The sequence below is a fragment of the Schistocerca piceifrons genome, chromosome 9, assembly GCF_021461385.2.
Source record: "Schistocerca piceifrons isolate TAMUIC-IGC-003096 chromosome 9, iqSchPice1.1, whole genome shotgun sequence".
Lineage (NCBI taxonomy): Eukaryota > Metazoa > Arthropoda > Insecta > Orthoptera > Acrididae > Schistocerca > Schistocerca piceifrons.
In genome coordinates, this window is record NC_060146.1 from 189,014,725 (window position 1) to 189,086,813 (window position 72,089).

Sequence of the window (72,089 nt, forward strand, 5' to 3'; positions counted from 1 at the left end):
CCAGACCCATAAGAAGCAGTCACGATCTAACTCCCTTACCTTCCGTCGTCATGTTACATTCTTCTTCTTTCAGTCTGCATTTGAGCTGAGGAAGTGATCAGGAACGGACGAGCGCTAGTTTTTTTTTGGGACACCATGATTATTATCGACTGGGGAGCTGAAATAAATAGATCTGATTTATTCTGTTCGACAGGGGAGCTATAACAATTTTTGGTGGCGAAAATGCAAGGAATTCAGAAGTAGTCAATCTTTCCCAAATTTCCTCACTTAAGTATGCATCTATTACTTCTTGCAGTCTAAGAAAGACCATTTGCTGCATTAAAGAATGTCCCGGCAGACAATTGCATGACCCTGATTGGTGATAATTTGTATTATTATTTATTTATCATATGCATTTTAGTCATGAGAGTCTCCAAACAGACACTTGTCTCGCCTTTGATGCAGCTCATTTGAACACAGGAGGCTGCATCTTAAAGGGAACGAATCTTTCAGGAAAGAAACGTATTCGGAAGGAATTGGTTGTGGCCTGTTATAGAGGACGAACTATGGGATTTGCCTAAATTGAAAATGGGAAACCACAGAAAACCATTTTCGCGGATTCTCGCCCATGAGTTCAACCGCCTGGTCTCCCATATCCAGGGACTGTTAGCTCAACACGCACGGCTACCCCAGGTTGATGGAGAACTTGGTTCAAATATTCAAATGGCTCTGAGCACTATGGGACTTACCATCTCAGGTCATCAGTCCCCTAGACTTGGAACTACTTAAACCTCACTAACCTAAGGACATCACACACATCCGTGTGCGAGTCAGGATTCGAACCTGCGACCGTAGCAGCAGCACGGTTCCGTACTGAAGCGCCTAGAACCGTTCGGTCACAATGGCCGGCGGAAAATTTGGAAAAACTGATTGATGCACATTGTTTTAAAATAAAATCAATACATTACAACAAAAGACTGAATTCCAACATTCTGTACTTTTCTTTTAACTGTGTATATTTAGTCGCTTCATAGTACATGAACGCATCCGTATTTTCAGATTGTGCATGGGATTGCTGGCTTCAGTTATACACTATTACAATAGCGTAAAGAGTTATTGAACGAAAGGGGGGGGGGGGCGGAGGGACGAAGGGTGCATTTGGTCCGCACGAAACCAAGCAGCCCGCTGAAAAAATCTTTTAGATGCGAACGAGCTATAGAACGTGTTGTCACGCGATACCTCTTCCACTCTCCACAAAACCGTCCCCATAGTTTCGTATCGGAACTGGTTTTCGTGACTGACTCCTGTCCAGGTGGCCAGATTGGGCGATATTTTGCCATTTGGGATACTAGTGATGGAGTAATGAGCAAAAATTTTTAACTAAATGTAACCATCGCCGTCTGGGGGACATTTTTGTTGACCAACGCGATGTTTGGCCAACGCAGACAACTCCAAGAGTGTTTTTATGCACTGATTTTAATTTAATGTTATATTCACCGCTCCGCCGGTTTAGTATAATATTGTAACCCCAAAGTTCTACCAGCCTCCAAATAACAAATCCAGTGCAAACATTAAACAGCTATACAAAGGTAATTAGGCTATTATAGTAGTGCGAACATATTTTTAACTTATCATAACGCTATTGGATGAATAAAAATCGATTTTCCTCTTATTTCGTGTTACAGTCTTATCGATAATTATAAACTATCACAGCAGCACACAACACAAACACAATAAATGGTAGCACGTTCATTAAATTCAGGAGCAAGTAAGAACTGAACTGATTAACAAAATATCAACTGAACTGAAATAAGACCAAGAATTGGTCTTGGCTACAACAGGGAAGGACGATTGATGAAAGTACTATGGATGTATAGATAATTTAAATCTATCGTTGGCCTTGCTGACCACCGATTGTACGCATCCCTTTTTCGTCGTACAGTTGAAAATCAAAATATCTTTGAATTTCTTTACAGGGCAACTAGGTAGTGTCTAATTCCAATTAGATGATAGGAGCGGGGAGTCCGGTTCAAACCAGATTTAGGTTCTCTGTGATTTTCCTATATCGCAAATGCTTTCCTTAGAAATGACACAGGGGACTTCCTTCCCCATCCTTCCCTTATCCCAAGGGACCAATGACCTCATTGTTTGGTCCCATTGTGAGTTAACGAGCATTGCGCTCTTATTTAAACATATGCCCGAAAGAGTCAGCTTACAGGAATTGTGAAACGAACTCTTTCGTCCAGGACCGCTCGCCAGAAAGGGCGCAGAGTCACCACGAGATGGGGAAACTCACAGACGTCTGTTGTCTATTGAGGCCTAAGCGCTGTAGTGTGCGAGTGAGACAGACGAGAACCTACGTCATAGGGAAACCTGGTAGAAGCTGTTTGTGGCCGACGAGACGTAACAGTGTTAAATATGGCGGACGGAAGATCGGCCATAAAGGGAAACATTTATGGACACTATTTGATTCTGTAGTAATGCAGGGAATCAGTCCACAGTAATTTTATTCTGCCATCCTCCATAAATTTTCATGGTGATCCCAATAAAACTTGGATACTGATCATATCTATAACAGTTTAGGATTTTCTGTTTAAGTGGAATTAACAAGTTTTGTAACAAAGATCTGAATGCTAAAATCTGAACGCTTTCGTCGATCTTAACGGTCGACATTTCATATAGAAGGGGATTATTAAAATGACAAATGTTGTAAATATCAACTCTGTAACTTTATTTGTTTAAAAGATATAGTAAATTTAAATTATCAGTGTTTACAGTTAAGCATCAGATCATCATTTCCTCCACACAAAACACGTTGAACGATGCAGCATGACACCTTATTGAATCATAAGGTAATAGAATATTTGTTGTAAAGTTTAGTGCATAATAGTCACTTTTACTTATTTATCAGAAAGTACATTGGTGCAAGGCTATTGGCCGTGGCATTCAAAAAATGGTTCAAATGGCTCTAAAAACTATGGTACTTAACATCTGAGGCCATCAATCACCTAGACTAAGAACTACTTAAACTTAACTAACCTAAGGACATCACACACATCCATGCCTGAGGCAGGATTCGAACCTGCGACCGTAGCAGCAGCGCGGTTCCGGACTGAAGCACCTAGAACCGCTCGGCCACAGGGGCCGGCCGTGGCATTCAAAGCTAAGAAGGAAATTGTATTGGTTTTATGTAAAAGAATTTAACGTTTATTATGTAATGGATACTATTGTTAGATTATTTAGAACACGAAAGTGGTTAAGCTTTGATTATTTAAATATGTTAAATTGTAAAATAATGTAGTATAAGCTGTAGTCAGTCAGATGGGCGGCTTCAGGTAAACGAAGTGGCCTAGTCAGTTGAGCGAGGACATTCAGCGCGCGGGAGACGCGGCCGGGGACGGACAGAGGGACAGTGCTGGAGGAGACACGGAAGCGGACAGTTTGGCTGGAGACACCAAAGGGTACAGTTCGGATTGAGACACGAACGAGGACAGTCGGTCTTTAGGCAGCTAGGAAGTGAAACGACTTAGAAAATTTCGCGTTGTGTGGTATAGCGGGACTTGGTCACTGATCGGTGAGCAGCCGCGCGCCTTGTGTGAACTCTAACTCTTCGCGATGAGATTCTGCATGATCGAACGGTGTCAAATGGATATGCGCTCGAGCTTAACAATAACTCTAAATACGACCACTTTCGCTATTAGTTTGTTTTCGGACATTTGCAAACTACGTCCTCAATTATTTGCTAGATATATTCCAATCTCTGTCTTTCTGTACAGTTTTTGCCCTCTACAGCTCTCTGTAGTACCATGAGAGTCTTTCTTTCATTGATGTATTGACAAATGTCCTGTACCTTGTACCTTCTCCTTGTCAGTGTTTTCCACATACTCCTTTCCTCTCCAATTCTGTGCAGAACTTCCTCATTCCTTGCCTTATCAGTCCACCTAATTTTCAACATTCGTCCCTAGGTTGTGTTGCCTTCCGATTAAGAGGTTGTCGGTCTGGCTACCTGTCTCACCTAAACGTGGGTTAGTGATACCTTCCTTGGAACCTTCTGAGAGCAGCTCCTTGTGTTTTACATAGTGATTTCCTTTTGGTCTTAAGTACCCTGTGTGGCTTCCAGCCGAGTTTTAGCTTATTAAAATTGTAAGCTTTTTTTTCTCTTTAGGCCTTAAGCCGTGAAATTGTTTCTCCATGGTGTGTGGCGTTCAGCCGAGTTTTAAACTCTCTTAAACTGAAAATTCAAAACTTTGTCTTGCTCTTAAATCATAAGATTGTTATTCTTCAGTATAAGTCCTTCAGCCGAGTTTGTATGAAATGTTTTAAGCTAAGGCCCTCAGTCTGTTACATTCAAAGCCCTTGTGAAATATAAAATTTTCCTGGCGAACTGAATATTCAAAAAGATTTCGGGCTTGCAGCCGGTCATCGGTAGCTTCCATCCACGATATTTCGACTGGACAACTGCCAGCCATCCTCAGGTGAGCCATCGAAGACTGACGAAGGCGCTTTTTTTTTTTTTACTTTATTGTTATTTTAAAACCTGTACAACAGGCAGGCTGTCAGCAGCACACTACGCTGCTCTTCAGCCATAGAAGACACAAGCAGCAAAAACAGTGAGAAGACACATAAGTCACAGAGCGGTGGGCAATAAAACAGGAGACACATAGAGACAATCACGGAGCCGTTCACACTCGTCGATAATCCACACTGCTAGCTGATGAGACGACGCACAACCACTGAAGATGATGATGGCACTGGTGAACCATGGAGGGGACGGTGAACACTAAACACTAAACACTAAACACACAAAACACTGATGGCGGCGACATCCGGCGCGCGAATGTCCACGTAACGTGTGCGAGTCCGGGGACCTGCCAAGAGGGGTAGAAGGGGGAGGTGGGGGAGAGGGGAGAAAAAGGATGCCAATGGCTGAGGAGTCGGGGGCAGGAGGAGAGGAACAGGGGAGGGGAGGCCCGGGGGAGGAGGGGGGAGAAAAGGAGGAGGGAGGGAAAAGGGAGAGGAGGGAGGGAGGGTGCACGGAGGAGTAAGTACAGGAGGAGGGCGGGAGGATCAAAGTTGGTAGGAGGGGTAGATGGAAGGGAGGAGGGCATCATCAGGGAGGGGGAGCTGGCGGAAGCCACCTTGGGAGAGGGTAAGGAGGGTGGAGAGGTGGAGACCGGGTGGGACGTGCGAATACAGGCACGGCAGCGGGCGGGGGTGGGAGAGGATCGGGGAGACGAGCGGGTGAGGAGGATCGAGTTTGCGGGAGGTGTACAGGATCCGTATCCTTTCAAGGAAAAGGAGGAGGTGGGGGAAGGGGATGAGATCGTAGAGGATCCGCGTGGGGGAGGGGAGACGGATGCGATAGGCGAGGCGGAGAGCATGGCGTTCAAGGATTTGGAGGGATTTATAAAAGGTAGGGGGAGCGGAGATCCATGCTGGATGGGCATAACAAAGGATAGGGCGGATGAGGGATTTATAGGTGTGGAGGATGGTGGAGGGGTCCAGACCCCACGTACGGCCGGAAAGGAGCTTGAGGAGACGGAGGCGGGAACGTGCCTTGGCTTGGATTGTCTGGAGATGGGGAGTCCAGGAGAGGCGACGATCGAGGGTGACGCCAAGGTACTTAAGGGTGGGAGTGAGGGCGATGGGACGGCCATAGACGGTGAGATAGAAATCAAGGAGGCGGAAGGAAGGGGTGGTTTTGCCTACAATGATCGCCTGGGTTTTGGAAGGATTGACCTTGAGCAACCACTGGTTGCACCAAGCGGTGAACCGGTCAAGATGGGATTGGAGAAGGCGTTGGGAGCGCTGTAGGGTGGGGGCAAGGGCAAGGAAGGCTGTGTCATCGGCAAACTGGAGAAGGTGGACGGGGGGGTGACGGCGGCGGCATGTCCGCCGTGTACAACAGGTACAGAAGGGGGGAGAGGACGGAGCCTTGGGGCACACCGGCGGAGGGGAAAAAGGTGTAGGAATCGGTGTTATGGATGGTGACATAGGAAGGACGGCGGGAGAGAAAGGAAACGACGAAGGCGCTCTCCGTTCCGCAATATATAGCGTGCAGCGAGTATTCCGCGCATGCGTCAAAATCGTGTTGACAGACGAACCACACCGCCCGCCGGCAGCGCCCTCGCTGGTGGAACTGCAGAACTCAGCTGTCTTCGGCGTTGTCGATTGCCGCGGCCGTCGGAGTACTCTGACGTCTTCGTCTGGAGCAGATCTCAAAGATGACGGGGTTCCACGCATTATCTAGCCGGTAGCCATTGTCACGGTTGACAAGATTGTCTGTCATGCGAATTTTCCACTGATTCTTTTATGACGGAGTCCCAAAAGAATGTCGCTGTGGCCAAAATTGTTATCTTGTCATACTCCATTGAGTGTGCAGTGGAAATGCAGTGCTCAGCAATTGCAGACTTGCTAGGTTGCAACAGGCGAGTGCAGCGTTGATGTTCAGTGCAACGTTCTTCTACTGTTCGCAATATTTGTCCTATATATGACATGCCACACTGACAAGGTATTTAAAAATTCCCACCTTCCGCAATACCAGATCGTCTTTCACTGATCCCAGCAGGTTGGAAATCTTCGATGGTAGACGGAAAACTAGTTTCACTTCGAAAGCGTGGAGGATTCTTGCAATTTTGAAGGAAATGTTGCCTTTGTTGGCTCACCTCAGGATGGCTGGCAGTTGTCCAGTCGAAATATCGTGGAAAGAAGCTAACGACGACCGGCTGCAAGCCCGAAATCTTTTTGAATATCAAAGCCCTTCTTCCCAGGTTTTAAACCGTTAAATTGTTTGGTTGATATACGGCCTACATCCGGCTTTCAGCCTATTTAGAATTAACATTGAAAAACTTTGTTTTGGCCTTAAGCCGTAACACTGTTCTTGCTTAATGTGTGGCCTTCAGCCTATTTTTATTGAAGTAAAGGAAAAATTTTTGAGAGAAGTGAAACTTCCAGAAGAACTCCTGAACCTCAATTCCTTGCTTAGGCCTTGGGCCCTGAATTTTAGTATGTGGCTTTCAGCCGATTTAAATCAAATCAAAGGAGCTCTTTCGTAAAAACCTTGAGAGTTTTAATTCTTCCTTACGTTATTGTGTGTTTTCACTAATAAAATTTGTATGTAGAGTGTAACTGACAGCAACTTATTTTGGCCCCTTTCCACAAAAATAACCTCACCCGCTCTGCTCTGCTAGTCCAGGGATTTCAGCCGAACATAAACATTTCCAGTAAACGTTCTGCTGGCCCAGAGAACCCAGTGCATTCCATGTAAACACAGCCAGCTCCATTATGCAGCTACCGGCAGCTTGCACAGTGCAGGTGGGTCCATGGCTTTGTGGGGTCTGAGCCACATTCGAATCCTGTCATCAGCTCGTACGAACTCAAATCCGGACTTACCTATCCATGCCACGGTTTTCAAGTCGTGTAGGATCCAACCGATATGGTCACGCGCCCAGGAGAGGCGCCGGCCGGAGTGGCCGAGCGGTTCTAGGCGCTACAGACTGGAACCGCGCTGCTGCTACGGACGCAGGTTCGAATCCTGCCTCGGGCATGATTTTGTATGATGTCCTTAGGTTAGTTATGTTTAAGTAGTTCCAAGTTCTAGGGGACTGATGACCTCATCAGTTAAGTCCCATAGTGCTCAGAGCCATTTCGACCATTTTGAACCAGGAGAGGCGTTGCAGGTGATGTGCTCTTAGCAAAGGCACTCGCGTAGGTCGTCTGCTGCCATTAACGCCAACTTCCGCAGTGCTGTGCTAACGGATACGTTCGTCGTTAAGTCCCACATTGATTTCTGAGGTTATTTCCCACAGTGTTGCTTGTCCGTTAGCATTGAGAGCTCTACGGAATAGCCGCAGCTCTCGGTAGTTAAGTGAAGGCCGTCAGCCACTGCGTTGTCGTAGTCTCGGCACACTCTTGACTTTGCTGTGGATTTCGGAATATTGAATTCCCTAACGATATACGAAATGGAATGTCCCATGAGTCCTTCCAGCTACCATTCCGCGTTGCAGGTCTGTTAATTCCCTTCGTGCGGAGATAATTATGTAGAAAACCTTTCCACATGAATCACTCGAGTGCAAATGATAGCTCTTCCAATGCACTGCTCTTTTTACACGTTGTTTGCGCAAGCAGTAAAGGAAACAAAAGAAAAATTCGGAGTAGGTATTAAAATCCATGGAGAAGAAATAAAAACTTTGAGGTTCGCCGATGACATGGTAATTCTGTCAGAGACAGCAAAGGACTTGGAAGAGCAGTTGAACGGAATGGACAGTGTCTTGAAAGGAGGATATAAGATGAACATCAACAAAAGCAAAACGAGGATAATGGAATGTAGTCGAATTAAGTCGGGTGATGCTGCCGGAATTAGTTTAGGAAATGAGACACTTAAAGTAGTATAGGATTTTTGCTATTTGGGGAGCAAAATAACTGATGATGGTCGAAGTAGAGAGGATATAAACTGTAGACTGGCAATGGCAAGCAAAGCGTTTCTGAAGAAGAGGAATTTGTTAACATCGAGTATAGATTTAACTGTCAGGAAGTCGTTTCTGAAAGTATTTAGAGTGTAGCCATGTATGGAAGTGAACATGGACGATAAACAGTTCGGACAAGAAGAGAATACAAGCTTTCAAAATGTGGTGCTACAGGAGAATGCTGAAGGTTAGATGGGTAGATCATATAACTAATGAGGAGGTATTGAACAGAATATGGGAGAAGAGGAGTTTGTGGCATAACTTGACAAGCAGAAGTGACCGGTTGGTAGGACATGTTCTGTAGCATCAAGAGATCAGAAATTTAGCATTGGGGGGCAGCGTGGAGGGTAAAAATCGTGGAGGGAGACCAAGAGATGATACACTAAGCAGATTCAGAAGGACGTAGGTTGCAGTAAGTACTGGGAGGTGAAGAAACTTGCACATGATAGAGTAGCATGGAGGGCTGTATCAAACCAGTCTCAGGACTGAAGACCACAACAACAACAATGCAATACTGCCGCCATATGTATATCTGCATATCTCTATCCCGCGGCCTTTGTCACTCAGTGAATGTGTGACATAAGCGCACACGGTCGAACGTGTGAAACTCTGGAAGCTGTATAACATATTACAAAATTACGGAAGTGCAGTACAAACCATTTTAAAATTCTGAAGTCTACCAGATGGTGCTTTCCAAACAAGTGTCAGAACAATAAATCTGCGTGCCGGTTCGTCATAAAAATACGAGGGGTGTTTGAAAAGTCCGTGCAGAGTCCGAGAGGTACCACCACCGGCGCGTATCGAGGTCACGTTTGGTTAGTAGCATCTTTGGAAAGGACGCACATCAAGTTTCAGCCATATTGGTCTATTTCTTTGTGTTTGGCGTTCGTGTGAATCAAGGAAATCCATCGATTGTCAAAAAATTGACGAAAAAGAATTTCGTATGGTGATTAAACATTAATTTATGAAAGGCAAAACGCCTCAGGAGACTAAAGAGAAGTTTGATAAACATTACGGTGACCCTGCACCTTCAATGAGAACAGTTTATAAGTGGTTTCAAAATATTCAGAGTGGCCATATGGGCACAAGTGATGCTGAACGTTCTGGACGCCCCCAGAAATCATTGATCAAATCCATGATATGGTGATGGATGACAGAAGAGTTAAGGTGCGTGAGATTGCTAGTGCTGTGGGGATCTCTAATGAACGGGTACATAATATTTTGCATAAACATTTGGACATGAGACAACTATCCGCAAGATGGCTTCCGCTATTGCTCACGCTTGACCAAAAACAGAATCGTGTGAAGTGTCGCAAGGATGGTTTACAGCTGTTCAGGAAGAATCCGCAGGACTTTAAGCGTCGTTTCGTCACTGTGGATGAAACATGGATGCATTACTATACTCCTGAGACCAAACAACAATCTAAACAATGGGTTACCAAGTGAGAATCTGAACCAAAAAAGGCGAAGACAATTCCTTCGGCCGGAAAGGTTATGGCGACTGTCTTTTGGGATTCACAAGGGATAATCCTCATCGACTATATGGAAAAGGGTAAAACTATTATAGGTGAATATTATTCATCGTTATTGGAGCGTTTGAAAACCGAGATGCAAGAAAAACGTCGGCGATAGGACCGCAAAAAAGTCCTTTTCCATCACGACAATGCACGAGCACACACCTCAGCAGTTGTGGTCGAAAAATTAACGGAAATAGGATTTCAACTCGTTTCACATCCTCCCCATTCTCCAGACTTGGCTCCCTCGGACTACTCTTTGTTCCCCAATTTGAAGAAATGGCTGGCGGGACAAAGATTTTATTCAGACGAGGAGGAGATTGCAGCAACTAAAAGCTATTTTGCAGACTTGGATAATTCATATTATTTGAAAGGGATCAACAAATTAGAACAATCTAAAGGGAGAGTATGTTGAAAAATAAGAAAGGTTTACCTCGAACACGTGAGTAGTTTTTATTTTTGCACGGGCTTTTCAAACGCCCCTCGCATCTGTCGTTCCGACTTGAGGTGCAACTACACCGTCTCCATCGTCAATCTGCCGTCTTACATCATCGGGGACGGCGCAGGATCAGATTTGAAGCGGAGTCGGGTGTGCACCCTCCGCGAGAGCTTCCAGTGCTGTCCAGCCACTTTCTCCAGCGGTCCGGGTAATTTCCAGGGCCAGTGCGTGCCCGCGTAACGCAGGCCCGACGCGGTGCGGGTGACGCAACCCGGTTGTGGCTGAGGAGGCGACCACGTGGGGAAGAGTCTGGGTGCGTCTGATTTATCGCGGTGTCCCCCGCGGCACAAGACAGGGACCGCTACTACTCGTTCTACACCTGTGTCCGACGCGGCAGGAGTGCATTATTTCTTAACTCAGTGTACCATCACCATCGCTGTTACATGAACCTGTTCTACATATTTCTCAGGTGAGGGCACACATAACGGCGTGTTACTTCAGTTACGACTAACACAAGCTGGCGGCAACTGGAACAGGTGTTAAATAGCCGCTGCCGACTTCTGCACACGGCGGAGATGTTACATGAGAAATACGACTCTCAATACAACTAATGATTCATGCGACTCGACACACAAATGTCACGTAATCGTTTCCTAAATTGCAACATACAGGATGAGCACGAAGTCGTTCCTTGTTTACAATAATTTATTTCTAAGGAACTATGCTACATACAACTAAACGGTTTTTTGCAAATATTAGCGTAATTCCAGAATTTTTTTTAACGGATACGCTTCCAATATTATATGCGTTTGTTTTTCTTTTTTGCAAATGTTAACTCGAGGAGTTTTTACCGATACACTCCCGCATGTGCTAGACAGCATCAGTTACAGGAATTACAACTGTGGGTAGTGAAACTTCCTGGCAGATTAAAACTGTGTGCCGGACCGAGACTCGAACTTGGGACCTTTCCTTTCGCGGGCAAGTGCTCTACCAACTGAGCTACCCAAGCACGACTCACGCTCCGTCCGTACTTCGTCTCCTACCTTCCAAACTTCACAGAAGCTCTCCTGCGAACCTTGCAGAACTAGCACTCCTGGAAGAAAGGATATTGCGGAGACATGGCTTAGCCACAGCCTGGGGGTTGAGTCGTGCTTGGGTAGCTCAGTTGGTAGAGCACTTGCTCGTGAAAGGCAAAGGTCCCGAGTTAGTTTTAATCTGCCAGGAAGTTTCATATCGGCGCACACTCCACTGTAGAGTGAAAATTTCATTCAACTGTGGGTAGTGTTTCGACAAGATACTGCATCGCCACGCCGGACATAATTTGTTCGCTAGTTCTTGGATGGCACATTTCCGGATAGATGGATACGCAGAGACAGTCCAACATCATGGCCACCACGTTCACCATGAATATCTCTTCTTGACTTTTTGTGTGGTTACGTTGCGGATAAAGTCTTCAGTTCACCACTTCCTTATTTCGAAGCTGTCACAACACGATTACGAGATGCTGTATAGGAGGTGGTGGAACAGATGGTCGCAAAGATACGGAGAAAACTTGAGGACAGTCTAGACGTTCTACTGGCAACAAACAGGGCACATATTGAAGTGTGTCTACAAAACCTTTATGAGCTATGCCACCGTTTGCAACAAACCGCACTGCTGTGTGTAGCGTAGTTCCTGAGAAATAATTTATTTTCTCTTGTGCCCGCGGCGTGGTAGATGTCTTACAGTGACATCATAGTTCAGGCTATGAGCAAACTAATACGCTTTGTTAAAAGTTGTAACATTATAACTAATAACTATTTTGTTTTACTGTGTGCTACTACTTATTTCCATATTGCATCGTGGCGCTGTCGCTGTCTTACAATCTTATTGCTGCATAGGGTGTTTTCAACTGCAGCCAAATTTTCAAACATTTAAGTTATTTATCTCCATTAATTGCTGTTGTTCGCAAACCCAAGCTAGGTCTTTTATCACTTGTGTATCGTGTTGTGTATGACAGCTATGATTGATAGCCAATCCAGTAATGCTAAATAGTTACAATTTCTTTATTCATTTATCTGTGTTACATAACTATCTGTGTTGTGGTATTATAATCTTTGTTATGTTGTGTTTTTATTTTATCACGACTAATGCGAATCGAACTGTATGATCGATCTCAATAAAATAAAACACAGATTTATATACACACTACAAAAACATAAAGAGTTTGTAATACCACACCGTAGGTATTACGACACATACACAAATGAATAAACAAATTGTAACCATACAGCATCGTTGGATTAGCTGTCAATCGAGTCAAAACCACGACAGTATACACAAGCGATAAAAGGCCTAGCTTATACTTGCCAATAACAACAATTAACAGAGATAATTAAGTTAAATGTTTAAAAATTTGGCTGCAGTTGGAAACGTCCTGTGCAGCAATAAGATTATAAGAAAGCGACAGTTCCGCGATGCAGTATGGAAGTAATTACACAGTGAAAGAAAATTGTTATTAGTTGCAGTGTTATGGCATTTAACAAACCGTATTTGGTTACAGGCTAAAGATGTCCATTATAATTATCCGGGCTGTTATGCCGTGGTCGGTTGATGAATTCTGTGTCGATATTTGTGAACCTGAGTTGCTCGACGCTGAGATGGAACACCTCCACAATGCACTAATGAAGAACGGAAATTCGTCCGCCGAAATAATGCGTGCGTTGAGGCAGCAACGCAGAAATCACACTGACGTACAGGCTACTGCAAAATCTAAGGTTTTCCTGCCGTTTGTTAAAAATGTAACGGAAAGAATAGGGAGGATTTTGACGAAGCGGAATATTACCGTAATTTACAAGCCCACCAGGAAGATACAGGAATACCCTAAGCCTGCCAAGGGCGCTCGCAAACCACTGGAAAAAGCTGGAGTGTACAGGATCCCATGCAGCTGTGGTGATGTTTATGTGGTTACCACTAAAAGAACTGTTTCTAAACGTTTGGAAGAGCATAAGGGAAATTGTAGAAGAGGAGAAACGGAACGATCAGCTGTTGCGGAGCATGCTTTCCAGCCAGGGAACCACAATATTCGTTTCGAGGAGACGCAAGTACTAGCGGCCACAAGCGGATATTACGAAAGGCTCTACAGGGAGGCAATCGAAATCGCTAAACACCCAAATAATTTCAAGCGAAAGGAGGAGGGCGTGAAATTAAACGGCATATGGATGCCGGTGTTAAAGAAGATGTGTACCACCCGTCCACTACTGGGTGATGGCAGCGGCGGTCGTCGGCGACGGACAGCGGCCAATTGCACTGACGTTTTCAAAACACGTGACGTCACGCCGCGGCGCGGGAGCGCGCGGACACGGAATTTAGCGGCAGTCAGTAGCGAGCCAGTGGGTGTGTTGGACCTTCCATTGAGCTACGGACCCCCTTGAAGATGTCTCCCGCAGTCGGAGACGAAACGTTGGGAATCGACACAGAATTCATCAACCGACCACGGCATAACAGCCCGGATAATTATAATAGACATGATATTTCCGGCCGTGAAAGTCTACATTTCAGTATCAGACTAAAGATGACGAATCGTGCGGATGCCATTATTCGTGCCGACCGGCGCATCACAACTCGACATTTGGCTGCACAGTCATCGGTCAGCATTGGAAGTGCGGCTGGATATTCAGAAGGGTGCTCAGAATTGGTTCCACGAATACTCGCAGAGGACCACAAGATACAAAGGAAGGCCATTTCATCTGAATTGTTGGAGCGTTTCGAGACCGACGGAGTGGCCTCTCTGCCACGGATCGTTACGGAGGACGAAAGCTGGGTGCACCACTTTGCGCCAGAAACAAAAATGCAGTCCATGGAGTGGCATCATCCTCATTCACCACAAAAGAAGAAATTCAAGACAACCCCCGCTGCCGGGAAAGTCATGGTGACAGTCTTCTGGGATGGTAATGGTGTCATTCTCGAGGATGTGATGCCAAGAGAGTGAACTATGAATTTACAGGCGTACGTGAAGACTCTGAATACACTGGAGAGTCGTTTATGACGTGTTCGATCGGATAAGAATCCAGCAGAAATCTTGCTCCAACACGATAACGCACGTCCAGAATCAAATTCGGTTGGACATTATTGCAACATCCATCCTACAGTCCAGGCCTGGCGTACTCAGACTTCCATCTCTTTGGGCGGCTTAAAGATGGGTAACACACTTTGAAGATGACGAGAGTGTCAGCCACGCAGTGAAAACATGACTACGCCTACAGGACAAGAGCTTTTACCAGCAGGGCATACATGCTCTTCCACAACGTTTGCGTACGGCCATAGAAAGTGATGGAGACTACATAGAAAAATTGGACGTGGACAGTACATGTTGATGTATATTGTCACCAAATTCTGACTCTGAACAAAAACAATGTTCTGAGAAAAAATGTGGGGGCGTTACTTATAGAACAACCCTCGTAAAATGTAGACAGACAATGCAAGGACAGTGTTACTGAAATCGAGAAATTTGTTAATATCGAATATCGATTTAAGTGATTCGAAATGTTTTATGGTTGTATTCGTCTCGAGAGAAGTTAAGTATGGGAATGAAACATGGGCAATAAACAGTTTAGACCAGAAGAGAATGGAGGCTATTGAGATGTGTACTGCCGAAGAATGGTGAAGATCAAATGGGCTGAACACGTAACCAATTAGGAGGTACAGAATAAAATTGTAGGGACAAGAAGTTTGTGGTGCAACTTGACTAAATGAAGGGATTCTGAGACATCAAGGGCTCACCAATGTAGTATTGGAGAGAAGTGTGGCGAGTAAAAATTGTAGAGGGAGACCAAGAGCTGAATACAGTAAGCAGATTTAGAAACATGTGGGTTGCAGTAGTTGCTCGGAGATGAAGAGGCCTTTACAGGATAGAAGGGAAGCTGTTTCAAATCAGTCTTTGGACTGAAGACCACAGCAAAAACATCACGTTCTTAAGAGATTTGAAACTTGACTATCTACATCATCTGTGTGGTTTCCTGTTTAAGCTGACTCTTTCTTTCTTAATCTGCAGCTTCTCTCATGTTCACATGGAGTGACTGCCACTGCTCTGCTTGAGTGATCAAGTATTTTTTCACAGTACTTGCATGCAATTTTTATACACACTCCTGTGTGACAACGGTTGCAGTTCTTTATTAACATTGAATAAAATTTTTGTTATGTTGTTGTTATTATAAAAAGCGGGTCTATAGTTGCAAGACTTTAAATTTTTTGCGTGATTCTCTAAAATTTGTTCCAATATGGAATAATTCACTACTTTTAGTTACTACTGAACGGTTCCTGTTGGGCAGCGCCTCTAAGTGGTGTAATTTTTTACGCGTTCTATTCTTCTGTAGCATATTATCAATATGGGCAGAACTACAGAAATTATTGGAAACTAAGTTTCACGGACTGTTGGTTCAAATGGTTCAAATGGCTCTGAGCACTATGGGACTTAACATCTGAGGTCATCAGTCCCCTAGAACTTAGAACTACTATAACCTAACTAACCTAAGGACATCACACACATCCATGCCCGAGGCAGGATTCGAACCTGCGACCGTAGCGATCGCGTGGTTCCAGACTGTAGCGCCTAGAACCGCTCGGCCACATCTGTTGGTCTGCTAGAGCCACACCGCTTTTCTTTCCACTGGATAGAGACCAATCTAAAGTTTAGATAATTACTTCTAGAAATGCATAAGAATTAAGTAATGAATAAAAGTCTGTACGCCAGATTCTACGTCGAGTCACATGCCCTGTCACACATTCCTCCCCCTCCGCATGCAAAAGGTCCAGTGTGGGGTATGGGAATCTCTCAGCTCTCAACGGCAACCGCCCGGACCAAAAATAAATCACTCCTAAAGGCGTTTTACGAAGCTACCATGAGCAGATCAATCTGCCGATAGGCAGCTTTACACAGGCGAGCCTGGAGTACGTGTTAGCGCAGCCCGTTTATCGTCGACTGCCTCACGAGTGGCCACTTCAGACGATGCCGAACCGAGGCCGTCTGGACGCTGGAGAGGAACCAAATTGCCGGACACGCCTCCAGCACGCCCCATTATAGGCCTACTCTCTGGGTGGCCCTGGACGAGGGCCCACATGACGTAACAGCCAAGGGAACAGGTGGCTCCAGCACTGGAAAGTATCTTCCAGTGTCCTTCCGTTCACCACAGTGGCCGTTCTCCTCTCGTAACAGTGCCATCACATCTTGCACAGTGGCACGTTATATTTTACACTGATCTGGAGTTATGCCCTGAACGTATACCATTGTAGATATGAGACGACTTAGTCTACTCAGGGCCGCTACTAATAATCATATCCTTCTTATTAAAGATCTGCTACTATAAAAAACTTTCCTTAGTCGTGAACTGGGTTATCACAATACATCGGAGGAGTAACCATAAAATTGGTCCATCAGCAGTTAACTCGGAAAGCAATTACCATTAACATTTTGTTAGCAGACAAAGGAGATACGTGTATGGAGCATATCTGCATTTATAGCATGTGCTTTTCACTAAGTTGACTGAGTGTCTGATATTATCATGAGTAAAATTCCGGTATTGGAACGTCATCTCTAACTTCTACAGAAACCAGCATGCAGTTTGAAGAGATGAAAGGCAAGAAGTAGGGACAGTACTCGAGAAGGGGGTGAAACAGGACTATTAGCCATCCCAATACCTCCCAACATTATCTAGTCTGTGTACTGACCAAGGAGTAAAAAATAATAGGAATGGTTAACTACGTAGTATCACTACTCGTTTACTACGTTCAGTGTGTAGCTACTTAAGTGACGCTAACCGAATAGTAAGTATGCCTTCACCTGTCCATATTTTCGGTCACAAACACACACACACACACACACACACACACACACACACACACCTACCTAAGCTTTGGACCGTACTGACTGGAATAAATTCTTTGGAATTCTCCAGCTATCAGCGATAAAATAAGGGGAGCGAAAGGCTGACTACAACTTACATAGAAATCAGATTGTAGTTACAAATGTGACATTGCAGGGAGGCAGCATTGAGAATTGAGTGAGATTGGATTGCAACCTACATCTATGATATTCAGCCTCTACTTAGAGCAAGCAAAACGAAGTCAGACGAATTTGGGGAGGTAGTCAGAGAGAAGAAACAAAAACTGTAAAATTTACTGACGTCTTTTAATTCTGTTAGTTCTGTTAGAGGTAGCGAAACACTGGGAGGATCAGTTGAAATGGGTGAATAGTGTCTCGAAAACACGTTATAAGACGAAGATCAATGAATGAAAAATGAGGATAATGGAGTGCAATCGATATGAAACAGGCAATGCTGAGAAAGTTCAATTACTAAACGAGTCAATGAGAATAGGAGTCTTACTATGCTTGGGCAACAAAATAGTTGACGACAGCAGTAGTAAAGAGAATATAAACTAAAGCCGGGAAAAATGAAAAAAAAAATCCTGAATAAGGGAAATACGGGTATGTTAACTTAGAATACAAATTTGAATGTCAAACGGACCTCTCTGAATGTTTTGGTTTGAAGAGTAGCCTTACATTGAAGTGAAAAGTAGACTATAAAGATTACGGAGAAAGTGAGAAGAAGAATATTGAAGACTATATTACAAGCTTCGATAAAAATTTTGCCTGAATGGAAATACTGAATATTCTTTTCTCCCTTCGTATCACGTGTGTTGTAGATATCGTATTCAACTGCTGAGCAAAACTGACTGTTGGATGGCACAGTGTTGCACATGTAAACAATGTCGTAAAATAGAACATTAGACTTAGTGAAATACTGAATTTTAAATAATGTAAACTAATGTCATTAAATGCCGAACTAACTAATTGTGTGCTTAGTAAAAACTATTCATCTGAAACTGAATACCGAAGTACATTACGACAGTTGTGTGAGATGAACTGCAATTCCTGACTTGAAATGTCCAAAAAATAAAATGCTATTCTACTCACAAAAAAATAACTGCTGAAGTTACCTACACTGTTCACTATAAACTGATCTGCTGATTTAGTACAACACCAGATAAAACCGACAGTTAAGTTTGCTCATAATAATGCAAAGTGTGATCTTCCCTGAGATAAAAGTAACTTACCTCATATTGAGCATATTGTATTGTATGTGGCATACTGATGTTCTCGAAAGAAAATAGAAGTCAGCAGATGCAGCAGAAAAAATAAACAACTCACTAGAAGATATCGTTATTTGCTTGTCACCCACAATATGTGGCTTCGCGTAGAGTAAGATGCAATGCACTCATGACGAAATATTCAAAGCTTTACTAATAACGATGGAGGAGGTTCTTACTTTAAAGACAGTATTTATTGTGTGGCTAGCACTGTAATGTGCCATTATATTTTAGTATGTTGAGGTCTGTTGAGGACTGTGTGTCTTTTAATTCTTTGTTTCCTCTGTGGACTTTGACGGTTTCATACGTGGATTGTTAAGTGCTGTCTGGGCTTGTCTTCTGACACTGCGTTGGAGGTGTTTTAGTGATCTTGCATGGTTCGGATCGGATTCTCATCTCCCGTTTAATCCAAGGTTTTACCAAGAAGTGACATGTTTTGTGCCCACTTGCACCTTGGAAGCTGTGGCACGTGAAGTATTAGTTTTATTTGACCTGAACATGTACCTTCGAGGTATGAAACAGGTCATCCTACAGTCAAAATACAATAAACAACTGCTGTGAATTTGGACTGTCACTCAGTTTAATATAGACAATTTTACCATCTCTGATTTTAAATTGTTTGATTGTCGTTCACATTATGTACTTTAAATAAAGTCGTTCTTGAGAAATTAAACTCTCATTTAAAAATTTAAAAAAAGAGCTCTACGACCTATGAAGACACTAAAAATTACGGAATTCTTTCATTATAAACCATTTACGTTATTTGTGACATAATGAAAACAAATAGACCAAACTATCACTAATCATGAATGTTAATTAGTTATCTGAGGGACAAAGATTTCCTTTAATTAATAATTCTGAGATACGAACATTTCATTCTTGCCAATGCCTTGAAACATTCTCCAAAAAGTCTTCCCCATCAGTAGAATCAATAAAATATATTTAGAAGCAAGTTTTCATCTCCACAATTAAGTATTCCGTATAATTTCTCTCAAATTCACAAATGTCAAATCTCCTTCTCTAATATCTCAACTGCTCTCTATTATGCCTCAAATAAGAATGCCCAGCGCTGCGCAACTGACAAGCGAGCAAGGGAAGCACAGACACCAAGTCTGTTTGCGTGGCCATCCTCCGTAGCAAGCATAGAAATACTTGTTTTGTAAATAAAACCGCCTTTTCCAGCTGCCACTTAATTTATTCTTTCCAGACGCGTCATGCCTTTTTCTTGTTCTAAGGCTTCATAAGTTTGTTACTTTTAGATTATTGAGCAGTTTACTTTGCGATTTTTATGTGAAAAAGGTAATTGCTTACGATTTGCTGATCTGAGTTTCCTCTCATTTGGTATGAAGGTCGCACTACCACTTCATGACTGATATATATTCACAATTTAGCGTTCTGACCTTCTTCACACTGTTCACCATGTTCCTTCTTCTTTTTTGTGGTGTACTATTGTTCTTTTGCCACTGTCCCGTGTCCGACGAAATAGTTATATCGAGTGGCAAAAGAACAATATTTCAGTAATAAAGTGGTAGTGCGACCTCCAGACCAGATGAGAGGAAACACAGATCAGTAAATCGTAAGTAATTACTTTTTTTACATCTAAATAGCGACGTGAACTGTTTAATAACCGAAAAATAACAAAACTGTGTCGTTGCAGATCCCACTGATGATGCCTTAGAACAGGAGAAGGCGGAACGCGTCTGGGAAAATAAATTAAGTGGCAGCAGGAAAAGGCGGTTTTATTTACAAAACAAGGGCCACATATGAAGTTAAACACAGAGTCAAGGATCTTGTGCACTACCCGTGCAGCGCGCCCGTTCATCTTTGTCACAGTACAGGAAAGGTAAATTGTTTACAGTGGCAGAAAATATATGAAAAACACACAATACGAGTAGATGAGACAGCTGATGAAAATGTACTGAATATAACTGAGGACGAATGAGGTCGACGGGAGAATTAAAATAGTGATATAGTGACATGACGCACCTTGCGGTAAAAAGGAATAGTTTTGCAATGTTAAATCATCTTTCTCTCTTCTTTGGCATTAATGTGTTTTGATTTTAATGTAAGATGGTTCGGGATTGTTTGGAAAAGGGCAAAACATATTTAATACACTACTCACGTCGCGTTCATTCTGCATGGTCATAAATGTGGCTTACATCTACGTCGACGATGATCAAAGTTGCTATGTTGTTGTTGTGGTCTTCAGTCCTGAGACTGGTTTGATGCAGCTCTCCATGCTACTCTATCCCGTGCAAGCTTCATCATCTCCCAGTACCTACTGCAACCTACATCCTTCTGAATCTGCTTGGTGTATTCATCTCTTGGTCTCCGTCCACGATTTTTACCATCCACGCTGCCCTCCAATACTAAATTGGCGATCCCTTGATGCCTCAGAACATGTCCTACCAACCGATCCCTTCTTCTAGTCAAGTTGTGCCACAAACGTCTCTTCTCCCCAATCCTATTCAACACCTCCTCATTAGTTATGTGATCTACCCATCTAATCTTCAGCATTCTTCTGTAGCACCACATTTCGAAAGCTTCTATTGTCTTCTTGTCTAAACTATTTATCGTCCAAGTTTCACTTTCATACATGGCTACACTCCATACAAATACTTTCAGAAACTGCTTCCTGACACTTAAATCTATACTCGATGTTAACAAATTTCTCTTCTTCAGAAACGCTTCCTTCCCATTGCCAGTCTACATTTTACATCCTTTCTATTTCGACCATCATCAGTTATTTTGCTCCCCAAATATCAAAACTCCTTTACTACTTCAAGTGTCTCATTTCCTAATCTAATTCCCTCAGCATCACCCGACTTAATTCGACTACATTCCATTATCCTCGTTTTTCTTTTGTTGATGTTCATCTTATATCCTCCTTTCAAGACACTATCCATTCCGTTAAACTGCTCTTCCAAGTCCTTCGCTGTCTCTGACAGAATTACAATGTCCTCGGCGAACCTCAAAGTTTCTACTTCTTCTCCATGAATTTTAATACCTACTCCGAGCTTTTCTTTTGTTTCCTTTACTGCTTGCTCAATGTACAGATTGAATAACATCGAGGAGAGGCTACAACCCTGCCTCACTCCCTTCCCAATCACTGCTTGATTTTCATGCCCTTCAACTCTTATAACTGCCATTTGGTTTCTATTCAAATTGTAAGTAGCCTTTCGCTCCCTGTATTTTACCCCTGCCACCTTCAGAATTTGAAAGAGAGTATTCCAGTCAACATTGTCAAAAGCTTTCTCTAAGTCTACAAATGCTAGAATCGTAGGTTTGCCTTTCCTTAAACAAGCTCCTAAGATAAGCCGTAGCTTCAGTATTGCCTCACGTGTTCCAATATTTCTACGGAATCCAAACTGATCTTCCCCAAGGTCGGCTTCTACTAGCTTTCGTCTGTAAAGAATTCGCGTTAGTATTATGCAGCCGTGACTTATTAAACTGATGCTTCGGTAATTTTCACATCTGGCAACACCTGCTTTCTTTGGGATTGGAATTATTATATTCTTCTTCAAGTCCGAGGGTATTTCGCCTGTCTCATACATCTCGCTCACCAGATGGTAGAGTTTTGACAGGACTGGCTCTCCCAAGGCCGTCAGTAGTTCTAATGGAATGTTGTCCACTCCCGGGGCCTTGTTTCGACTCAGGTCTTTCAGTGCTCTGTCAAACTCTTACGCAGTATCATATCTCCCATTTCATCTTCATCTACATCCTCTTCCATTTCCATAATATTGTCCTCAAGTACATTGCCCTTGTATAGGCCCTCTGTATACTCCTTCCACCTTTCTGCTTTCCCTTCTTTACTTAGAACTGGGTTTCCATCTGAGCTCTTGATATTCATACAAGTGGTTATCTTTTCTCCAAAGGTCTCTTTACTTTTCCTGTAGGCAGTATCTATCTCACCCCTAGTGAGATAAGCCTCTACATCCTTACATTTATCCTCTAGCCATCCCTGCTTAGACATTTTGCACTTCCTGTCGATCTCATTTTTGAGACGTTTGTATTCCTTTTTGCCTGCTTCATTTATTGCATTTTTATATTTTCTCCTTTCATCAATTGAATTCAATATTTCTTCTGTTACCCAAGGATTTCTACTAGCCCTCCTCTTTTTACCTATTTGATCCTCTGCTGCCTTCACTACTTCATCCCTCAAAGCTACCCATTCTTCTTCTACTGTATTTCTTTCCCCCATTCCTGTCAATTGTTCCCTTATGCTCTCCCTGAAACTCTGTACAACCTCTGGTTTAGTCAGTTTATCCAGGTCCCATATCATCAACTTTCCACCTTTTTGCAGTTTCTTCAGTTTTAATCTACAGTTCATAACCAATAGATTGTGGTCAGAGTCCACATCTGCCTCTGTAAATGTCTTACAATTTAAAACCTGGTTCCTAAATCTCTGTCTTACCATTATATAATCTATCTGATACCTTCTAGTATCTCCAGGATTCTTCCATGCATACAAACTTCTTTTATGATTCTTGAACTAAGTGTTAGCTATGATTAAGTTGTGCTCTGTGCAAAAGTCTACCAGGCGGCTTCCTCTTTCATTTCTTACCCCCAATCCATATTAACCTACTACGTTTCGTTCTCTCCCTTTTCCTACTACCGAATTCCAGTCACCCATGACTATTAAATTTTCGTCTCCTTTCACTATCTGAATAATTTCTTTTATTTCATCATACATTTCTTCAATTTCTTCGTCATCTGCAGAGCTAGTTGGCATATAAACTTGTACTTCTGTAGTAGGCGTGGGCTTCGAGTCTATCTTGGCCACAATAATGCGTTCACTAAGATGTTTGTAGTATATTACCCTCATTCCTATTTTTTTATTCATTATGAAACCTACTGCTGCATTACCCCTATTTGACTTTGTATTTATAACCCTGTATTCGTCTGACCAAAAGTCTTGTTCCTTCTGCCAACGAACTTCACTAATTCCCACTATATCTAACTTTAACCTACCCATTTCCATTTTCAAATTTTCTTACCTACCTGCCCGATTAAGGGATCTGACATTCCACGCTCCGATCCGTAGAACGCCAGTTTTCTTTCTCCTGATAACGACGTCCTCTTGAGTAGTCCCCGCCCGGATATCCGAATGGGGGACTATTTTACCTCCGGAATATTTTACCCAAGAGGACGTCATCATCATTTAACCATAGAGTAGAGCTGCATGCCCTCGGGAAAAATTACGGCTGTAGTTTCCCCTTGCTTTCAACCGTTCGCAGTACCATAACAGCAAGGCCGTTTTGATTAGTGTTACAAGGCCAGATCAGTCAATCATCCAGACTGTTGAGCCTGCAACTGCTGAAAAGGCTGCTGCCCCTCTTCAGGGACCACGCGTTTGTCTGGCCTCTCAACAGATACCCCTCCGTTGTGATCGCACCTACGGTACGGCTATCTGTATCGCTGAGGCACGCAAGCATCCCCACCAACGGCAAGGTCCATGGTTCATGGGGGGGGGGGGGGGGGGGCAAAGTTGCTAAGTAGTAAATATTATTAAAAATGGGTACAGTTTTAATTCTAACCGCTTACTTATGTTATCCAAACTCGCGACTAGCTCAAAGATAATCAGAAGTATCATGAAACTACTACCGTTAGTGCCCGATAAATTAATTGTTGTGAAGAGAGAGGCTATATAATCACCTACGAATCGTAAGGATTTGTACTCACAATAAATAATTTCATTTATATTACACTTGTTTTAGTTTGGTTAAACATTTACTTGACGGAAATAAATTTCATTATAAACTCGAAGATATCGTGAAGCACACCTGAGCCTTGTTGCCTACCGCAGTTAAATTTGACTATGTAATTCCATAAAAATTCTGATAAAATGAAGTTTGCAAATATTAATGCCCGAAAATTATTATCACATATTCAGAGTATTTATCATGTTAACTTGTTGGTTAGCCCAGTACGTAATATTTCAATTAAACTTCACGTAATGGCCGCCTGTCCGCCATTACGACAAATGAAAGCCAGACGGGCAATCTTCTACAAAGCACACTTTAAATAATTATTTTCACTTAAATATTTGTACAGGGAGAGAGAGGTTTTGAATAACAACGAGAGACATTCATGTTTTACTACATATTGTAACTGAAAATACGTACATCAAATACTTAGCGCGTCAAAACAGATTAGTTGCGAAAGTTATTATTAGATCTATAAATAAAGTCTTTTTAACATTAATGAAATGGGATTTCCATCGTTACAAAGAATGTCTTTACATTGTGTAGCTATTTTTTGATACTAAAAGTACACATTTTTCTAACATTATTAACACAAAGAATATCATATTAACGAGTTGTAGGTTTTATAATTATCTGTCGTATTAGCTTCGGTTTTTATCGACAGAAATACACTCAGTTTTGTACTTTCTTTACATTACAGATTTAACGTCTGGTATAGGTTTGGTTTAATTTTTGTAGGGCTTTCCAGGAGACGTAAGAAGGGGGCTGTTATATGGGAAAATTGTGCAGAGGCGAAGTCTCGAATATAGTAACCAGGTCCAAATGGAAGTAGGTTTCAGTAGTTACTTCGGATATGAAGAAGCATGCGTAGTACAGGCTAACGTGGGGAGCTGCTTCATATCAGTCTTCGGTCAGATGATCACAACAAGAACATCAGAACTACCTAGTTTGTTCAGCGTCGCGTCTCATAATCTCCACCTGTTAATTAAACGCCTTCCACTGCAATAAACTTTCTCTTGTCGGTGGGTCGTAAAATGGTTATACTGCATTATCACAGCATATCAGAGAAGCATAAGATATGGCTCGTGTTCAACAACAAAGATAAAATTTGTCAATCAACTATTAGTACAGAGAACAATCATCATTTAACATTTTGTAATTACACATCTGCTCGCATCTCCTAAGGACAGTTATTAAATCTTTTCTAAATAAATAAAGTACGACAACTAAACCCCGCGTTCAGATAGACGAGCGATACCGACCGACCGTCGTGTCACCCTCTGCCAGTAGCCTGATTTGATTGAGGGGGGGGGGGGACATGGGATGAGGACCCTACTCTTCCGGTCGTTTTCGGCTTTCCAAATCTTTGAGACGCTATTTCTCATTCAAGTAGCTCCTCAATATTGGAATCGCGAGGCTGATTGCATCGCACCCCGTCCCAGACGTCTCGCAAAGGAAACATCCCGGACAGTATCGAAAATCGAACGCAGGCCCTCCGCATGGCAGTCTACGGAGCCAGACTGATTAAAACCCTGAGTGGATTAATCCGAGCTAACGTCTGTAACAAAGGGACAGGTCACGATGGCATTCAGCTCCATGATTAGTAGCCGATATCAACAGCACAGGGTGCGTCAGAAACAATACACGTATTACAAAGTAATATGTTGTCAAAACTACCAGAACAAATATACTGTCGAGTTTATATTCATTGCTACTAGATATCTGTTGTCTTCTTTTTCCTTGGTTACCGTTACATGTTGAAAAATGACTATAACGCAGCAGAAATCATTCGTGTTCTCGAGTTTGTGAAGTGTAATTCCGTGATTACAGTACAAAGACGTTTCAGGTACGAAACCGGTCCTCCGAATAGAGGGAACAGTCGCAGATGATATCGACAGTTTGTAAACACAGTACGTGTATGTAAAGAGAAGAGTCCTGGACGTCCGCGTGTTTTCGGCAATAGAGTCCACGAATTCACCAATTGCAATCTTCGTCAACGTCGGCCATTTGACTTCCGCTAGTGGATGAATGCCTCCCGTAGATTTATCAGTGTCGTAGACTCCTCATCTGTACGCAGTCACGTTGCTGCTAAACTGCGCAAAAAAATTGAAGGATCACTTTTTTGAAACCCCTTGATTGTCACCCATTGCGGCCCATAAGTTTGAATTCGTCTCAAAGCTGCCTATCACTTTCCTCTGTAATGTTGCAAAAGCGTGGCGCCCTACAACTTCAACCTCCGGCTCAGTGATGCTTCAAACAAGAAGGTATAGACTCTTGCGAAAAAAAAAATACATCTCAGAAGTTCATATGAACTTTCAGGTAGGTTATTGACGTTACTTAGAATTCTGCCCAATTCCACCGTGGACGAGTCACAGTATGGGAAGGTCGTCACACGTCCTCTTACCCAAATTTCACACCTTCTTTTGACGCCTCTGCGATGGAGGTCGGAACCGCGATGCACAGCGTTGAAATCACACGGCTTTCTATGGCCGGCCGAGGAAAATATTTCAGACACACCGGCTGATTCCCGCACGTTTCGCAGTGCGAGGAGCAACAGAACGACGTTCTTGACAAATATGGCCACCGCTGTCACCCCATGGGCGCTTCAACCCTGCTCTTAAGGGGCTGCAGCCCCACTGATCGTATTCTCAACCCTCTCGAGTGTAACGTGACAGCAATTTTTCATGTGCCTTACAGAATGGAACCACCAAGGATCGTTCAAAACCATTTGACGAAATGTCAACGTGATACAAAGCAATAAACTGTTATGTTTTTTCATTCCACCTTCTCCGTCCCCATGTATGGCGTGATCATGGGATGGTAACATTGACACATGTGTGAATAAAATGGCAAAGTCCAGTTTGACAACACTCTCGATGCCACCCACACACCTTTCATGAGCATTTTAAAAATGGCGTATGAGAAACTTCGACACCAATTAAGCCAGGTGTGTGCTCTAGCACCTGAGGGTTAGGCAACCACTTCAACCAACTTACTTGGAGTCTGCCTACCTTCAGGCGTTAGAGCAGGGGACAGACAGAATTGGTGTCCAAGTTTCCGATAGAAGCACTTTTCACGTGCTCAAGAAAGGTGCATGGGTGGCACCTAGGGTGTTCCATAACTGGGTAGTCTAAGAGGCACAATTTGCTATTTTATTCACCCATGTGGTGCTGCTCGTGGTCTCGCGGTAGCGTTCTCGCTTCCCGAGCACGGGGTCCCAGGTTCGATTCCCGGCGGGGTCATGGTATTTTCCTGCCTCGAGATGACCGGGAGTTGTTGTGCCGCCTTCATCATCATCATTCATCCCCATCACGGTCGGAGGAAGGCAATGGCAAACAACCTCCACTAGGACATTGCCTAGTAAAGCGGTGCGGGTCTCCCGCATCGTTCCCCTATGCTCCATTTTTCACCCATGTGGCAACGCTACGCCCTCCCGTGATTACGCCATATTTCACCGCGAAAAAGGTGGGATGAAAAAGTATAAAAACGCTTTTCTGCTTCGGATCAAGTTCACATTTCGTCGAATGGTTTTGTAAGGTTGCCCGTAGTTCCACTCCGTATGTCACAGCAAAAATTGCTGTCACGCTTCACTCGAAAGATGTGAGATCACGATCAGTGGGGTTGTTGTCCGGTGCAGTAGTGGGCAGATATGACAAGAACGTATGAATATGTGTTCAGTGTATGCAGCATTTAGCATCTGAAGATGGTCTTTGTATGGCCGAAACCCGTTATGACTGTGTCATAAACATGTGGTTGTGTCTATAAATAAACAAAAAAATTTTACAAGAGTATCAATCACGCACTCCATTGACAAAATCTTGTCTTTTTCCAATGACAAGAACGTCATCTTGTTCATCGCACTTCGAACTGCAGTTTTCGACAGCGAAATGTGTGGGAATCAACGCCGCAAGGGAAGAGGTGATTTTAAAGATGCCCTTTTTGCCATCCCCTTAGGCATTTTACTATCGATTATGAGTTGTTGTGTGTCTGAAATGTTTTCCTCGGCCACCTACAACAAAACTGTTTGATTGCAGCTCTTGGTATCGCGGTTCTGACCTGCATCGCAGAGGTGTCAAAAGAAGGGACGAAATATGGGTAAGACGGATTTTGGCGACCTTCCCATGGTGTCCCATGTGCACGGTGGCTTCGGGCAGAATTGAGGTGAAACTCGGTGCCCATGTAACATCATTAACTCATCTTGCACGCAGCACTCCGTCTTCAGGCCACAAGCGACCCATCGGGACCATCCGACCGCCGTATCATCCTCAGTTAGGGATGCGGATAGGAGGGGCGTGTGGTCAGCACACCACTCTCCCGGTCGTTATGATGGTTTTCTTTGACTGGAGCCGCTACTATTCGGTCGAGTAGCTCCTCAATTGGCATTACGAGGCTGAGTGCACCCCGAAAAATGGCAACAGCACGTGGCGGCCCGGATGGTCACTCATCCAAGTGCCGGCCACGCCCGACAACGCTTAACTTCGGTGATCTGACGGGAACCGGTGTATCCACTGTGGCAAGGCCGTTGCCAACTCATCTTGCGGTTCACACGAAATTCTGAAATGTGGCCTTTTTTTTTTTTTTTTTTTTTTGGCATGTGCAGACACCTTGCTGTTTGAAGCGGTCGAGCACTGAGGTTGGTGTTGTAGGGCGCCATACTTTTGACCTTTACAGAGGAGGATTATAGGCACCTGTAAGCCAAATTTCAAAGTTTTGCGCTCCAATGGGAGACAGTTACGGCGTTTCGAAAAATTGATCCTTTAATTTTGTTGTGCAGTGTAGATATGTTCTGACGTCGTTCTCTGTCCATTAAATTGTCGTTTCAGTGTTGTAATCCAGCAAAGAACTTCCTCGCTAATTCTTCCATCAGGATCAAAACGTGCAAACCAGATTATCGAATACGTATACAGATGCGAAGGAAATTAGACAAGATATAGACAGGTGGAAGAATTACATAAAATTAACAGTACACGAAACCCATTAAAAAAAAGTTATGTATCATATGTTTCTTCCCCCACTGCTTTTCAATGGCACTATTTTTTTCTGTCCTGCATTTTTTCCACGCACTTGTTTCTCCCACAAATGTCAATTCCTATTGGGTGTTTTCATTCTGACCCCCTTCAGATTTTTAATTGAATATATGATATCTCATTCTTTTCCTTCATTTCTTTCTTTTTGATTTGTTTGCTTCCGCTTACTATTTTGCTATTTTCTTGTACTCATTCGTTCTATTTTTCCTGGTTTTATTCTACTTATTTTACTCTCTCTATTCTCTTGCTTTTTCTTTCTATGTTTTCCACCTTTTTGTATTTTCCTTTGCTTCTGTTTACTGTTTCCCCATCTGCTTTCACTTCTTTTATTTCTGCACTTCTCTGATTTCTGTATGTCTGCTGTTTTTCTTCTTCTGCACTTGCTTTCTGTTTTCCTTCACTTTCTTTTCTTATTATTTTTCATTACTGTATTTTTAAATTTCCCTTTTTGTGTGCTTTTCATTGCCTTGTTTCCCTGCTCTCCTCAGTTTTGTTTCTTCTCTTTTTGTTATGTCTGTTTCATTCCTTTCCTTTTTCTGGTTCTCTGTGTTACTTTTCTATTTCCCATGACTTCTTGAACTTCATCACTAATTCTTAACTTCCTCAATTTTTCGTTAACGAACACAAGCGATGTTCTCATGGGTCCAGACATGGTTGGTTCTAAGATGAGTATTAACCTTAAACTGCTCACCTACTGAACAAACAACAATGTTTTGGCAACTAAGACTATCTTTTGCATCATTATTTTCCCTAGCCCATCTGTATGCTTCTTATGGCAATAAAATATTTTCTCTGCGTATGCCAGCATCGTTTTCTTCACTTTTTTTCATTTTATCTCTCTTTCCTTTCTGTCTATATTTTCTTCTTCCCTTTTTCCTACTTTTCACTTTTTTGTTCCTTAGGATTCCCTGCTGTTTTTCTGTTCCTTACTATGCTCTGCTTCTGTGCATCACTATTCTCTTTCTCATAACTTCTATATTTCACCAATAGTTACGATATTTGGGGAAAGATGTCATCCCATATGGCTGCATTTTAAAAATGTACTTTACTCAGTACCACAAGTTTGGAGCATGGTACTTTTTCAAGTGCACATAAAAGCACAACACACCATAATGAAAAGAAAGCTACAACATAAAAGGCAACTACAGTGGATTAAATTAATAGGTTAATCTGTTTTTTCTTTGTAATGCTTTGATTTTTTTTTCCATACCAGTTCTCAATTATTTCCTGTTTTCCAGGTTCTGGTTTCTCTTTTGTTCCTAATATACACTATAAAATTGTTATGCGATTGAGGGTATCATAATTTATTTAATTCCCACATACACACAGGCCCCCGGAGGATATTTGTGCAAATTTCCACAGCTTCATTTCTCTCGACCTATCTAATACTTCTAAGGGCATCAAAACTGTTCCTCTACTTTTTACTTTAATATTTTTTTTCAGTTGCCTCTCTTTCTACTTTTCCTACTTTTTCTACTTTCATTTTGCTGTCTCTCCTATTTTTATTTCTTTCATTCTCCTCTTTTTTTGTTTATGTTCCTATTTATTTTTCTATGTTTCTTTGCATTCCATCTCTGTTTCCCGCAACCTCTTATTTTTTGTCACTAATTATTGGATTCGTCAGATTAATTTTTGGAATATTTTGCTTCTTGCCATACCCATTTGTCAAATATTGTTGTCAAAAGCATACACGCAAATCAAATCTGAAAATTATCATACAAGTCTATGTATCATAGGTCTTACTGTAATTCCCACACACTTCCTGGTGCACTGAAAACGTCTGCAAACTTCTGCAGCTCCTGTTATTCCCAGCCAACCTGGGTGTTTCTTATGACAACAAAACAGTCCTCCAAACACAGACGAACGCGTGCGTGGCCTTGCCCTGCTCTTCACCACAGACTTGCCACACCACGTCGCCTCCTCTCCTCGCAGGATCTTGCGCCGCTGGGACACGAGCGTTGGGCAACCTTTGTAGGACACAGTGAGGGGAGAAGAGGGGAGGCAAGGCAAGCCGCGGCGACCCTGACTCCGTTTCCTCCCGATCTTCCCACGGGATAACGTCCCGCTACTACCGCAGCCCGGCCTAGCCACAACACAGCGTTGCTTCAGCGCCAGAGAAACCGACCTCTGCTGGCAGGCATTGTCCGCCGGCAAACGGCAGCATTGTCTGACGGCAGGACCACGTGGGTGCCAGCAAGTAGCTTGTGCTGCAGCCGCACGCGGTTCACGGTTTGTGGGTCGAGCTGCGTGCTCGTACCGGTTTGTGGCCGGAACCGGTTGTACGCAAGTCAGCACCTCTGGACGTCTGCTTTTTTAGCCGGATTTCCGCCTGCTTTAGTGCTGTCCTAACGTTACATCTCAAAGTAACTACTAAATAAACCTAGTCTGTACCCTATCGTCCATACTCTTACCTCTTCTCCACGCAAATCGTGATAAATTTCTGACAGTTTCAGCTGTTACGTAGTGCGCCCGTCCATTACTGCTAGGATAAACAGAGTAAAATTTTTTTTTTATGTCCATCCTTCTTATTGAAGTTTTGAGGGACTTTGGCCGTTCACTTATGTAATAAAATTGAACATCTACAGCCGTCCTTTCGATGCTATTTATTATATAGCCACCAGTTTCGGTGATTCAATGCACCTTCTTCAGGCCTTAACCGGCGCTAAGAGGGTTAACTCCAATAGTGTACACGATCCCATCAGCGGCCAGAACTATGAACATGTTTCCGTAGACTGTAACAACGACATTCTGCCTACAAGCATTGAAACGTCCCATTAGAAAAATTATAAATGACTATGCTTAAACTGACCCACAATATTTTTAGCGCAACGCAATCTGACTTTCAAAAAATTTCTACAAAAGAATGGCCCTGACTGACAATAACCTATACCTTTCATGAATCACTTACCTCAGAAAAATCTTCGTTACTCGAACTACTGCAATACAGCGAGCACCACTACTGCCAGCTAAATAAAAGATTCTAACTACTGAAGGCACTAACTACTGATAGGCATAGTTAGCAAATGAGAGATTTTGATAAAGAACAAACAATGTATTTACCTTAATAGTGCTCAATAGTCATTTTATATATATATATATCAGTCCATGACATCCAGTCTTACAAATTTACTGTCTCTGATGGACACACGTCCAGATCATCCGCTCTCAAAACTCCGCCATCTCTCTCCCCACATCCACCACTGCTGGCGGCTCACCTCCAACTGCGCAACGCTACGCGCTATTCACATCCAACTGCCCAGCACTACAATAGCTCCTTCCAGCAATGGAAACCAGCCATAGACTGCACACAGCACAGCCAGTGATTTTCATACAGTGCGCTACGTGGCGTTACCAATATAAAAAGCTAAACAGCCCACTTACACCATCAACTACCAACTGACTCAGTTGAGTGACCCAACCCAGCTCTGCACGGGTAGCAATAAGCATCTACGGTCACAGACTTGACTGGCACTTCGCGTGACATCTCATGGCAATGACGGGAGCACTTCACGACGCAAGTAACATGTTAAAAATCAATGTAAATATTGCGTGATAATCATGGTAGTATGTGTGTGTGAGTGATTTAATACGTATGGGAGAGTAGCTGATGAAGTACAAATACAAGAAGAAACACGCTTGATCTGCACGTTTAGCTCGTGTTAAAGAACTCCATATGTGACGTTTCTGATGCATTTGTTGACGTTCATCACCAGAATTCTTTGTCGTGGACACATTGTTACAGACTTCTTTGCCGTACCAAGCAAAGAATCACGTCCACATCTAGTTGCCATTGAAGGATAACTGAGGACTGGAAGTTGAGTCACCCGCTGCTCTGCTGAAGGAAGTTACTGTATGGGGCGTATGTCAACGAAGCAAAGTTACTGAAGACCTTTTTCGGAAAACGTTCTGCCTGAAGCATAAAAAAGTGACACACGCAAATATTCTCAAACGACTACAGGGAAACTATTGTTAAAGATATTTGATTATTTCAAATTGTAAGTGTCACATCACAGCCTGAGGAAGAGGTGGTTTCTTTTCGTTATTAGTCAGTTTCTTTCCGTTATTAGTCATATTTATTACAATACTTCAGAGCTGAGTATCTCACTACACGTTGTTCGAAGAACTTGCAGTGAATTAAGAGTGCAAATTGCGATTGCTAATCTGAAGGAAATAGAATCTGACAGTCTGAAATTGTCATATTTGGAAATTCGTCATTCAACCATCTGTAGAAGTACTCGTATTTCTAAATCTTGCATGCTCATCCGCAAGAAATTTCTGAATACTGAATCTCATTTAATAAGATCGTGTCCTCCTCTTTATGATGTTTATAAGCTCTAAATTTCTTTCTTACGAGTAGTGATTCGTTTACCAGACTTCTGTAAACTTTGAAAGAGTACAAACATCAAATATCCTTCACCCCAACGCGCAGAGAATCGCGTTCGCGTCTGTGTTTGACTCGAGGATAGCAGAAAGCTGAAAGCTGAGTCACCTACTGCACTACTGCAAGACTGTATTTTATTCCTTATGTAGCCTGACCGGACTATGGCCTTAAGGCACTCTCTTACATCTGACCAGGGAAAACACATGCCAAGGATTTCACAAAAAAGTTCACAATAATAACGCTCATAATAATATTAACAATGATAATAGTAATAGTTGACACTAATAATAATAATAACAACAATAACGATAATGATAGTAACAATAACAGCAATGAATGGCTTAAGGAATTGTATAAAATATTTTAGTACATTTGAGTCTATGATTGGAGTATTCAGGAGTGAAAAGAGAATAGATGAAGGAGAAGATTGAAATGATTGTGACAGTAGAAGATGAAATACAAATAGAGAACTCTGCTGACAAGATTGGGCCATGTCGCCATGGCGCGTAGAACCCGATCTGGGTGGTCCTAATTGGGTTTTAATCTGGCGAGTCTGGCGCCATTATGCTGATACGTAGTTGAACCTTGCACGGCTAGCGTTTATCCCATTTATTGTTTGTCATCTTCTATTACGGTACTTGCCCGTGAGCGGCAGCAGCAGCGCGTATCAGTAAGAGGACTGTCGTACCATCTCTGGAGCGGCCGATAGTATTTCCGGGCCGTCGTATGTCTGGCAGTCAGTTCTGGACGGACCAGCAGTGCAGTCGGGACGCAGCAGCAGTGAAGTCGGGGACGGAGCGCTGGTGAGGCGCCGACAGCCAGTGCTCGCCGACCACTGGCGACACACATGAACTGTCCGACGGAGGGAGATTGGAGCGTCGACCGTTGGTTGGTCGTTCGGTTGGTCGTCCCATCGGCCGACGTATACTTGGTCCTTTCACCGTTTCCGGGCTTGGGAGTTGGTCGGTTGGCGTGGAGCAGCGAGGAAATCTCCGTGGCGCGTTTCTGGCCGAGGCCTGGTGGCGTTCACGCACGGTCGAAGTGTGTGGTGCTGTTCCCATTGTTACGAGGTCCGTGGGTCACCAATACCGGACAAGAAGTTTGACTCCTTGCTTAATCTACCAGCCACCCCCAACTGGTCACATTGTGTCGCTTGAATTAGTTATCATGTCGCTTGGTCCGTTGACTGTCTGTCAGTTGGGTTGTCGTCGGATCGTTAATGGTTGGCCCGACTGCCTGTCTCACCTAAGAGAGCGTTAGTGTTTGAATTCCAGGCTGACCCTCGAACATCTGAGCGCCCTGGGCGTACTGCCTTTTTTAATTTGTTCTTGTTGTTTGTACTTGTATGGCTTCTAGGCGATTTTTTAAAGTTAACGTTGTTTTGCCCTTAAAGCGTAAGATTCTTTAGGCCTTCAGCCTAATTTAAAGAACTGTTTCACGCAAGGCCTTTGGTATTTTAAAAATTTTAATGTTGTTGAATTTTAAGTGTTGAGCCTTCAGCTGTTTTGAGTTTGAGTTGTTTGCTCTTAAGGCCTTCAGCATAAACTAAAGAACTGTTGCACGTAAGGGCTTTGGTATATTAAAATAAGTTAATGTTATGGAGTTTTAAGTGTTAGACCTTCAGCCGATTTGAATTTAACTTGTTTGCTCTTGAAGTGTCTGATTCTTTGGGCCTTCAGCCTAATTAAAGAACTCTTTTAAGAGAAGGCTCTGCCTTTTAAATTTCTACTTTGGTTGAGTTTTGCCTAATTAAGAAATGTTTTACGTAAGGCTTTGTTTTTTTAAAAAAGATTAATGTTGTTTAGCCTTAAGTGTTGGCCTTTCAGCCAATTCTGAATTCAAATACTTTGCTCTGAAAATCTCAGATTGTTTGGGCCTTCAGCCTAAATAGAGAACTGTTGCAACATAAGGCTTGCGTTTTAGATTTCTGATTATGCTTGCGTTTTAAGTTATTGGTCTTCAGCCGTTTTTAAATTAAAGTGGCTTTCAGCCGGTAATTAAGTCCCAAAGATTAAAGCCGTGTGTTTAAAAAATTGGGGGGAGGGGGGCTCTTGTTTAATCAAATAATAAAGTTCTAGGTTCGAGTGTAACTTACAGCCCCCTTACTTTGGTCCCTTTCCACAATTTAAACTACCTGTCCTGTCCTGCGGGTTAAGCAGGGCGTCTCATTAGTATTGATCCGAGGAAAAGCAAACTGCATGCACAGGTGTACTAGCTTCTCAGGGACTTACGCATATTTATGTTAACCCATTGTGCTTGCAGAACCCGACATCGCTCAGGGAATGTCACTAAAACATTCCCCAGGCAATAACGCTCTCTCCGTAGGACTGGACGCTACCGAAGATTGTTACAGAGTGTCTGTTTTCAGGTGTTTCACACCTTACAGGCCAACGGCCATGGCCGCGGTGACCATGCGGTTCTAGGCGCTGTAATCTGGAACCGTGTGACTGCTAGGGTCGCAGGTTCGAATCCTGCCTCGGGCATGGATGTGTGTGATGGCCTTAGGTTAGTTAGGTTTAAGTAGTTCTAAGTTCTAGGGGACTGATGACCTCAGATGTTAAGTCCCATAGTGCTCAGAGCTATTTTGAGCCAACGGCCATGTGCCCAGTAGAGCATAAAACGTGATTCGTCTGAAAAAGCCACCTGTCGCCATTTAGTTGACGTCCATTGCAGTACTGGCAGGCAGTTTCTAGCCTTCGTCGTCGGTGAATAGCAGTCAGCATGGATGCATGAAGCAGGCGAGAGCTTCAGAGGCCCAGGCGCAGCAGTGATCTCTGAAAGGTCGTTCAGGAGACACTTCTGGTAGCTCTTTGGATCATCTGAGCGATATGTTTCTCAACAGTTACACTTGTATTCGCACATACACATCTTCACAGCTGTCGTTCACCCCTGTCATCTATGGCCGGTGGTGGACCGGTTGACTCGTCACCAGCTTTGGATGGAGTCATTTTGCCATGTACAGTATACTTCAAGCACTGGGGCACTTAAACAGTTTACAAACTTAGCCGTTTCAGTTCATAATGGTTTAAATGGCTCTGAGCACTATGGGACTTCACATCTGAGGCCATCAATCACCTAGACTAAGAACTACTTAAACCTAACTAACCTATGGACATCACACACATCCATGCCCGAGGCAGGATTCGAACCTGCGACCCTAGCAGCAGCGTGGTTGCGGACTGAAGCGCCTAGAACGGCTCGGCCACAGCGGCCGGCAGCCACTCTTGGCCCGAAAGCCAATGGTCATCCTTTTGAACGTCAGCTAAATCACTCTGTTTCAGCATTACGGCAACGACTGCACTGTATTCCAGGTTCACCCGACCAGCTTTCCATACCCTCTACTGCTAGTGCTGCCATCTGCGGTGTGTGAGTGGCTATTGTACGGTGATTCTGAACATAGACGATGGTCACATAATGTGACCGGACCGTGTATGAACGAAGTAAAAAGCGTACTATGCGACATTTTAATCGATGAATAAATAATCGAAAAATACAGGTTTCGGGCTGTCATGTTTTTCAGCAATGCAGTTATTCTGAAATGACTGAAATCAACTGGATACAATTTAGGCGACTTACATGTGCATGATCAGTTATGCAGCCAGGGAAAAGAGAGCTACTGTGTCACATAGAATCCGAGCCATATTTCTTTTCTGGCGGCTCTCCACATCACAGCGAGGTGAATGCTAGGTTAAAAGGCAGAGTAAAAAAAAGTAGCCTGGCTGCGATTCGATCCTCCAAGCTTTTGTTTTCTATTCAAATGCTCTGCCACTAGAATGTCAGACAAAATACTTTCCGCTCATATTTCTGCTCCTATTTCGAGTTATGGCAGCTGTTCGCTAGGTGGTAGTAGCAAAATTTTCACATCCTACTTTTAATTCATCATAATTCAGACAAATTTTACTAAATATTTACAAACAATGAACAAAACTTTCCTCGTGGATCAGTATATCTACTAGCGGAAACCGGAACAGACTTCATACAGTATTTCCTGAGTTAGCCTGCACCTGCAGATGAACACAAGGAGGTGACTTGAACTTGTACATATACAGAACACAAAATAAAAAAAAGGTTTTAGGACAAAGTACGAGGGTCACTCTAAAAGAAATGCTCACAATTTTTGTAAAAATACAGTTTTCATTGTGCATCTGTGAAAGTTCTACAGTGTTTAGATACATCCTTCCTGCTTGTTTTCAAACTTAGTTCAACCTGTTCCCGTGAGTGGCGCCATCACAGCATGTCTTCAAGATGGGTGCTACACTTAACGTTCGTCAGAAGCAACGTGCTGTCATAGAATTCATGTGCTGTGAAAACAAGACAGTGGGAAACATCCACAAGAGGCTCAGAAGGGTGTATGGAGATGCTGCTGTCGATCGCAGTACAGTTAGTCGGTGGGCAAGCAGGTTACGTGATGAAAGCAGGCACGGCAGTATTGCGGCTTGTCCTCGCAGCGGCAGGCCTCGTACTGCACACACTCCAGACAATGTGCAGAGAGTTAACGAATTGGTGACTGCTGACAGTCGCATCACAGTGAACGAATTGTCACGCTACGTTGAGATGGCGGAAGGAAGTGTTTGCAGAATACTGAAACTGTTGGCGTTAAAAAAGGTTTGTGCCAGGTGGGTTCCCAGGATGTTGAAAGTGGCTCACAAAGAAACAAGAAAAACGGTATGCAGCGAACTTTTGGAACAGTATGAGTATGGTGGAGATGAATTTCTTGGAAGAATTGTGACAGGTGATGAAACATGGCTCCATCATTTTTCACCAGAGACGAAAAGGCAATCTATGGAGTGGCATCATGCAAATTCACCCAAGAAAAAAAAATCAAAACCACACCTTCTGCTGGAAAAGTTATGGCTACGGTGTTTTTTCGATTCCGAAGGACTCTTGCTTGTGGATATCATGCCAAGTGGAACCACCATAAATTCTGATGCATATGTGATGAAACTTCAAGCTCGACTGAGTCGTGTTCGACCACATCGACAAAAGCAGGATGTTTTGCTGTTGCACGACAATGCACGGCCACATGTCAGTCAAAAAACTATGGAAGCGATCACAAAACTCGGATGGACAACACTGATACACCCTTCTTACGGTCCTGGCCTGGCTCCATGTGACTATTATCTGTTTGGGAAACTGAAAGACTCTCTTCGTGGAACAAGCTTTGAAGATGAGGACTCCCTTATGCACGCTGCCAAACGGTGGCTCCAACAGGTTGGTCCAGAATTTTACCGTGCGGATATACAGGCGCTGGTTCCAAGATGGCGTAAGGCAGTTGAGAGGGATGGAAATTATGAGGAGAAATGAAAATATTGTTCCTAAAGGCTGTATCTACACACTAAAACTTTCAAACATGTAGAATAAAAAAATGGTTCAAATGGCTCTGAGCACTATGCGGCTAAACTTCTGAGGTCATCAGTCGCCTAGAACTTAGAACTAATTAAACCTAACTAACCTAAGGACATCACACACATCCATGCCCAAGGCAGGATTCGAACCTGCGACCGTAGCGGTCGCTCGGTTCCAGACTGTAGCGCCTAGAACCGCACGGCCATGTAGAATAAAAGATGGATTTAAAAAAAATAGTGTGCATTTCTTTTGGAGTGACTCTCGTATGAAGCTCACAGCCAGAACATTATAAATCAAAATTATTTCCGTATGGACCGCATTTTTGGTCCCTTTTTCAGAAATGGGCGTTCAAGAAGTTGCTGGAAACGGCCAATCAAGAGGTTCTCAGATACGAAGCTGAAGAGTATCTCGACAAAAAGGAATTCTAGACAATGCTTACCAGTAGGCCCCGATTTATTTCCATGGTACAAGTTGAAAATTTGTGCCGAACCAGGATTCAAACGCGACTTTCCTGCTTACAGGGCAGATGCGCTGACGACTACGATATCCGGGTACAGGGCTCACCACAACCGCACAAACTACCCTAGCAGGCCTCCAATCAGACCTAAATTCTCAACTTTTACCGCACTTTGCCCAGATAGTGTAGTGGTTAGCGAATATGCCTACTGAGCAAGAGACCCAGGCTCGAATCCCAGTGCAACACAAATTTTAAACTTGTCTCATTGATATAAACCAACGCCCACTAGCAGCTAATGTCTCTAATTCCTTCGTGTCTTTATTTCGAAGGTTGTTGAGAGACACTTTTTGAGTATCTTAATATTAAGGAGCCCTGTTTTCCAGTGGCTCAACACAGGCAGATTACATTTCGTCTGATTTCTTGCGCCATTTATTTTTGTATCTGCACTGGGCTAGAGAGTTTGCCCCAGCCCGTCAGAAATTTGCCCCCCTTCTAACAGCCGTGTACCGCAAGTCTCTAGAGGAACGGAGGGTTCCAAATGATTGGAAAAGAGCACAGATAGTCCCAGTCTTCAAGAAGGGTCGTCGAGCAGATGCGCAAAACTATAGACCTATATCTCTTACGTCGATCTCTTGTAGAATTTTAGAACATGTTTTTTGCTCGCGTATCATGTCATTTCTGGAAACCCAGAATCTACTATGTAGGAATCAACATGGATTACGGAAACAGCGATCGTGTGAGACCCAACTCGCCTTATTTGTTCATGAGACCCAGAAAATATTAGATACAGGCTCCCAGGTAGATGCTATTTTTCTTGACTTCCGGAAGGCGTTCGATACAGTTCCGCACTGTCGCCTGATAAACAAAGTAAGAGCCTACGGAATATCAGACCAGCTGTGTGGCTGGATTGAAGAGTTTTTTGCAAACAGAACACAGCATGTTGTTATCAATGGAGAGACGTCTACAGACGTTAAAGTAACCTCTGGCGTGCCACAGGGGAGTGTTATGGGACCATTGCTTTTCACAATATATATAAATGGCTTAGTAGATAGTGTCGGAAGTTCCATGCGGCTTTTCGCGGATGATGCTGTAGTATACAGAGAAGTTGCAGCATTAGAAAATTGCAGCGAAATGCAGGAAGATCTGCAGCGGGTAGGCACTTGGTGCAGGGAGTGGCAACTGACCCTTAACATAGACAAATGTAATGTATTGCGAATATATAGAAAGAAGGATCCTTTATTGTATGATTATATGATAGCGGAACAAACACTGGTAGCAGTTACGTCTGTAAAATATCTGGGACTATGCGTGCGGAACGATTTGAAGTGGAATGATCATATAAAATTAATTGTTGGTAAGGCGGGTACCAGGTTGAGATTCATTGGGAGAGTGCTTAGAAAATGTAGTCCATCAACAAAGGAGGTGGCTTACAAAACACTCGTTCGACCTATACTTGAGTATTGCTCATCAGTGTGGGATCCGTACCAGGTCGGGTTGACGGAAGAGATAGAGAAGATCCAAAGAAGAGCGGCGCGTTTCGTTACCGGGTTATTTGGTAACCGTGATAGCGTTACGGAGATGTTTAATAAACTCAAGTGGCAGACTCTGCAAGAGAGGCGCTCTGCATCGCGGTGTAACTTGCTCGCCAGGTTTCGAGAGGTTGCGTTTCTGGATGAGGTATCCCTCCCGAGGAGATCACGAATGTAAAATTAGAGAGATTAGAGCGCGCACGGAGGCTTTCAGACAGTCGTTCTTCCCGCGAACCATACGCGACTGGAACAGGAAAGGGAGGTAATGACAGTGGCACGTAAAGTGCCCTCCGCCACACACCGTTTGGTGGCTTGCGGAGTATCAATGTAGATGTACATGTAAATTTTCACAGCAGGCTGAGTGGACCTGTGCCGTCCCGGAATGGCTGGAATGAGGAAAACTTACCGCTCGTATTCGGGATTGAACCCGGCACATCCATGGAGTGCTGTACATAGAGGACAGTGTACATAGCAACGCAATATGTGTTTTGGCTGGTAATCTTCAGAATCATGTTCTTGCCCAATGCAGTAGGTGAGCCTCTCTATCTTCCGTTAATGCGTCGATGCTCACGAAGAGCAGCGACAGTATTGCTGCTGTTTTGATAAAACAGCTTTGCGAGTATAGCCCTGCTCACCTTGTCCAGACCCGCGTTGAATGTCTACAACTGTAACGCAAGCTGATGCTCGTGTTTCAGTCCTATGCCGCCGTACCAGTGCCGAAAGCTAGAGGCATGTCATGACACTAACGCTACTAACAACGCAAATTTTGCAGCGCACAGTTTGACCTTCATTCCTGTGAACTTGGGTAACCATACGGTGTATAGTTTTCCGTCTATGTTTAAGAGTGTTGTATGCATACAGGAACTGGACGGTGAAAGAGTGGTTGCTGTCAATGTAGATAATTTCAGTGATCCGATGAAGTAAGTTTGCTAGCGCCCATGTGTTCTAGACGAAGCTGACCTTGACAGGTCAGATGTGGACCGTAGCCATAAGCAAGCAGTATGGTACATAAGTACAGCATTAGAAAGGAACCAAGAGCGTAGCCATGGAGAAGCAATTGTTACAATCTGAGCATCTTTTTAATCCACATGATCTGTTACTGGCAACACATGTACCACAGTGCAGTATTTCGAATGGAAATAAAGTCCCAGTGTGCCAGAAACTGCATAGGAAACCCCATCAGTTACAACTGTTTATGGAGGAACTTATCAACCAGCAATTGAACAATGGCGCAATAGAGGAAAGTACTAGTCCCTGGACAGCAACTGTTGTTGCACCTAAGAAATCATCAGATAGTACGAGGATGCACAGATACTTAAATAGCATACCGGGTGCATCTCCAATACCTAATATTACAGAAACTCCAGATAACTTGTGGCAGTGTCGATACTTTTCTACATCCACGGTACATTACATTGTTTGCAGGTGATGCTACCATTTATCGTCTTGTAAAGTCAGCAGAAGACCAAAACGAATTTGGAAATGATTTCGAAAAGCTATCTTTATGGTACGAAAAGTGGCAATTGACCCTGAATAAAGAAAACTGTGAAGTCATTCACATGAGTACTGGAAGAAATCCGCTAAATTTCGATTACACGATAAGTCACACAAATCTGAAGGCTGGAAATTCCACTAAATACTTAGGGCTTACAATCACAAATACCCTAAATTGGAACGACCACATAGCTAATGTTTTAGAGCAAACCAAAGACTGTGATTCATTGGCAGAACACTTAGAAGGTGCAACAGGTCTACTGAAAAGATTGCTTACACCACGCTTGTCCGCCGTGTTCTGGAGTATTGCTGTGCAGTTTGGGATCCGCATCAGATGGGACTGACGGACGACACCGAAAAAGTACAAAGAAGGGCAGCTCGTTTCGTGAAGAAGGGGACATAGTGCCACAGACATGATACGTGAATTGGAGTGCCAATCATTAAAACAAAGGCGTTTTTCATTGCGTCGGGATCTTCTCATGAAATTTTAGTCACCAGTTTTGTCCTCCGATTGCGAAAACATTCTGTTGGCACCCACCTACATAGGAAGAAATGATCATCACGATAAAATAAGAGAAATCAGGGATCGCACAGAAAAATGTATGTGCTCGTTTTTCCCGCGCGCCGTTCGAGAGGGGAACGGTAGAGAGACAAACTGAAGGTGGTTCATTTAACCCTCCTCCAGGCACTTTATTGTGAATAGCAGACTGATCACCTAGATACAGATGTAGATGTACGACCGAAGGAGTGGTGACCATCAGCTGGAAGTGGTATCCAAGGACAGACCAAAAACTGCATTTTATGTCCCATGGGATCATTACCAATATCAGCGAGTGCCATATGCTTTAAAAAATGCACACTCACATTTCAGAGATTGCTGGATGATATGTTAAGAACATGAACGTGGAGGAGCTTCTGCAACGTTAAGGGAAGTTTTTAGGAGATTGTAATCCATGCATGTTACACTGAGTGTTGAGAAGTATCATTTCACCTTCTAGGAAGTAAATTTCCTAGGACAAATGATTAGTCGGGAAGGGATGAAGACAGATCCACAGTGAATTTTATCCAAAGTGGATGCTGTTGAACTCCGTGATTATTACTTTATAGGGTGTCGAAAAATTGTCGGTACTAGTCACAATAAAAGACTATTTATTCGTCACACGACCGGTTTCGGGCTTGTGTCCGTCCTCTGGTGTTTATACATTCATATTCATATTTATATTGAAGGAGATCAATAAAGATCTCGTATGACGAATAAATAATCTTTCATTGTCACTGGTAGTGGAAATTTTTTTACACCCTATAAAGATCCACGGTGATTTTTAAATTGTCAAATTATTACAGAAAATTTGTAGAGAAAAATGCTTACATTGCATCACAACTTACAAAAAGGGTATGAAATTCCAGTAGACAGTGGCATGCCAAGACGCATTCAAAAAATTCAAAGTGGCATTAACAACGAGCCCTGTGTTGATCTTTACGAATTACACAAAAGAATTTTTCCTGCCCTGTAATGCTTCCAGCCAAGCAGTAGGGTATGTTTTGAGTGATGGTATTACGTATTTCGGATGTTATCTGCATGACAAAAGGATCAAAGAGTTAACAGATCATGCAGTGCTGAAATGGCTGTTGTGGTTAAAAGGTCCTTCCAGCAATGTGTTGACGTTGACGTGGTCAATAAACCTGGCTAGAAGCATGGTAAAACAGATGAGCTTATGAGGAAGATTGGAATAGTGTGGTAATTACCTCACAGCCTTGTGGAGTAACAGGAGCCACATGCTGATGACGCAGAATGAAAGCTATTTGCAGCACAGCCGCAGTTACTGTGCAAAGTGGTTTGTTATGTAGTTCAATTAAGTTGTGGCCATCCACAGTGGTACCTAATGACCTTAAACATGAGGTACGGAAGGAATCACATGTTCATGTGTCATCTGTACTCGGAGGATGTAGGACAACCGATCAGAGAGTGGAGGAAAATTATTGACGGAGGACAAGGAAAAAGGATATAGACCAATATGCAAGGAACTGTGTACTGTGTGCATGACACATATCTAAGCCATCGGCAAGTAGCACTACGGACATTGCAAGAGGCATCCACACCATTGTAGGTGATCGGAATAAATGTTACAGAACTTTCTAGCTAGATGTCAGCGGGAAACCGCTCCATTCTCCATGCTATCGATCACTTCTCATCACATGTTTCAATGCCTGCCATTTAAAACCAACAAGGAACTACAGTGGCTTTGTCTATGGGAAATATGAGCTTGTTGAAGTAGTGGAAGGTTAATTACATCCAAGTAGTGGAAGTTTAATTACAACGAAGTAGTGGAAGTTTAATTACAACCAAGTAGTGGAAGTTTAATTACAACGAAGTAGTGGAAGTTTAATTACAACCTAGTAGTGGAAGTTTAATTACAACCAGGTAGTGGAAGTTTGATTAGAACCAAGTAATTTAAGTTTAATTACAACGAAGTAGTGGAAGTTTAATTACAGCGAAGTGGTGGAAGTTTAATTACAACCAAGTAATTTAAGTTTAATTACAACGAAGTAGTGGAAGTTTAATTACAGCGAAGTGGTGGAAGTTTAATTACAACCAAGTAATTTAAGTTTAATTATAACCAAGTAGTGGAAGTTTAATTATAACCATTCTGTCCACCGAGGTGGAAGTGCAGTTGTGGATATATGGGCAGTTCTTTTCATTGTCTCATAGCGTAAACAAACATTGACTCTTAAGCACGTCTCGTCATTTACTACCACTGAAAATGGGTAACCCATCGCCGAAATATAACCACGTCCTCGTTATTAGAGGATGGAAAAGGAGCTGCTCAACGTTTCGACATTTACTTGCACACTACCATATCGCCTTAATTATAACCAGTTTCTCGTTATTAAAGGGTAGAAAACAAATAATGTTTCAAACGGTACCATCCAGTGGTTGTTTTCATGGTAATGCTGTGGCAGAACATGTATCCACTAAAGGTACTTCAGTAAAACCAATAAGACGTCCAAAATTACCCTACAACTATTATTTTTTTAACTAATAAATGAAATCTTCCGGAATATCATTTAGCTGCCTCGCACCGTCGAGATAAAATAATGAGAAAGACGTATTATATAAAATAAAACGTTGCTTATTCCTAAATACTAACAGCTCTAAACACAAGAAACAGAGCGTATAATTAAAGGCCACAATTACTTGGTTGAACACTTGCCTGGAACTGGTATCTGTCTTCCTTTAAAATGTATAGTTCTTAATAAAGAACATCATTGCGTGAACTGGTATCACTCGATAAATTGCAAAAAACTGCAATAGCAAAAACAGTCATTCTATTTGGAAACTCGATAAAGAATTGGCAATGTATCAGTGTTAAAAGCACAGAATAAATAAATGAATCTCTCTAGTTCTGTAACGACTGGGTCCCTTTTTATGAGATAGAGTCCAATACCTCTTGAAGGGATGTGGTAAAACACAAATACGGGATAATTATGCCTGCTGATTTATACAGTAATAACGCCAAAATATTTCCCAGCATTATTTTTTCTCTAGACGTCATACACTAACCGATTATGAATAATATGAAATGACTAGCTCAATACCCAGAAATGCACTATCAAACAGGTATACGAAAATGTATAAACGTCAACATACATAAGCACTTCATGCAATTACTATGGCCATCATGGACTTCTTAAAAAGATAGGCATTGATAAACAATTATTTATACTTTCTTGTTGTAATGTATGTTACAAATACTTTCAGAAACGACTTCCTGTCACTTAAATCTATACTCGATGTTAACAATTTTTTTTTCTTCAGAAAAGCTTTTCTTGCCATTGCTAGTCGATATTTCATATCCTCTCTACTTCGACCATCATCAGTTATTTTGCTCCCCAAATAGCAAATCTCATCTGCTACTGTAAGTGTCTCATTTCCTAACCAAATTCCCTCAGCATCACCCGATTTAATTCGACTACATTACACTATCCTCGTTCTGCTTTTGTTGATGTTCATCTTATATCGTCCTTTCAAGACACTGTCCATTACGTTCAACTGCTCTTCCAGGTCCTTTGCTGTCCCTGACAGAATTACTATGTCATGGACAAACCTCAAATTTTCTATTTCTTCTCCATGGATTTTAATTCCTACTCCAAATTTTTCTTTTGTTTCCTTTACTGCTTGCACAATATACAGATTTAATAACATCGACGATCTGGTTTCAGTACAAATTGCAAATAGCCTTCCGCTCCCTGTATTTGACCCCTGCCACATTCAGAATGTGTGTACTCCAGTCAACATTGTCAAAAACTTTCTCTAAGTCTACAAATGCTACAAACGTAGATCAGTCGTGCCGTCAGTATTGCCTCACGTGTTCCAGTGTTTCTACGGAATCCAAACTGATCTTCTCAGAGGTCGGCCTCTACCAGATTTTCCATTCGTTTGCAAAGAATTCGTGTTAGTATTTTGCAGCCGTGGCTTATTAAACCGATAGTTCGGTAATTTTCACATCTGTCAACACCTGCTTTCTTTGGGATTGGAATTATTATATTCTTCTTGAAGTCTCAGGGTATTTCGCCTGTCTCATACATCTTGCTCACAGGTGGTAGAGTTTTGTCAGGGTTGGCTCTCCCAAGGCTATCAATAGTTCTACTGGAATGTTGTCTACTCCCGGGGCCTTGTTTCGACTTAGATCTTTCAGTGCTCTGTCCAACTGTTCACACAGTATCATATCTCCCATTTCATCTTCATCTACGTCCTCTTCCATTTCCATAATATTGTCCTCAAGTACATCACCCTTGTACAAACCCTCTATATACTCCTTCCACCTTTCTGCTTTCCCTTCTTTGCTTAGAACTGGGTTTCCATCTGCGCTCTTGATATTCATACAAGTGGTTCTCTTTTCTCCAAAGGACTCTTTAATTCTGCTGTAGGCAGTATCTATCTTACCCCTAGTCATATATGCCTCTACATTCTTACATTTGTCCTCTAGCCATCCCTGCTTAGCCATTTTGCTCTTCCTGTCGATCTCATTTTTGAGACGTTTGTATTCCTTTTTGCCTACTTCATTTACTGCGTTTTTATATTTTCTCCTTTCAGCAATTAAATTCAATATTTCTTCTGTTACCCAAGGGTCTTTTTACCTACTTGATCCTCTGCTGACTTCACAAAGCTACCCATTCTTCTTGTACTGTATTTCTTTCCATCGTTCTCGTCAATCGTTCCCTAATGTTCTCTCTGAAACTCTCTACAACCTCTGGTTTAGTCAGTATATCCAGGTCCCATCTCCTTAAATTCCGACCTTTTTTTTCAAATTCCTAAGTTTTAATCTACAGTTCATAACCAATAGATTGTGGTCAGAGTCCACATCTGCTCCTGGAAATGTCTTACAATTTAAACCCTGGTTCATAAATTTATGTCTTACCATTGTATAATCTATGTGAAACCTTTCAGTGTCTCCAGGCCTCTTCCATATATACAACCTTCTTTCATGATTCTTGAATAAGTGTGAACTATGATTAAGTTATGGTCTGTGCAAATTTCTACCAGGCGGCTTCCTCTTTCATTCCTTACCCGATTCCATATTGACCTACTACTTTTCTTTCCTTCATTTTCCTACTATCGAATTACAGTCCTCCATGACTATTAAATTTTTGTCATTCTTAAGTATCTGAATAACTTCTTTTCTAGCATCTTATATTTCTTCGATCTCTTCATCATCTGCAGAGCTGGTTGGCATATAAACTTCTACTACTGTTGTAGGCATGGGCTTCGTGTCTAACTTTGCTGTTTGTAGTAACTTATCCGCGCTCCATTTTCAATTCATTATTAAACCCATTCCTGCAGTACTCATATTTGATTTTGTATTTATAACCATGTATTCACCTTACCAGAAGTCTTGTTCCTCCTGCCACCGAACTTCAGTAATTCCCACTGTATCTAACTTTAAGCTATCCGTTTCCCTTTTTAAATTTTCTAATCTACCTGCCCGATTAAGGGATCTGACATTCCACTCTCCGAATCGTAGAACGCCAGTTTTCTTTCTCCTGATAACGACGTCCTCCTGAGTAGTCCCCGCCCGGAGATCCTCATAGGGAACTATTTTATTTCCGGAATATTTTACCCAAGAAGACGCCATCATCATTTAAGCATACAGTAAAGCGGTATGCCTTCGGGAAAAATTACGGCTGTAGTTTCCCCTTACTTTCAGCCGTTCGCAGTACCAGCACAGCGAGGCCGTTTTTGTTAAAGGCCAGAACAGTCAATCATCCAGACTGTTGACCCTGCAACTACTGAAAAGGCTGCTGCCCCTCTTCAGGAACCACACGTTTGTCTGGCCTCTCAACAGATAGCCCTCCGTTGTGGCTGCACCTACGGTACGGCTATCTGTATCTTCGAGGCGTGCAAGCCTCCCCACCAATGGGGGGGGGGGGGGAGAGACTGCATTAAAGACACAAAATGTGTATCCACACGACATGTGGCCTGTAACTGAAGAAGTGTCATGATGATCTCTCCATTGGCAAAGGATTCCAGAATAGTTCCCCATTCGGATTACCAGGAGAGAACTGTCAACGGGGAGGTGACAAAGAGAAAAAGATTGAATAACCAACGAAAGAACAACGTTCTACGAGCCGAGGCGTCGAATATCAGAAGCCTGAACGTGGTAGGCAAGCTAGAAAACGTGAAAAGGGAAATGCAAAGACTCAATCTAGATATAATAGGAGCCAATGAAGTGAAATGGAAAGAGGACAAGGACTTCAGGTCAGATGTGTATCTGTTAATACGAACAGCAGCAGAAAATGGTAAACGGGAGTAGGATTCGTTATAAATATGAAGACGGGTCAGAGAGTGTGATAATGTGAACATTTCAGTGATAGAGTTTTTCTTATCAGAATCGACAGCAATGCCTACAACGATAGATCAGGTATACATGAAGACGTCGCAAGCTGAAGATGAAGCGATAGAGAAAGTATATGAGGATACTGAAAGGGCACTACAGTTCGTAAAGGGAGACCAAAATGTAATAGTCACTGGGAATGCAGTAGTATGTGAAGGATTAGAAGAATATGTTACAGAAGAATACGGGCTTGGGACAAGGAAAGAAAGAGGAGAAAGACTAATTGAGTCCAGTAATAAATTTCAACTAGGAATAGCGAACAATCTGTTCAATAATCACGAGACGAGGAGGTATCCTTGAAATGGCTCTATGAAATGGTAAGATTTCTGTTAAATTACATCGTGGTCAGACTGAGATTCCGAAATAAAATACTGGATTTTAAAGGCGTACTCAGGAGCAGAAACAGACTCAGATCACAATGTAATAGTGATGAACAGTAGGCTGAAGTATAAGAGATTAGTGGGGAAGAATCAATACGCGAAGAGGTGGGATATGGAAGTACTAATGAATGGCGAGATACGCGTGAAGTTCTCTAAGGCTACAGATACAGTAATAAGGAATAGCTCAGAAGGCAACACAGTAATTGCGAAGAAACCATGGGTAACAGAGGAACTTCAATTGATCGATGAAAGGAGGAAGTACAAAAATGTTCAGGGAAATTCATGAACACAGAAATACAAATCTCTGATAAATGAAATAAATAGGAAGTGCAGGGAAGCTAAGACAAAATGGCTGAATCAAAAAGTCAATAAATCGGAAAAGAAATGATAGTTGGAAGGAGTGACTCTACGTAAAGGAATGTCAAAACAACGTTCGGTGAAATTAAAAGCGGAGTGCATTGGAAATTCCACCGTTAAATGCAGAGGAGAGAACTGATAAGTGGGAAGGGTACACTGAAGGCCTCTATGAGGGGAAAGTTTTGTCTGATGTGACCGAAGAAGAAACAGGAGTCGATTTAGAAGAGATAGGGGATCCAGTATTGCAATCAGAATTTAAGAGAGCTTTGGAGAACTGGGAATAAGTCGCAAGGATAGACGACGTTCCATCAGAATTTCTGAAGTCATTGGGGGAAGTGGCAACGAAATGACTACTAACGTTGGCGAGTAGGATGCATGAGTGTGGCGACATACCATCTGACTTTCAGAAAAATATCATCCACACATTTACGAAGACTACAAGAGCTGACAAGTGCGAGAATTATCGCACAATCAGCTTAACAGCTCATGCATCCAAATTGATTACAAGAATAATATGGAAAAGAAAATTGAGAATGTGTCAGATGATGATCAGTTTGGCTTTAGAAAAGGTAAAGCCACCAGAGAGACAATTCTGACGTTGCGGTTGATAATGGATGCAAGACTAAAGAAAAATCGTGACTCGTTCATACGATTTGTCGACCCAGAAAAAGCGTTTGACAATGTAAAATGGTGCAAGATGTCCGATATTCTGAGAAAAGTAGTGGTAAGCCATAGCGAAAAACGGATAATACATACATAGTATGTACATGAGCCACCGGCCGGAGTGGCCGTGCGGTTGTAGGCGCTACAGTCTGGAACCGGGCGACCGCTACGGTCGCAGGTTCGAATCCTGCCTCGGGCATGGATGTGTGTGATGTTCTTACCTTAGTTACGTATAATTAGTTCTAAGTTCTAGGCGACTGATGACCTCAGAAGTAAAGTCGCATAGTGCTCAGAGACATTTGAACCATTTTTGTACATGAGCCAAGAGGGAATAATATGAGAGGACGACTAAGAATGAAGTACTCAGATTAAAAAGGGTGTAAGACAGGGATGCAGCCTATCGGCCCTACTGCTCAATCTATACATCGAAGAAGCAGTGGTGGAAGTAAAAGGAAGGTTCAGGTGTTGAATTAAAATTCAAGGTGAAAGGATATCAGTGATACGATTCGCTGATGACATTGCTACACCCAGTGAAAGTGAAGAAGTACTGGGGGATGCGTTGAATGGAATGAACATTCTAATGAGTATAGAATATGGATTGAGAGTAAATCGAAGAAGGTAATGAAAAGTAGCACAAATGAGAACAGCAAGAAACGTAGCATCAAGACTGATGGTCACAAACTAGATTAAGTTAAGGAATTCTACTACCTATGCAGCAAAATAACCTACGACATATGTTGCAAGGATGACATCAAAAGCACACTAGCACTGGATAGAAAGGCGTTCCTAGCCAAGAAAAGTCTACTATTATCAAACAAAGGACTTAATTTGAGGAAGAAATTTCTGAGAGTGTACGATCTAGCACGCCATTCTATGGTACCGAAACATGGAAACCGGAACAGAAAAGAATCGAAGCATTTGAGATGTGGTGCTACAGAAGATTGTTGAAAATTAGGTGGACTGATAAGGTAAGGAATGAGGAGGTTCTGCGCAAAATCGGAGAGGAAAGGAGTATGTGGAAAACACTGAGAAGTGACAGGATGATAGGACATCTGTTCGGATGTCACGGAATTACTTCCGTGATACTATAGGGAGACGTAGAAGATGAAAACTAGAGAGCACGGCATTGAATGGAATACATCCAACAAGTAACTGAGGAAATAGGTTGCAAGTGCTACTCTGACATGAAGAGGTTGGCACAAGAGAGAAATTCCTGGCAGGCAGCCTCTAACCAGTCAGAAGACAGAAGACTGAAGACTCAAAAAAAAAAAAAAATCTTTGTCCTTGTTCAGTACGGGTATGGAGAACGAGCTATGCTTGTGTTAAGTTAGCATGAAGGTTGGACTTAGTTGTATTGTGAAGTGAAACAACTAAAAATACACCTATTCTGCAACAGAAACTCAACCAATGTTCATACTCCTCCCTAACAGGCCATGAAGACCCAACGGTACCGACCGACCGCCGTCTCATCTTTAGCCCATAGGGGTCACTGGATGCGGATATGGAGGGGCATGTGGTCAGCTCACCACTGTCCCGGCCGTATGTCAGCTTCCTCAACCAAGTAGCTCCTGTTTTCCTCACAAGGGCTGAGTGCACCACGCTTGCCAACAGCGCTCGGCAGACCGGATGGTCACCCATTTAAGTGCTAGCCCAGCCCGACAGCGCTTAACTACGGTGATCTGACGAGAACTGATGTTACAACTGCGGCAAGGCGGTTGGCTGCGGTGTTCATACCATTTAACAAAATGAAGCAGAGCGAGCCCTAGACCCGTATATGAAGTAGCATTTCAGAATCTAACGTGGACATGGATGACGTGCCTACAACTTTCGACAACAACGGAGACCAGTATCAGATGAGTACCATGAAAACCGTCTCTTTTAATTCTGCCGTTGCTACCTCTCTCTGCATAACGTCACTATCTCAGCGTGCCAAACGCTGTGAAATTATGAGCAGCCGCTCAAATGCAAACTTACATCAAAATTAATGAATCGACTTTGGATTATAAGACCGTTGTGACTGTTAGAGGAGACACAATGTTGAATGGGAGTATTGACTTCGAAATCTTTGAGCACGATGTATTCTTCGCTCTATGTTATTATGAGACTGTACACTTCCCCTACGTGCGTCTTTTGTTGGTTGCATTCACCCCTGGTTTACTTTTTGTGGGTGACAACGCACGACCATGTCCTACTGAGCAAGTGAAAGACCTCTTGAAGGGAGAAGATATTCGGCAGATGGACTGGCCACTACATTCGCCCGACTTAAATCTCATCGAGCACGTGTGTCACTTGTTGAGGAGAAGTGTTACATAAAGTTCACATGCACGATGCTGTTTTCCAACCCGCTACTTGAAGTATGGAATGCCTTTCCGCAAGAACTCTTTGCCAAACTTGTGGCCAGCATGTAAGCACGTTGTACATGCCAGCTATGCTGATCAATCACCCTATTACGAACCATGTCTCGCCTTTTCTAATGTCCAGGGAGTATCATAATTCGCGTTGACTTCAGTATAATTATTTGTCCTTGAATGGAAGTGTCTTTTCTGTTCGTCTCATTGTGTTCGTCTTTTAGTCTGCACTATTATGTAGCAGGGCTTTCTATGTACGGACCAAGTTTCATCGAGATATGTTACTTGCCAGTGATACATTATACGAAAGTTACATTCGCCCTTAAGCTTTGGTCACCAGTGTATCATCTTGATGCACGAGAGTTCTATGAAATTGATAAATGATACTTACCAACTTGGTTTTTCTTCACGTTCTCAAAAAAATGGTTCAAATGGCTCTGAGTACTATGGGACTTAACATCTGAGGTCATCAGTCCCCTAGAACTTAGAACTACTTAAACCTAACTAACCTAAGGACTTCACACACATCCATGCCCGAGGCAGGATTCGAACCTGGACCGTATCAGTCATGCAGTTCCAGACGGAAGCGCCTAAAACCACTCGGCCACTCTGGCCGGCTTCACGTTCTCAGACTTCATGACAATGCACTTCGATGTTCTTCAAATTTTCTCTCATACGATTTTGCGTCAAACTGGTCAATTCTCAGCTACTGCACGTATCATGTAAATGTAGAAAAATAAACATTAAAAAAAACGAACAGAGAGATCGTCATATTGTGCACACTGGCCGTTCCGCTCTCCCACGTAACATTGAAATAAACATTTAAAAATACTAACCACTGTAATAACAACAGTTTCCAGAGTTTCCAGGAAGCGCGAAGATGACGGTAGTTCTAACTCTGCTACTCCCGTCTGATCAAATGTCTGCTCACAACACGTAAGCCGTCGGCACACGGACCGTGCATCCGAACGTTGAGCGTTGAGGGTGCCGAGTTTCTGACGTCGTAGCGTGGAATAGCACGTCTTTCAGAACGTGTAGAGCAGTATCTAGCATGTCAGATATTCTGAGCGTGCGTCTGAGCGTTGACCAATGAGATGGCACAACGCCACCTACGTCATACGCACGCCACCTCCCTTCAGTACAGAGTTGTGAGGCGCCATATTGGCATTCATTTCAAGCCTATATGCATATATGCCGTTTCTGAGTACCAGCAAATTGAGAATCACTGGAAAACCCGTTGTTAGTTGTGTGATTCGTTCTAATAAGATAATGAGAAACATTATATTCGTGGCAAAAGAATTGTTGTAACTTGCGTATTATGAGAGTAGACTGTTTGAAGGCAGTGACACACTGAAGAGCCACCCAAATTTGTTATAATTAAATTTCAATTACTTACATAATTATCAGCGATTAATGTTTTTAGCAAGGGCAACATAATATGATTAACACGCTTGTTCGTGTTCTTGGTGTAGTGTAATGAATAGCCTCTCTGTCCTCTCATAAGTTTTTGTTGGGGCGGTGGTTCGCGTCTTAACACTTCCAAATTTTTTTCCTAACATTCGCGTTTTTATTAGGTTCTGATACTTTATTATTAGTTTAATATAAGTATATACTATACTATTTCATGTTATGTAAATATAAGTTCACCTTTTTTTGCGTGGTGACTGTTCGATTGATTAAATGTACAGGAGAGCTTGCGCTACTTGTGTAAAGATATTTTGTTCCTTTTTCTTTTACGCTTTGTAATTCACATGTTTCAAAGACTCTGCTACTAAGTAGGAACAGTGATCAAGTAAGACTGACCTTGGGGTTTTACTAAAACGTCCGAATGATGAAATAATGTTTATCTTATGCGAAGAAGTATTCCAAATTTGTACCGCACTGTTTGTAATGGAACTTTCATAAACCTGTGTCCTTACTGATTGGACATGGTATTTTCGTTTTCGTGGAGGATGCGTTTTAATGCAGTTAACGTGGGAATTTTACGAGCGCCTGTTGAGTAAACAGTGTGATTTACGAACTAGAAACATCCCTCAACTGCCGCTGGAGTGCGTTGAGATCGCGTATACCACGTTGGGGCCCACGTACCGTATGCACAAGTCGCATCTTTTCTGAGCGTTGAGCAGCACGTTGAACTTGGCACGCTCAACGTTAACGTTCGACAGCACGGTCCGTGTGCCGAAGGCTGTAGGCTCAGCCTGTGTGACAGTTGGGGCAGCCCTCATGCGGGACAGCGCCGCCTGGATTTCCTAGTACTCCTGACAAACGGCATTCCGCTGAACCCCACTCCATCCACTGGTGCCAATATTGTCGCCAACGCTAGCTCACTACTGCCGTATTCCCGTCAAACCTTAAGCCGCCCTGGCAAAAAGCGCGGTTTGAAAACGCGGCAATTTTGAATTAAATATTAGACTGCAGTCGATTTTAAGATAACGTCTCCCTTTTTATAGCTTTATGAAAATTTCGGGAGGAGTTTGAACCCTCAAAACCACCCCTTTGGCTACGCTTATCAGTTGTTGTGATATAAACCTTTAAGATCTGCCAGTAGGCGTTCGTCGGCGGGATTCTAGGATGCGGATGCTTCAGATAAAAATGAATGGTGTTAAAACGACATGATGCACCACTAGCTCACCTTCCTTTATATCTCCATCACACTTTTTGCTTGTTTTAATCTAAGCGGCACACTTTTTGATACAAAAGAAAATTCTTTTTGGAAACTGAAAAACGTTCTATCAACAGCAAAAACTTTCCTTGAATGATGCAAAAGTTGCTTGGGAAACTAATAAATAGTTCCTTGAAAAACAGAAAAACTGTTCTTCGAAACTTAGAGAAATTGGTCATCGAGAAACTAACGAATCCTCTGCGAGAAATTAATAAATCCTATTCGAATAATTAGAAGTCTTCGTTAGAAAACTATACCTCAACTCCGAGAGCACTGAAACTCTTCTTCAGATAAAACAACTACTTCCCTTCAGAAAAATTTAATTCACCTTCGGACAATCTAAATTGTTCAGTGGAATCAACTAAAATATCTGCTTTGACAGTATTTGAAACTTCTCCGAAAAAATTATTCTCTTGGTAAAGGATTTAAAACATTCGTAGGCAAAAAATTAAAAAAAAAAATCTGGAATTCAGGAAGAACTGAAAACTCTTCTTTAAGCAAACTGATAGTTTTCTAGAGTATTTTACAATTGGAACAAAAATGTCTAGAGCAAGAATGAAATAAAAAATAAACTTAGCAGAGCGTGGTTTCGATCCACGGACCTCTGGGTTATGGGCCCAGCACGCTTCCACTGCGCCACTCTGCTACTGGTCATCGCTGACCCCTGTAAAGCAAATATGCAGCCCCGGTAGCTTGAATGTAAGCCAAGAACAAGCTCGATTGCACGAAAAAACGTCCCGTCCTGATTCGGTAGTGCTGAATCTGCACACACGGAAGCATTGTAGGCGAGTTCATGCAGTTAGAGTGGGTTGGGAAGCAAACTAGTGGACCAGTCTCTTGATGATGCAGACGTGGAAATTCTTGTAAATCCTCAAACTGAAGCTTAAGTTGGCTGTATCTACATACTTCTCAACTTTCTGTTCTTAAAAGGCTATATATAATCACTGAGATGTTAATGCATCGTCTTGAATACCTTAATAATTTCACTTCTTTCCCTTTTCTTTAACCTTATACTTCATTAAATCGTAAATTATATATAAAAGTTTTATACAAATAAATAACATACTGCAAACCCTCATTCATAAGCTTTTAATTCGAAAAGTGTTCTAACATTTCCCTCGCTTGGGCCCACAACACATGTTTAGCTTAGGATCCTGCAATATACCTGGTGTTGCTAATTATATATTTATCCCTTATACAAAATATTCAACAACCGGATTAATTTGCTGTACCAACCAACCAGAGGGCGAACGCACAGTGTTAATACTCTTTGGGTGGGTCCTTTACGTACGTACATACGGGTTGGGCTGTACACTGTTGCATTATATCCAGTGAAAACATCTAATAACACTAGTCAACAAGTTTTAATTTTTTTCTGCGTCTGGTTTGTAAATGGGAGGATTAAGCTGATTTGGGGTGCTTAATTTTCCTGGTAAAATCAGTTTTTCTGTAGTGCGAACAATGCCTAGATACACAGCAGAAAAAAACAGCTTCGGCGAACACTGACAAATTTAAAACAAACAAGAAAAACATATCCAGAACAAGCAGTAAATCGTACAGAAGGCAGTTGCAAAAAATGTTTATTGCATATCCAGATTTCAGTGGCCATCTTCAGTGCAGTAAATATAAGATAAAACATTAAAACCACTTATGTAATGTTTTAACTTTTACTGCACTGAAGATGCCCACACAGTGACTGAAATCTGGATATGCAATAAACATTATTTGCAGCTAGTCGCTGTACTCTTTACTACTTGAAATAAACACAGATGCTGGGCGCAACTGCTTTCCCATGGAATCAAATCTGATCAGATATATTCAGAACTTCACGTCTCTATCCTATATATGGTGACAATTACTGAGCTATATGAAAAAAAACGTGAATTAGTTACAAGTGCACACACTTTAGTCAACACAACATGTAAACGTCACTACGAATATTCGGATTTAGCTTATGACGTGTTCGACATGCCACCAATGGCGATGATGTTGTGCAGACGAATAGCGAAATCCTGCATGACCCCCTGAAGTGTCGGAACACCGATGCTGTCGACGATCTCCAGAATGGGTTGGGGGTTGAGTTGTTTAGGGGAAGAGACCACACAGTGAGGTCATGGGTCTCATCGGATTAGGGGAGGACGGGGAAGGAAGTCGGCCGTGCCCTTTCAGAGGAATCATCCCGGCATTTGCCTGGAGCGATTTAGGGAAATCACGGAAAACCTAAATCAGGATGGCCGGACGCGGGATTGAACCGCCGTCATCCCGAATCCTGATCAGGTGTTTTCAGCTCAGCAGTGGTTTTGGGGTTATCGCTTGACACCTTGTCTTTGATATAGCCACACAAAAAGAGTCGCATGTGATAGGATTCGGAGAAGATAGTGGCCAAACGGGGCCATGCCAGGTGGCCTCTGGGTGCCCCAGAGCCCGACTGCAGTCCTCATGTAGTTCAATAATTGTCACCCTGTATGTATTATGTCAATAGGATGTCTAAATTAGTTCACAGCGTATTTTCTGCTTTATCTCCTTTAGTATTCGAAAACTGTGACAATGAAACTCTTCCTTTGTTCGCCATTTTAGTACGCTCTTTAAGAGGGGTAGGACGTCAAACAGGCCGACTTCGCGCAGGAGAGGCACCACAGGATATTTTAATTTCCACTGTCAATACTTTTACAAGTAAATTAATAAAACTTTGTCAGCATGACCAGGAAGGATTCAGGATTCACACTCATAGCCCTGGAAGTGCAAGAACATAACAAAATATCTTATATATATATATATATATATATATATATATATATATATATATATATATATACCCTAGCCGAGCCTCAGGTACAGGGCGGGTCGCAGGTGGCGGATAGCGAACGATCCATCAGATATGGTGGACAGCTGCGAATAAGGGGAAACCCAAATAAGCAGTCCCGGACCGAGGCGGCAGCATCACGAGGGTGTGGGAGGGTGACTTTTGGCAAGGGTCACACTCATTAAAAAACCACAGAACCCGAAGACGTTGCTGTGTCATGGCGAGTAAGTGCCGCCATTACAATAAGCACTGTCAACACCCAAATCCAGGACGCGTCTGAAGTGGGAACCATCGGCATCCTGGTCAGCGTCTGTTCACACAATGTGCGGCTGGTCATAATGCGCCAGCAACTAACAATCCCTGGTTCTAAACACCCAGTGGAAACACTGGACCAACTTGATTACAAGCAAGTATGACTCGTGCAAGTAATAACAACATTACCCCAGGTGGTAACCAATCCACCCGTCAACAGATGGCAACCACGAATTCGGATTCTGGGGAACCTGGACTTACACGATTACATCAGAGAAAGTCGGAGCTCTCTGGCAAACTTCCACTTAAAACACCTACATACATTGGAACCTTTAACATAAATACATTAATCCAACCAGGAAAACTTCTAATCCTTACAACAGAACTTGAAAAGCAAAAGATAGTAATACTAGCTTTACAGGAGACACGTTTTACAGATGAAGAAACATCAGATTATGGCAACTATCGCATCTTTAAGAGCAAGACGGATAAACGAATCGGAAGAGGAGCCCCCCATCTCGGGATGGCGTTTATCATACACAAGAGCGTGCTCAGCTCCATCAAGGAAGTTACTCCCGTAAATAATAGGATAATGACGATGCGCTTACAATGTGCCAACAAAACATACACAATGGTTAATGTTCATGCTCCCACAAACGGAGACAACAAGAAAAACCCCATAGAAACAGAAAAGTTCTGGGAAAATTTGGAGAATATAATGGCCAAGATTCCAAAAGATGATACAAAAGTTCTACTCGGCGATTTTAATGCCCAAATTGGTAGAGAGAAAATCCACCAAAAAACCGTAGGCAAATATCCTGCACATAAATTTACCAATAAAAATGGTACAAGGCTCGTCGAACTATGTAAGCAGAATAACCTGAAGATAATGTCAACATCTCTAAGAAAATGTCCAAGAAAACAAAAGACATGGAGATCTCCTATACAACAAATTGGCGAGTTTCAAATAGATCATGTGGCGATTTCATACCCAGCACAAAAAGAAATTTACGACGTCCAAGTACGCAGAGGAGCAAACATTGATTCAGACCATTACCTAACTAGAATTAAAATCAAGTTTACAGCACGAAGAAGTCATCAGAAGAAAACAGAAATACAGAAATATGACACCAAGAAGATTAAAGAATCTAAAGTAAAAGAAGAATGGGAGAAGGAAAAGGCAAACACATGGGAAGAATTTCATTCTAAAATCACGCGAATAGCTAAGGAAACTATTCCCTTGAAAAAGATATTCAAACACCCTTGGTGGGATTCAGACTGTGAAAATGCATTGGAAAGGAGAAAAAACGCATTTCAAGAATATAACAGTAAAAAATCACAACAAAGTCTACATTTATTTAACGAGGTTAGAAAACAGGTTTCAAAATCTATTAGGCAAGCAAAAAGGAAGTACACAAAGGCACAACTGGATGCCATAGAAGAAAATTTCCAAAACTATAATACAAGAGACTTCTACAGAACTTTCGCAGATAAAATACGAGGATATATCCCTCAAAATTTATGTTTCAGAAAACCAGATGGTAAATTAGCCCTAACAAACCAGGATAACTGTCAAGTAGTGGCTCAATATTTTTCTAACCTACTAAATTGCCCAGAACCTAGTTTAAGGTTTCCCAAAGAAATCAGTGCCAACGCTCAACCGGATTCATTACCACCAACACAGGAAGAAATCAAATGTCACATTAAAAACTTAAAAAATAATAGAACATCTGGCGAAGATGGCATTGTTGCAGAGCTATTAAAAAACCTAGGACCAAAGACGTTGCAAGAGCTCACAAAAATAATAACAAAAATATTGGAAACAGAAAAATTACCAGAGGATTGGAAATGTGGTCTTATTCACCTGTTACATAAAAAAGGAGACAGAACAAATGTCAATAACTACAGGGGAATCTCACTTTATCAAGTCACCTACAAAATTCTCTCAACATGCCTGCTGAAAAGAACACAAGAGCAGCTGGAACGCCAAATTGGTGATTATCAAGCAGGCTTCCGCCCCGGTCCCTCATGCATAGAACAAATATTTAATTTAAAGACAATATTAAAACACAAAGCAATTAGAAATGCCCCCATAATTTGTACATTTGTAGATTTTAAGAAAGCCTATGACTCAATTGACCGGCAATCTTTGTTTAACATTTTAGGGGAACTTGGACTTGACTCCAAAACACTAAGGCTTATCAAAGAATCACTGACAGACACTGTATCTAAAGTTAAATTCAGGGGAGAAATCTCTGAACCTTTTCTCATAAAAACTGGAGTACGTCAAGGTGACGGGCTATCTCCACTTCTGTTTAATATAGTCCTGGATAAAGTCATTAAGGAATGGGAAAAAGAATTAAAAAATCAATCCTACTGGAAACCAATCCATCTTGGTAGAACCAAAGACAACGTGGAGATATCTTGTTTAGTATTCGCGGACGACTTGGCCATACTTGCAGATGATGAAGAAATCGCCACCAAACAAATAGAGATCCTTAAGGAATGCGCGGATAAAGTAGGTTTACAAATTTCGTTTCAAAAAACAGAATTTTTCTGTACGAAATTCCATATACACAGTTTGAACACAAAATATGGAAAAATAAATAGAGTAAAACATTTTAAATAGCTAGGTGAAATTTTGGAGCCAACCGGAGGAGAGAAAGTTGCACAGAAGATCAGACAACAGAAAATGAAGAGAGCATATGGTATGACACATGAAATATACAATAAAAAATGCATCTCCTCGAACACAAAAATCAGACACTGGAAATTAAAATGTCCTGTGGTGCCTCTTCTGCTCCAAGTCGGCACGTTTGACGTCCTACACCCCTTAATAAGACGTAAGCAGGGTCCCGATGGTTCGAAACTTCCTGGCAGATTAAAACTGTGTGCCGGACCAAGACTCTAACTCTGGACCTTTGCCTTTCGCGGGCAAGTGCTCTACCAACTGAGCTACCTAGGCACGACTCACGCCCCCTTCTCACAGCTTTAATTCCGCCAGTACCTCGTCTCCTACCTTTCAAACTTCACAGAAGCTTTCCTGCCAACCTTGCAAACGGGGCGTGAGTCGTGCCCGGGTAGCTCAGTTGGTAGAGCACTTGCCCGCGAAAGGCAAAGGTCCAGAGTTAGAGTCTTGGTCCGGCACACAGTTTCAATCTGCCAGGAAGTTTCATATCAGCGCTCACTCCGCTGTAGAGTGAAAATTCCATTCTAGAAACACAGTTCATCTGTTTCCCAAAATGCCCTTTACAATTGCTCTGAAAGAGGACCAAGCAGCTAATTCGATAGTTTTGACTTTGGATCTTCCGTCAATTTTCCTGTTTGTGGCCCCGAAAATCTATCATATTTCAGCTCACCTTCAAAGCATTTAGGAAACCACCCCTATCCTTGGCTTTTGCAAAGTTCTTTATAAGACCCAACTTTAAATGAAGAGGAGCCAAATGATTTTATTGGGCTTAACCAATAAGGTGTTTTTCAAAATGGCTCTGAGCACTATGGGACTTAACTTCTGAGGTCATCAGTCCCCTAGAACTTAGAACTGGTTAAATCTAACTAACCTAAGGACATCACACACATCCATGTCCGAGGCAGGATTCGAACCTGCGATCGTAACAGTCTCGCGGTTCCGGACTGAAGTGCCTACAACCGGTCGGTCACTGCGGCCGGCGGTGTTTTTCACATTTCCCTTTCCAAATGTTTATGATTTCCTTACAGGCCATTCATCTTCGACTGTATAGCAGTTCTTGATGTCATGGCTGCCACATAGGCACAAAAACAGCCGTACTACGTGAAGCCGCCCTGTAAACCTGTGACTTTTAAGTTAGAGAGAGGAACAGGCAATTCTTGATTTCGGGGCACAAGCAGATCTACCAAAGATACATTTTTATATATTATTTTGTGTTTTCTTGTGCCTAAATGCCCTGCAGTAATTGCGATGCAGAAGTGACAGTCTTTCTTCCAACCATTCTACAGTAAGGGCTACAGTGAGGACGCGATAATTTGGGTGCCAACCACCAAAGAACTGATCGTTAAAAGTGGGTGCTCTTTGTTTCAGAATGCTGTCATCCTCTGTGGCCCAAAACTTGTGACACTGTAAAAGCCCGACGAAGTGTTGTTGCGTTATCTGTGTGAGCAGATGATTAATTGATTAATAACAGTGTCAGTTTTCTTCTACGCACTGCGTTGTATTACAACACCTTAAATTTAATTTCATATTCCTTGTCCCAAATATGTGCCGCATTGGAAGATGATCATGACTGGGTGCTTTCACAAGTCCATGTTACTTCCGTGTCAAAACGTATGCAGCAGCGGCTGATCAATATGGCTGACGATAGAATTCACCAACATCAATTAAAATTAAGCACATCTAAAATATATTGCTGTCCCTGTACTTTTGTTTGTTACAGAGGAAAAACTGCACTCTTCAGAATCTTTCAACGTTGATTGGCGTTTTCGTATTCGCCTGTTAATTGCAAGATGCATATTATCGTAAAATACGGCTGACAACCGCGGGCCACACGAATATGGGGGCAGTTTGAAGACCACTGTTTCAAGGTACGTATTTTAGAGGCCACGTTTACTGTATATTTTTGGCTTGTCTTAGTCTTTACCACTGCCTCGCAAAGTATGGGACATTTTTCTTTCACCCTGTAGTCTGTAGCCGACTGCCACTCAAATGGAACTGTGCTGCCCTTTCTCTCCTATGTCATCAAACGTGTCGCCAGTGCCTGCAGTTGGTGAAGAATTTTATGGTTTTGGCAGCTATCAGAACAGCGTACTGAGGCAGTGGGGCACTCATCTCCCAGACAGGTGGACACAGGCTCCGTTCCCACAGCTTGCTTCTTTACTCTCATGGCTTCTCTGTTGATGTGCCACCAAAGAGCTACAGTTAGCGATTGAGTTTACGAAACTTCCCCACAGCAGACAAAAAAAAAAAAATTCCCCAAAATGATACCAATATGGCAGCTTTCCACTTATAACTTAAACCTAGGTATTTCTTTGTATTATTATTTGATATCAGTTTTGGTAACTTGAACAGGTGGTATTATGTGTGCCGGCCGTTAAAACTATCGTACATATCAAAACAATATTGTTGTTGTTATGGTCTTCACTCCAGAGACTGGTTTGATGCAGCTCTCCATGCTACGCAATCCTGTGCAAGCTTCTTCATCTCCCAGTACCTACTGCAACCTACATCCTTCTGAATCTGCTTAGTGTATTCATCTCTTGGTCTCCCTCTACGATTTTTACCCCCCACGCTGCCCTCCAATACTAAACTGATGATCCCTTGATGCCTCGGAACATGTCCTACCCACCGATCCCTTCTTCTAGTCAAGTTGTGCCACAAACTCCTCTTCTCCCCAACCCTGTTCAATACCTCCTCATTAGTTATGTGATCTACCCATCTAATCTTCAGTATTCTTCTGTAGCACCACATTTCGAAAGCTTCTGTTCTCTTTTTGTCCAAACTATTTATCGTCCACGTTTCACTTCCATACATGGCTACACTCCATACAAATACTTTCAGAAAAGACTTCCTGACGCTTAAATCTATACTCGATCTTAACAAATTTCTCTTCTTCAGAAAAGCTTTCTTTGCCATTGTCAGTCAAAACAATATAGTACGTAATCTAAAAATTTTAATTTGTAAATAAAAACAATAGCCTGGCCACAAAAATAAGAAATCTGCTCTAGGGCGCCTTATTTGTTTTCCTCATGTTTTTTTCCACTGTTCTATTAATTTATCATTAGAGCGACACCTATATGTCACTTCTCAACTCGACACCTGTTCTGTGAACACATAAAATCCGTGCCTGTGTTTTTTATTTATGCATCTGGAAGTCTCTTAACCGTAAATCTGTCAATATCTTACATTTAATTAAAACAAATCACAACAATACCGACTCGTTTTCGAGAGATCTTCAATGTTTCAACCTGCATATATTCGTAAGACATACGTTGTAATACAAAACCCACCATATACACAGCCACCGCTAGAACGACTAAATTCAATATGATGTACCCTCTGAACTCGATACGATACGAAAGTGATAAGATTAGATTAATTATTCATTCCATAGACTCATAAAAGAGGGAATCCTCCTGGGTGTGGAACATGTCAGATAAACACATTACAAAAATGTAATTAGAAAAACTTGAGTTTCATTAATTTTAATGATCCTCAGTCAATAAACAGTAAAATTATGTACATGAATTAAATTTAAACTTCTAATATTTACAGGTTTAATACCTACATCTGCTTTGATTAAATCCATCTTGCAGACATTTGCTAGTTTCTTGGCTATTACAACCAAGTATTGTCAAAAATTAAAGTATAATAAATTTTCATTAAAATGGTCTACTGCACTTGTTGAGAAACTCATGGATGGAATAGAAGGAGTTGGCCACTAAAAATTCTTTTAAGTTATGTTTAAATTGTGTCTTGTCTGAAACTAAACTCTTAGTGGTTGCTGGTAACTTATTGAAAATATGCGTTGCTGAATACTGGACTCCTTTCTGGACAAGAGTAAGTGATTTTAAATCTTTATGTATATTGTTCTTATTCGTAGTATTGATACTGTGTACTAAGCAGTTAGTCGGAAAAGTATTATTTACAACAAACTTCATTAAGGAATAAATATACTGAGAAGCTGTCGTTAATATGCCCAATTCTTTGAATAGGTTTCGACATGATGTTCTTGGATTTACACTACTCATTACTCTTATTATACGCTTTTGTACTCTAAAACATTTTTCTCTGTTTGTGGAGTTACCCCAAAATACGATACCATATGACATAATGGAGTGAAAATATGCAAAATATGCCATTTTTTATATCTCCTATCTCTAACATCGTGTTGGGAAATGGGTATATACACGTCACAGTGACGTGTCAGAGATGTTTCTCCCGTGTGAGGCTAACGTCTCCTACAAAAAGAAAGATGTTTCGATTGATTTGAAGAGACAGTGACATCTAGTTAACATTTAGAAAACTAAGTAGGTGTTGTTCGAACCAAAAAATCAGAGATGGCCTTAGTAGCAAGGCTAGGCACATAACGACTCTGGAGACGCTGGTCACAGCAGGCCGTCGAATTGCGTGAGTGCGTGAGTGTGTGGTTCCAAGCTGCGTTCCACCAGCAGTTAACGAACCACCAAGGAACACATTGTTGCGCTAACGAGGAGACTGTTGCGTGTTCGAGGGTGCTTACAGCATCCGTGTTGCGTGGCCAGGAGGATCTAAAGAGACGCAACACGTCCTCTGTAGATGGAAGGCACGTCTAAAGAGCACGGTAAGAAACAATAAAAAGCAAGGCGCAATGGAGACAACTCCATTCATTTTCGATGTACAGTTCATTGAGAAACGGGAGAAGCAAGGTTATTCAAAACAGCGTAGAGAAACTTGATGAGCGCCAATATAAAGTTATCAGAGGCTGTATTGGAGCATTCAAACCTGCTCTAACTAAACCTTTGCTGCAGGAAGCAAATGAAATGCCATTACAATTACGCGGGAAATACGAGGGCTGTCCAGAAAGTAAGTTCCAATTGATCGCGAAATTGAAATCACAGTGAAAACCAGAAACGTTTCATTTGTAACAGTTAGCTACACCTTTCAGCTACTTCTCTACGTAGTCGCCGTTCTGACTCAGACATTCGTCGTAGCGTTGTACCAACTTTCCAATACCCTCATCACAGAAGGCAGCCGCCAGTGTTTTCCGCCAATTCTCTACGCTGGCCTACAGCACGTTTTCTGTGCCAAAAGTCTTCATAGGCAGCGGTTCATGTGAGCAGAGATGAAACTCAGAGGTAGCTAATTACAGGCCGTATTGTGGGTAACCAAACATTTCCAACTGAAAACGATGCAGGAGCATCTTCATTGCCCCTGCAGAATGTGGCTGAGAATTGTCTTGAAGAAGAAACCGCACGACAGTTATGTAATGTTGGCTGCATAGCTTCAGGCTAAATTTCTCACCAGATCCCCGTACCTGCAGGGAGACATTATTTTCTAGACATCTTTACGCGCTCACTGTGAGCTCAGAAATGAGAAGAGCGACATGATGCTATCTAGGGTCATACTAGAGACACTGCCCAACACAGCTGTACAAAGCTTTATCGGATTATCATAGTCGTTCCATTTCGCGACCGAACTTACTTTCTGGACACCCCTCGTACATCACCGTCAAATTCCTCTTGAAACGTTTCCACCTCTTAAATGACAGTTTACTAACAAAAATTAGAGATTCATGCAGGTACTGGATTAAGAATAAATATCCGTTTGTACCAGGAATTTACTTCGATACTTTATCTTTCCATGAAGTGGCGACTTCGTCAAATTTTAGTTGCTTCAGTACTCCCCATGCTAAGATCTTACCGAAGCAGAATATCAAGACACGTCTTCCATTCATCCACTGAACGAGAAAATGTTATCTGACGCCTAGTAGCAAGGTCTTCCTCAAGAAACTGCGTTCGTAATGGCAAGATTAATCGAGAGGCAAACTCAAGCTCCCTGAACTGCGTCCATACTCGCTGCACACCTCATAATGATTTCAGAGGGACTTAAATACGCAAAAGTGCCAGGAACAACAATCGTAATTTTATCAGACTGCAGCTTGTTAGGTTCACGCAAATCTTATGATGAATATTTGTAAACAGATGCGCATAATCAAAAGCTCGTAGAATCTTAAATGTCTAGATCTAGTTCACTGGTCCATTCGATAGCTTCATCCGATGAATGGTGAGTGTTCATTGTCGTTCCTGTGTACGCTCGAAGAGGACAGCCAACAACAATATGTTGGATTGACTAGGAGGAGGCATTACAATTTGGAAAACTACCCGTCACCACTTCTGCATTACGTAACAACATTTACCTTGATAAGTGTGTCTGGAGTAATCGTTGCAACAACTGGTCTTTTTTTTAGGTCGAGTAGATGTCTTAGAGGAGGCACACACACATATGACCCATTACGAAGTAAGGCATCAGTTCCGGTGAACGTGAAGGCCACCCGAAACAACTCTGCCATCCGGCCCCTTGTGGCTAATCCTGTGGCCGAGTGCAACGTCGTTTAACCATTCGCATACTGTTTTAAGCCAGTAAGGTGGTGCACCATCTTTCCGCCAAATAAATTTTTACAGTTCAACTCCTTCCAATTGATGAAACAGCCATACTTCTAGTGAATCAAGATAAGGAATACCAGTTACAGTTGCTTCACCGGAAAAGAAAGGCCCATAAACTTACCTCCTAGATATGGCACAAAAAAAAAAAAAGATTCAGTTTCGGGGAGTCTCCTTGCAGCTGTATTATCTCGTCAGAATTTACTGACCCCCAGCTGCACACATTATGAGGGTTTACAGTGAGATATCTCTAAACACCAACATAGACGCACGATCCAGAAAAACTTCGTCATCAGGCGGCAATATTACGTTTGAAAAGCTGGCACGTAAACCACAGTCTGCAGGCTTCAGAGCTTGTAACACCTGCAAATGATAGGGATGTAGATGTAGCCTTCCCCTTAAAAGTCTCCAAACAGACGTCAGGGGGACAGCTTATTCACGATTAGCCTTCGAAATGATTTGTTGGGACTACGCCTGAAGACTCTGGCTTGTTCAACACCTTCTTCAGCCACTCTTTGTTGTCCCGTATCCTTCCCTTTGCAAAGCCGATTGGCCTCTTAAAATTTTGATACCATCTATTGTGTTATTATCACTTGAATTATACGGAACGGGGCTTGCATTGAAGCACATAGATCAGCCCTTGCGAACTGTAAAACACAAAAAGCTTCTGTTCGATAGTCGCCATCTTTGCTACTAGCGCTTTCCAACGGAAGGCACGGAAAACAGAGCTTGCACGTGCGCACAGCTATGCAAAGAATGGTGTTTGTGTTGGTCTTTCATTTGTTGTATTACTTGTGATAGTAGTTTGAATGTAATAAACGCTTCATATGCATTGACACCCAGTATTCATTTTGGAAGACCCAGTACTTTCAGTACTTGAGAAAGCAATTCCTGCAGAAGAATGGCATGATTAAATGGTCGCTGTCGCGTGCGTCTAATGTCACAGAAAAAATGGTTCAAATGGCTCTGAGCACTATGGGACTCAACTGCTGAGGTCATTAGTCCCCTAGAACTTAGAACTAGTTAAACCTAACTAACCTAAGGACATCACAAACATCCATGCCCGAGGCAGGATTCGAACCTTCGACCGTAGCGGTCTTGCGGTTCCAGACTGCAGCGCCTTTAACCGCACGGCCACTTCGGCCGGCAATGTCACAGAAAATTCCCAAGTGGAAATAGTACCACAGTATACCCGAAGGACATCTACTAGAAGCTAATCGCCGTGTTTCGGATCTTTAGAGAGGTCGAAACGTTCCCTGGAGTGACATGGACGCACCATACGAACAGATCGCAGAGTGCAGTAAGGTAGCGCAATGTGTCCGGAAGGAGTGGTGACGAAATCAGCTCAGGACAAGAGTGTAGTGAGAGGCCTAGCACGTTTCCTTGCAGGAAGACACCACGAGATGATCGCGGATTGACTGTGACGAATACAAGGGTGACAACAGCTGGAATCCACAGGTCACAAGCAGAGCGTCACCACGAAGCATTGGCAATTGATTACTGGAATCTGGGTATAGATCTTGAGTTCGCCACCGACGCCAAACCACAGACAACATAGAGTTTCTTGCGCAAGAGGCAAAATGGATCGGCGCAATGAGTGACATTCTGTTTTCAGCTAAGTCTCACTTCTATTGGTAGCGGTCAGATTTAAACCAACGTGCGTGTTACTGGATATGAAAATGGAACAGCTTTGCCAATTGTTTGAGGTAGGATGATTTCTCTCCAGATTGCTTCAAGAATAGTAAACCCTGTTCTGATAACATCCATGACTAGGGTACCAAACGCAAGATATTATACAAAAGACCATACCACACAGCCTTGAGGAATGTATGAGTCCTTGACTGGCCCACCTGATCCCCTGCGTTGTCATCCACGGAGTCTGTCTAGTGTCCGACAGTAGAATGTAATCTCTATTTGTTTCACGGACGGTAAGAAGTTCTACATCTACATCTACGTAGATACTCACGAAACCACCTTACATCTACATCTACGTGATTACTCTGCTATTCACAATTAAGTGTCTCACAGAGGGTTCAATGAACCACCTTCAAGCTGTCTCTCTACAGTTCCATTCCCGAAAGGTGTGCGGGAAAAACGAGCAGTTAATTTTTCCTGTAAGAGCCTTGATTTCTCTTATTTTATCGTGATGATCATTTCTCCCTACGTAGGTGGGTGCCAACAGAATGTTTTCGCAATAGAAGGAGAAAACTGGTGATTAAAATTTCGTGAGGAGATCTCCGACCCAGCCGGAATCGAACCCGGGCCCTCAGGATTGTCATTTCTTCGCGCTGACTACTCAGCTACCGGGGACGGACAACTAGAGAGTGAAATTTCATGAGAACATCCCGCCGCAACGAAAAACGCCTTTGTTTTAATGAATGCCACTCCGATTCACTGATCATGTCTGTGACACTATCTCTCCTCCTTCGCGATAAAACAAAACGAGCTGCCCTTCTTTGTGCTTTTTCGATGTCATCCGTCAGTCCCCCCTGATGCGGATCCCACACTGCTCAGCAATACTCGAGAATAGGGCGGACAAGCGTTGTGTAAGCAGTCTCTTTAGTAGACCTGTTGCACCTTCTAAGTGTTCTGCCAATGACTCGCAGTTTTTGATTGGCTCTACCCACAACATTATCTATGTGATCGTTCCAATTCAGGTTATCTGTAACTGTAATCCCTAAGTATTTAGCTGAATTTACAGGCTTCAGATTTGTGTGACTTAACGCGTAATCGAAATTTAGCGGATTTCTTTTAGTGCGCTTGTGAATAACTTCACACTTTTCTTTATTCACGGTCAATTGCCACTTTTCACACCACAGGGATATCTTTATTTAGCAAAACGATTTGGTCATCTAATGACTTTTCAAGACGGTAAATGACAGCATCATCTGCAAATAATCTATGAGGGCTACTTAGATTGTCTCCTATGTCGTTAATATAGAACAATAGAAGGCCTATAAGACTTCCTTGGTGAACGCGGGATATTACTTCTGTGTTACTCGATGACTTTCCGTCTATTACTATGGACTGTCACCTTTCTGACAGGAAATCACGAATCCAGTCTTACAACTGAGGCGATACTCCATAGGCACACAGTTTGGTTAGAAGATGCTTGTGAGGAACGCTGTCGAAAGCCTTCTGAAAATCTTAAAATATGGAGTCAATTTGACATCCCCTGTCGACCGTACGGTGCTTGGCGGAGGGTACCCTGCGCCATTACTTGTCATTTCCTTTCCTGTTCCGCTTGCAAATAGAGCGAGGAAAAAACTACCGTCTATGCGCCACCGTATGGGCCCTAATTTCTCGTATCTTATCTTCCTAGTCCTCACGCGCAGTGTATGTTGGCGGCAGTAGAATCGCTCAGCAGTCAGCTTCAAATGCCGGTTATCTACATTTTTTCAGTAGTGTTTCTCGATAAGAATGTCGCCTTCCCTCCAGGAATTCCCATTTGAGTTCCCAAAGCATCTCCGTAACACTTGTGTGTTGTGCGAACCTACCGGTAACATACCTAGCAGACCGCCTCTGAACTACTTCGATGTCTTCCTTCAATCCGACCTGGTACGCATCCCAAACTCCCGAGCAGCACTAAAGGATAGGTCGCACCAGAGTCCTATATGCGGTCTCTTTTACAGGTGATCCACTCTTTCCTAAAGTTCACCCAATAAACCGAAGCCGACCATTTTCCTTCCCTACCACAGTTCTCACATGCGCATTCCACTTCATATCACTTCACAACGTTATGCCCTGATATTTAAACCACTTAACTGTTCGAACAGGACGCTAGTAATACTGTATCCAAACATTTCTTGTTTAATCTTCATAGTCATCTGCATTAGCTTACATTTTTCCAGGTTTAGGGCTAGCTGCCATTCATGACAAGAACTGGAAATTTTATCGAGTCATGTTGTATTTTCCTATATTCACTCACCTTCGACAAGTTAAAAAAATGGCTCTGAGCACTATGGGACTCAACTGCTGAGGTCATTAGTCCCCTAGAACTTAGAACTAGTTAAACCTAACTAACCTAAGGACATCACAAACATCCATGCCCGAGGCAGGATTCGAACCTGCGACCGTAGCGGTCTTGCGGTTCCAGACTGCAGCACCTTTAACCGCACGACCACTTCGGCCGGCCTTCGACAAGTTACCGTACACCACAG

The 72,089-nt window shown here is 42.5% G+C and overlaps 1 pseudogene; it reads right to left on the minus strand.

Moving 5' to 3' along the window:
* Positions 1–28,635: 28,635 nt before the first annotated feature.
* Positions 28,636–28,753, minus strand: LOC124717641 (annotated as a pseudogene).
* Positions 28,754–72,089: the final 43,336 nt, after the last annotated feature.